Genomic DNA, 50,528 nt, shown 5'->3' with positions numbered 1-50,528 from the left:
CCACCTAGAAGCTTTCTCATATAAGTAGATTGAACAATACAAACTGTGTTACGCAAGCATTTGGAAAGTTGCAAATCATATATAGAAATATTAACACTATATACATTTGATAAGCAATTCAGCTCAAGTTGTAGTATGTCCATTGGAACATTTACATGAACAAAGCAATATACTATATTTTAATTTCTTGAAATATTGTTTTTCCCTTATTTTAAGGGGGGGGAAATCAATCATTCCCAAATAGTTTTTCAATTATAACTGAAATAGAAACTTGTTTGAAAGTAAATTATGAGCATTCAGGATCTATCCACTAGCGACTAGCCCAGGTTTCTTTATCTAAGGGTATATTTCATAGGTTACTGGAACATGAGAAATTTTTGCAAAGACTTGATATCCATAGTATCAACTGTAAATGATATTTTATCCAGGACAAGTCAGAATGCTTCAGTAAATTTTATTTTTGAAGAAAATATGTATTCCTGTGGGTATAGGATTTAGTAGTCATACTGTAACAGCAAAATTCTTCAGTTTGTCTTTCTACATAATTATCAGATCGGCCTTAGTATTGAAAAAGAACAACACAGTTGGAATCAACGTGGAATATTTCAGTTTCACATAAGTTTTGAAGTTGTAGTTTTTAAAAATTCATACATTGCTCATAGAGTAATGCAAGTAGAATTCCATCTTGAGTTTGCAAAACAGAACCCAACTTCGTTAAATGGAACCAGCCTGTTTCATTCATGATTGAACATTTTTATAAAATCAAATAATTTCTGGACCCTCTGGGGATGGAATCTTCCATGGTGGAATGTTTGTACACCCCAATTTTAATGCTTGTTATGACTGTCAAGGCCATCATTTTATTGTTAATCCAGAAACAGTAGTTATCATGACTCTTTAAAAATGTGCACAATAATAAAGAGTGAAACGTATCTCCAAAATCTAAGGGGATCAAATACTTTTTATTAGTACTGTGCCTAATGTAGTGCTGTATAAAGATAACCTTGAAGAAATAAAAGGGCAGTGTCATAATCAGATTAGCCTTTAAATGGAAGAATGAGTCATTTTAATCCTTTTGGACAACTAAATAAGTCCAGTTTTGTGCATCCTAAACATCAAATCCAAAGCAGGAAGTTGATGAAAACAAGAAAATGTCCATTTGCTGCATATGAAGCTAACTCGTGACCCAATTATTAAATTATTATAGTGTATTATTTTACATAACTATCAAATAAAGTTCAATTATGTAACATTTATTGTATGTGGAAACAATTACTGTAATCACTGCTGCAAATTTTAGCCATTTAAAATGTCAGGGTACTCGGATTAGACCAATTTCATCTACAATAGGTGTTCAAAGGCATAGATTTAACTGTTTTGTTATTTATGCCCTTCATAGATTTTACATTTGTGTATGATTTCCTATTTTGTTTAATAATGGCAAGATTTTCAAATCCATATAACTTTTTTTTTTATTTAACTTTTCCATGTTGAAAATATTCTCAAGTATTGGCCTAATGATTGTACATAAATGCCAGATTGTACATAAAAGTGCAGGTCTTACAAAGTGCTTGTTTTGCTTTCTTTTGTATTCAGCAAAAACATATTGTGTATTTCTGTATTATGTTAACTTTTGGGGGGGGGGAAATATCTTTGAAGCAAACCAATCATGGTTTAAATGCCAGATTCTAAAAGTGCATGAACAACAAAGCATTGGTTTTGTTGACTTATGTTAAGTCAGCTGTTCTGCTGGTTTAGAGGCTATATAGCCAGTGAAACATCTACAGATTTTCTCAGGGAGCAATAACTAAAAGACCCAATGCAGAATCTACCTCACTTTAATCCCAGAGCAAAAGTATTCAAGTAGGAGTGAAGCAGCTTAATATACACTGCTCAAAAAAATAAAGTGAACACTTAAAACAACAGAATATAACTCCGAGTAAATCAAAACTTCTGTGAAATCAAACTGTCCACTTAGGAAGCAACACATTGACAATTTCACATGCTGTTGGACAAATGGAATAGTTGTGCAAATGAAATATTCAATGAGAATATTTCATTCATTCAGATCTAGGATGTGTTATTTGAGTGTTCCCTTTATTTTTTTTGAGCAGTATATATTCCTGAACACAATATGACTCATCCCAGAGTAAGTCTCAATGTAATATAATTGGAAGTAAAAGTTGGAGACATGAATAACACATTACAGAGCTTCCAACAGAAAGGCTTATACAGTAATATCTCGTCTTACGAACTTAATTGGTTCCGGGACGAGGTTCGTAGGGTGAAAAGTTTGTAAGATGAAACAATGTTTCCCATAGGAATCAATGGAAAAGCGAATAATGCGTGCAAGCCCATTAGGAAAATCCAAAACATTAAGGCTTAAAAAAAAAAAACGGCGGGCAGATGAAGTTGAGGCGAATGGAGTGGGGGGAGGGACAGCGAGAGGTGGCAAGAGATGACAGTCCCAACGAAGCAAGGCGAAAAGAGCCTCTCTTGAGCTTTGTGAGTCCCTGCCTCCCGCTTTTGTCCCCCCACCCTGCTCATCTCCTCCACACCTTTCTCCTCTCTTGAGCTCCATGAGTCTTTGCCTCCCGTTTTTGTCTCCCCCACTCTGCTCATCTCCCCCACACCTTTCTCCTCTTGAGCTCCATGAGTCTTTGCCTCCCGTTTTTGTCTCCCCCACTCTGCTCATCTCCCCCACACCTTTCTGCTCTCTTGAGCTCCATGAGTCTTTGCCTCCCGTTTTTGTCTCCCCCACTCTGCTCATCTCCCCCACACCTTTCTGCTCTTGAGCTCCATGAGTCTTTGCCTCCCGTTTTTGTCTCCCCCACTCTGCTCATCTCCCCCACACCTTTCTCCTCTCTTGAGCTCCATGAGTCTTTGCCTCCCGTTTTTGTCACTCCCCACTCTGCTCATCTCCCCCACACCTTTCTCCTCTTGAGCTCCATGAGTCTTTGCCTCCCGTTTTTGTCACTCCCCACTCTGCTCATCTCCCCCACACCTTTCTCCTCTTGAGCTCCATGAGTCTTTGCCTCCCGTTTTTGTCACTCCCCACTCTGCTCATCTCCTCCACACCTTTCTCCTCTCTTGAGCTCCATGAGTCTTTGCCTCCCGTTTTTGTCTCCCCCACTCTGCTCATCTCCCCCACACCTTTCTCCTCTCTTGAGCTCCATGAGTCTTTGCCTCCCGTTTTTGTCACTCCCCACTCTGCTCATCTCCCCCACACCTTTCTCCTCTTGAGCTCCATGAGTCTTTGCCTCCCGTTTTTGTCACTCCCCACTCTGCTCATCTCCCCCACACCTTTCTCCTCTCTTGAGTTCCATGAGTCCCTGCCTCCTGTTTTTGTCCCCCCACACACTGCTCAAGGGGAGTTTGTCGCTGGGATTCAAAGCAGCGCTGGAAAAAATGAAGGGAATCCCAGCAATGCAAGAACGGGTGCTTTGGCTGGCAACGGAAGTTCGGAGGTGGGGATTCCCAGGGAAATCCCAGTGCTTTGGGGCATCCCAGCGGCAGTGGCTCAGGTTCGTAAGGTGAAAATAGTTTGGAAGAAGAGGCAAAAAAATCTTAAACACCGGCTTCGTATCACAAAAAGTTTATATGAAGAGGGGTTCGTAAGACGAGGTATCACTGTACAACCCTTGGCCAAAATTGGATCAGCATTTTGAGAAATGTGGCAGAACTAGAAGTTGCAAACGTATAAATTCATGCTAAGTAGTATACCACATTATGTCCATTTCTGCAAACAACGCATGCCTAAATTGTACTGTTTCAATTATGAAGGCACAATACTGATACAAAGAGAATAAGATTCAACCTCAATCAGCCAACATGCTCATTTTCAGTTCTGTCCGTGAACACTTTTTAAAATCAGAAATGGTTCCATTGTGGCCCATAACGAATGGATGCATGACAGTTTCACAATGTATACACAAAAGCCTTAGCCCTTTATAAATGATAGTTCTTATAAGGAATAAGAAGCTATTTTAACTCATTACGGTTCCTGACAGGGAAGACAACTGAAGGATGTTCTTTGAGGCAGCTTACTTCTCATTTTATTCAACAGCCTTGTGAAATATTTGCAGCTAAGTTTCATTGTATGAATTATGAGTTTATTTCATTTTCTCCTTGCTTTTGTACAAAACATCAGTAAATAATTCCATTGCCAACATCATAAAAGTTATGTTCGGTGGGAAAAAAATCCACTATTATTTACCTCATGATAAAATAAGTCCAATATAGTATAGTTCAGATATTGATTTGTGTGGAATTCAGTGAGATTTTTTTTCAACAGTGTGATGGACAAGAGGCATTTATGATTCGTACTTCATCAAGGCACAATCTATTGTCAACTTGGTATAAAACAGTCCAGTCATTACGTGAACTTAAATATACAAATATCCCAGCAGCAGGAATACCAATTACAGAACTGCTATGTTTACAGCATAGTTGATTTTTGTCCACCTGACAAATCACAAGCAGCAGATATTAGGGTCTGTAGCTGCCAACAAGGTACATGAAAAACAATAATCTTTAAAAATATATGATGGCATGTTAACTTTTTCACCTACTTGCTGGACTGCATAAATTCAAGTAAGCTTCTTAATAAGGCAGGTTATTGCTATTGAATGACAAATTATACCTGAGCACCGCATTTGACTTTCAGGTCTTTCCCACTTCACTGATGAGCAGCAAACACATTATAGAATTTTGAGCACTCTAAAGCAGGGGTCTCCAACCTTGGCAACTTGGTGAACTTCAACTCTCAGAGTTCCTCAGCCAACTGGCTGAGGAATTCTGGGAGCTGAAGTCCATAAGACGTAAAGTTGCCAAGGTTTAGACCCCTGCTCTAAAGTGACTATAATGATGATACTTGGAGCAGCAGACCACACTGAATTAAGATAAAGATGTAAGAGGCTAGACAGGTACGCGGACATGCCAGAGGGGCTTCAAATCAAAACCACAAGTCTTTTTAAGTATGTAAGAAAACATTATTGAAGCCTTTATTTACAAAAGCTTTAAAAACAAATACCCTCTTATGCAAATGTCTTCCTAATTTTTCCTTAAAAGAAAAAGGACTGCCCAGTTACATTATTGTAACTTTATGAGGATAAAGGAAAACATATTAAAGTACATGGTAGATACTGTATATCAATTTTGCTGTACATTAAGATTTACTCCCATTGATTTCCAGTGTAGATGACATGCCAAATGCTGCCATCAGCACTCTATCATTTCAGGATAAGATTTAGCTATTCCATACTAATAAAAGTCTTCCTTCACAATTGCTTTTTAAGAGCCTGCTCTGCATGGTCAGGAAAGTACTTTGTGGTTCTTTAGTAAAACACCTATAAAATATACTGCTAAGATAGACTCAAAAAATAAACTAGCCTTACAAGCCTTAGGTAACTTTATTAGGTACAAATAAATTTGTTGTTTGACAACAAATGTCTTGGTGTTTCAGCTCCCAAAACGGACATATCTTCCTATTTATCTTTGGATCTCTTACTTACATTGTGTTCATCCATTTATGTAGACAATAAATTAATATTTTAAAATAGAAAAGTATTTAGGCCATAACTCATTGGAACGGGAATAAGGAAATGGATTACAATTTTAAATTGTTATTTTAACTGCAGCATTCCATCTTTCAATTATTCCTTTCAGACCCAAACGCATAAAAGGCTACATATATTCCCTCCGTAAGGCTGCAAAGCAGCATCCCAATTCCACCCCAAGTTGGTGCCCTTTAAATATTTGGCTGTCAACGTCTATCTATTCCACACATTTTAGAAGTTATAGTCCAATAAAAATGAAGGTTGTAACAGAGGAGAAGCCTGCTATAAAGCTTGCTTTAAATGGAGGAGAATACACAAAGTTCTCCTAATCACACCTCAAAAAATTGCCTAGCAAATTTAGGCTCCATGAAAGAGATTCTCATTCAAGAAAGTATCCTCAAGAGATTCTTCATGATTCCACCTAGTTGCTTCCACCAGTGAGCTGCCAGGAATATTTGGAAGACGAAACACCAGTTTTATAGTAGCTGCTAAGATATTTTTAAGTTTGAAGAGAGATTAGGCAAAGAATGTGGCTTTGTTCAATGTATTTGAGACCTGGAAGAAGCAGATGAACCCTTTTTCTATGTCAGGGGAAAATATTCAGAACTTCAGATAAAACAGAGGATCTGACTCAGAGTCACTCTTCTAAAGTGCAAATGTGATGGTCCACAATTATGAATAACTAAAACCCCTGTACCTTGGAAGGGATTAACATCCAATAGGGAAATTTATTACAATCAGCGCTTGCCCAGGTTTGAGGGGAAAGGGCAGGGATAATAAACCGATACAAAGGCCAATTAAAGTTTCCTAGAAAAGTAATTATCCTTTTAGCTTTCCTCTTCTATCTACCACACTGTTCCTACACGTGCTTCTGTACAGATGGGCAAGGTACATGGCAACATTTGATCCAGAAATGCCTATCTATATCAAGGTCAAGGGACTGGAACAGGAACAGTCAAGTTTAGTACATACAAGGCAAGAGAAAAGTGTGCTGATAAAGAGGAAAAGAACGCCTTATTGTCCAAGGAATTCAACCAGAGATAAAACCTATGTACAACCATATTGAACTTAGAAAAAGTGCCTTCGCATTTCATGTCATGATTGTTTGTTGGCTTCTTCTTCATATGCATTTCCTGTTCCATTCTGTACATAAGATGAACCAGAACCAAGACCATACAAATGACCACAGTACTTGGCATCATCAATGTGATCTTCAAAGAACATCTAAAGAAAATTTAAAAGGATAAATTATTCTCCTATTTTTGAAGGCACTACTCAAAATACCTGTATCAAAAAAAAATCTCATTTTCAGATCAAGTATAGAATGTAAATAAAATATCTCTTCCCCAATGTATATTTCTTGAAGTGTATCGAGAAAAGAATAAATCACAATCATTCTCCTGCCACATAAATCAAATCTTAACAAATGATAACATAATGCGTATGAAATTAAAAAAACAAAAGAAGTAAAAGAGGCAAAGACACATCTTTGGGTTTTTTTGAAATAGTACAAATTGCTTGTCATTATCTTCTTTCAAGGTTCTTTTTAAAACTTAAAACTTCTGTCATGCCAACAACAGTTTACCCTGTTTCCCCGAAAATAAGACGTACCCTGAAAGTAAGGCATGTCAGAGGTTTTGCAGAATTTGGCACCCCCCCGAAAATAAGGCGTAGTCAAGTTTACATACGGTACGGTGTAAAAACATATGGTACCATTCAAAGCTGTTCATAGCGGTACCGTAATAATGTGGCGTCCCCTTCCATCGCTTTGTACCGCCCAGTACAGCAGACACAGTCTGCTGCTGTCTCACTGCCATTACAGTCTCCACTACAGTGCTTGGACTGTAGTTCCTCTGGTGGCCGGAAGCTGCAATAGCGGGAGTATACTGTTGCACCATATAAGTGCTGTCGTTTGTGTGTGTGGGTGCCATACTGACAGGTACTGTACCGTAATCAGTGTACCGTACGGTACACTTTCTTTGGGGGTGTCAGCTTTTCTGCCTGTGAATTTGTCTTATTTGAGAAATATAAGGCACCCCCCCGAAAATAAGACGTAGCACAACCTTTGGAGCAAAGATTAATATAAGACAGTGTCTTATTTTGGGGAAAACACGGTAGATGCTATATTTTGGTGTCTCTCCTACTAATGAAGTTATCTCTTGCTTAGCTTTTCAAGATCAATCAAAGATGGAATATCATTTAGCTGAACGCAAAACCAAAACCAGAAAAATGTAAAAGATCTTACAAATTAGAACTGTCAAAAGCAAAGAAGGCTTTACGAATTAAAAGCCTACTAGAATAAAATATCAGTGATTTCTATGAAAGGGTCTCTCAACTGTAAGTACCTCAGAATAGTCAGTACTTTTCATGCTCATTTGTCAAATTACTAAGAGGTCTCTTTGTCAAGTTTAATCCTCAAAGAGTCTACTATGAAACAATGCAATACTAAGCCCATTAAGGCTTTAAAGTTTAGAAGCAACACTTCAAGTTGACCTTGGAAGTAAATGGCCTAATTTAATTTACTATTAATTATAATAATTTAATTAAATCACAATTGTATTATAGTGTAATTTACCATTACTATTAATCTAATAATTTAATCAAAATACAGATAGTTCTCAATAATGGTAATTAGGACCAATAACATACTGCTGAGCGATGTTGTTGTGAAATGCAATTATTATCTGACCTTGCTGATTTAGGCAGGCAGATGCACCCAGTTCCAGATGTTATCATAAGGCATATATCAGGCAACTAAAGCATCTCATTGTCACACGATCATCATTTGCAACCTCCAACCAGTCTCCCCATTGATTTTACTGATCAGAAGTCAGCAGTGTGAGACACTGTGATGTCATATGTACGAGCAGTTGCCACGTATCCAAATTACAATCACATGACTGCTATGACAACTGTAACTATGAGGAGCCATCCTAAGTCCACTCCTTCAGTGCCATCAATATTATCATACAAATGCACAGAGAGAGAGAGTATATATCTACCTCTCTCATTTTGAAGAATGCCATGCCTGTTAGTAGAGAATCAGATCCTGCTTGATGCTGAGGACCTATCCTTTCCAATTCTAACTGCTCAGCAACTTCTTGTAATCCACCCTGAAAAGGAAGATTACAGCATAATTAGAACAGTTGTAAACATGACAGCAGGTAATAGCATTACTTTCCACTATTCATCTATATGAGCAAACAATTTGAAGATCTACATTTTTAGTTTAAATCATAGCCCCAGTCACCATAGCAAATTATGACAGCAAAGGCTTTCAGAATTTTTGTTAATTATCATTCAAGCCTTTTCACAAGGCACTTTTTTCAGATCTGTTGTAATTTTGAACAGTCACTAAACAAAGTTGAAGACTGCCTGTATACAAACAGTATTTTCAATCCAAAATCCCACCCATCTTCCCAGTTTGCTTACAGGTGTTCATCAAGACAGAAGATGCAGGGAGGGGAGAATCAAATGTTTAAAAATATGCACAACTACATACAAGAGTGAGCAATTCTGTGATGGCTAAGAGCAGCATTTAATATTTTGCTATGGTGTCTTGTAAATGTGCACAGGGCAGGGGATATTTCTTTATTTAAATTTATATTCCGCCCACTCTGGATAGTTTAAATGTTATCAAAAGAACTTTGGAAAGTTGACTTAAATATTCCCAATTTTCCAGTTCTGTGCTAAATGTGTACAAGCATCTGCAACTTATATTCCTGCTTCCAGAAGTGTGCCCCCCGAAGCATTAGCCTTAAGAGGACAAAATACTGAGACAAGCACTGTTGGTGAAAAATGAAAATTCTTCAAGCTCTTAAAAAGGCCTGGAAAAGGTATTGTGAAAAGATGGCCTGTCACTAATTATAGAGCATATGCATATTTTGCACTTGGAAGAAATCAGGGTACCAAATATTGGGCTGTTTGTCTCTAACAATTAGTAATGGAATTCATTATTCAAACCAAACCCTTAAAAAATGATCCCTAATCAAACTGATTTTCTGAAATAATCTAATGAATAGAAAAACAGAATAAGTTACACTATGAAAGGTTTATCTGGATTAATCTTATTTCAAATACAGTGATCCCCCGCTCGTTGCGAGGGTTCCGTTTCAGGACCCCCCGCAACGAGCGGGTTTTCGCGAAGTAGCGCTGCGGAAGTAAAAACACCATCTGCGCATGTGCAGATGGTGTTTTTACTTCCGCAGCGCTAGCGAGGAGCCGAAGATTGGGGGCGGCGCGGCTGTTTTAAAACGTCGCCGCCGGCATGGGGGGCTTGCCAGCACCCCCCGGACCCCCAACCCGGGTTTGGGGGGCTGCTAGGAAGCCCCCCATGCCGGCGGCGACGTTTCAAAACAGCCGCGCCGCCCCCAATCTTCGGCTCCTCGCTAGCGGGCAGGCAGGCGACGGACAAGCCGTTCGCTGGCGCCGCTCGCTCGCGCTTCCCAGCTGAGTCCTGAAGCGAATTCGCTTCAGGACTCAGCTGGAAAGCGGCGAGAATGAACGGCGTGGGCGCGGGACGCGCGAGCGGGCGGCGGACAAGCCGTTCGCTAGCGCTCGCTCTCGCCGCTTTCCACCTGAGTCCTGAAGCGAATTCGCTTCAGGACTCAGGTGGGAAGCGGCGAGAATGAACGGCGTGGGCGCGGGACGCGCGAGCGGGCGGCGGACAAGCCGTTCGCTAGCACTCGCTATTGCCGCTTTCCACCTGAGTCCTGAAGCGAATTCGCTTCAGGACTCAGGTGGGAAGCGGCGAGAATGAACGGCGTGGGCGCGGGACGCGCGAGCGGGCGGCGGACAAGCCGTTCGCTAGCGCTCGCTCTCGCCGCTTTCCACCTGAGTCCTGAAGCGAATTCGCTTCAGGACTCAGGTGGGAAGCGGCGAGAATGAATGGTGTGGGCGGGCGAAGGGCGGGCGGCAGCGAGGAGTTTGCGTGGGCGGTGGGGAAACTCCTTGCTGATGCCGCCGCTCGCCCTCCCGCCAGCAAAAGGGGGAAGACCCAGGGAAGCCGCCCAGCAGCTGATCTGCCGGGCGCCATCTACGCATGCGTGCCCATAGAAAAAAAGGGCACGCATGCGCAGATGGTGTTTTGACTTCCGGGTTCAAAAATCGCAAATTACCCTGTTCGCAATGGTCAGGGACGCAATAACCGGGGGATCACTGTATACTAGGTTAGACTACGACAGTCTAATCTTCATGTTCATACGACTGTCATAGTCTAGTTTAGTATATGCATAATAAAATTAAGCCAAATAAACTTTCCTCAGTGTCTTCTTCCTTTACAACTTGCTAATGGTCGGGCGGTAGGAAAAGCAAGTAGGACGCTTGGTTGCATAGCTAGAGGTATAACAAGCACGAAGAGGGAGATTGTGATCCCGCTATATAGAGCGCTGGTGAGACCACATTTGGAATACTGTGTTCAATTCTGGAGACCTCACCTACAAAAAGATATTGACAAAATTGAACGGGTCCAAAGACAGGCTACAAGAATGGTGGAAGGTCTTAAGCATAAAACGTATCAGGAAAGACTTAATGAACTCAATCTGTATAGTCTGGAGGACAGAAGGAAAAGGGGGGACATGATTGAAACATTTAAATATGTCAAAGGGTTAAATAAGGTTCAGGAGGGAAATGTTTTTAATAGGAAAGTGAACACAAGAACAAGAGGACACAATCTGAAGTTAGTTGGGGGAAAGATCAAAAGCAACATGAGAAAATATTATTTTACTGAAAGAGTAGTAGATCCTTGGAACAAACGTCCAGCAGACGTGGTTGGTAAATCCACAGTAACTGAATTTAAACATGCCTGGGATAAACATATATACATCCTAAGATAAAATACAGGAAATAGTATAAGGGCAGACTAGATGGATCATGAGGTCTTTTTCTGCCGTCAGTCTTCTATGTTTCTAACTGTTGCTTATCATAAAAGTTCAAATAATGTATTATCATGTGTGAGCTTTGTATATAAATATGGGGCAAACTGTTAAAAGTCATATGCTTAAACCTTTTACATTTGGTGTGACCAACTTGAGAAACTCCTACTCTCTTCTTTGCAAAGCAGGAATTTCAAAATGCTAATAGATGACCTGTTAAACAAAGAACTGCTTCCTATTTTTCTTTTTAAAAAAAGAAAAACATCCATCAGCCTTTTCAAAATATATTTAGATAAAGTGCTATATGGTTCAAGAATGAACACATGATGTGTGAATCTTTTATGATGGGAATTGTCAAAACGTTTTGAGGGATGAGTAAAATTAAGCAAGGCAAACAAATGTTTTTTTTAAAAAAAATTCAATCCTTAAACTAAACAATAAGAGCAATCCTTGCTTATATAATGTTGCCCTCTTTTATTACATGTAAGTTCATTACCTCATGTATTTCTACCATGTTTGAATAGCAACGATGGGAATTAAGAATGATGGGTTTAAATTGAAACAGAAAAACACAGAATATAGGATAAATCAGGGCCGGTGGAGCAGAGAAGAAGAAAATGGACATGTGTGATAGGCTGAAGAGTAGATAGAATTCAAGGGGCCTGGAACCCTAACACACTGAATAGACCCTCACCCTCATCTCACTGGATGAATTCCAACTGAGAAAGATTGACTTGCTCAAAGTTCTGGGTGAAAAAATGAATGGAGATGGTTATGAATGCTGAGACGGCACACTGGTTAGAATGCAGTACTGCAGACTCCTTCTGCTGACTGCCAGCTGACTGCAATTTGGCAGTTTGAATCTCACCAGGCTCAATGTTCACTCAGCCTTCCATCCTTCCAAGGTGCATAAAATGAAGACCCAGATTGTTGGGGGCAATATACTGACTCTGTAAACCACTTAGGGCTGGAAAGCACTGTGAAGTGGTATATAGTCTAAACACTATTACGAATAATAATAATATTAATAATAATAACAACAACAACAGCAGCAGCAACAACAATAATAATAAATATGAAATGCAGGACATAAAACCCTAACAACAATAATAATAAATTTGAAAGGCAGGACATAAAACCCTACAAAATAAAAACTAAACAAAATTTAGCACTTTCTCCAGCTTGCTAATAATTTGCAGCTTCTTCCCTAGAACTAAGCTTCTTTAAGTTTCCTGTTCACAATTTTCACAAGCAATTTAAAAGGTGACAAGATAAAGTTACTCGACAGCTAACGATTAATTTATTTTGCACAAAAAACTAGATCAAAATATTCACCAGAAAAAAGGATAACCTGAAGACAGTTTTTAGTATTTGTAATATTTAACCTTTTAATAAAGGTTGACTCCCAGCTTTCATTATAAAACTATATTTAAAACATGACATTTTAATGTATTTAATAAGAATAATGGAAATCAAAATGAAAAGTGACATTCAAAGGTTGAAAAAACTCCAATAATAATTTAATTTAATAGATATTGCTGGGTTTTGAACCTATCCCTTAAGCCTTGCCATATTAAAGATCTTCACATTTTTTAAAGTAATATCCACTGTCTCCAAACACACATAGCAGTAATTATAGATTCACTGAATAATGATGTTCACATCTGCCTCATCAATATTATCACTGGTGGCCAGTTATTTGTAAAACTAGAATTAGCTACATCATAGTCAAAAGCCAATTTATCTCTGACTTTTTGCTTACAAAAAACATGTTGATTCTTTTTATATTAAACCAACCTTTGCTTCAAGTCATCTCAATAGCAGTCGGTATGCAGCATTTTTTTTTATTTCTTTATGTTTGTAAAAACCACAGCAACGATCGTAATATACTTTATTTATTTATTTGTATTTATATGCTGCTCACTCCAAAAAGGACTCTGAGCAGCTTGGCTGTTTCTCCTTCATGCCTCCATGTACTTCTCCTTGATATGCCTTGCCTCTAGATGCCAAGCTAATAAAAAAGACAGTAGCCCAACTGACTTCTGTAGAGAGGAATAGTGAAGGATTTGGGATTAACTCTCTCCTCTGTGTTTTAGTATGTTCTGTTCTTTTGCTTGTACACTGTTAACTGACAACTTGATAAACTATATGCTTACTCAATTATAAAATTGCTAAAGAAATGAAATTCAATCAATGACAGAGCATTGGAAAAAACCTTGAGATGAAAATGCTGCTGCATGACTCATTTTTCTTGGACTTAACAACTGCTTAAACTAAACTTTCTCATCTTTCCCTCAGTGCTGTTTAGCTTTATCTTGTCATAATAAAATAACAAAGAGTTGCCACCTTTTATTCACCTCTGCTGGTAGCTAGAAGAGTGCAAGGACAGAAATGAGATCTTGCTATTTGCTGCATCAAAAGCTTCACACTAATATTTCCATTCAGCTGTTGTGTGAATTGATTTTATACTTAAATTACAGCCACCTCAAGAGTGTCTCAGAAGTCTGAATGAATGGGCTTACAGTACAGTATATGTTTATAGACCAAAAGCTGGTTCTATGATTTCTTTCTCAATGTATACAAAATCTATGGCTTAGTTATTGGATCCACATAACTAGAGTTTTATTAAAAATTCCTGGGATGTATTTATATCTTTCTCACGGGCATCTCTTTTTCAAGGGGTTCCCACTGCATGGGCTTTTTCTATGAGAACATGTTCTAAACATAACTTTTATAAATGCCCATAAGTAAAACAGATAAAATTAATTTATATATTCTTTCCCTATAAAAACTCTAAATATATCAGTAGAAATTACCTTGAGATTTTTGCAACTCTTCATGAGGTACTTCACATCATAAATAACAGGGAAAAATAGTCTCAGTATTTCAAAGAAGTCTAGCTCTTCTTCTGGTAAATTGGAATTTGTCAAGATCTTGATCAGATATCCAAAGTCATAGCCACTGCAAAGTAATCATAAACAGCAATAAACAGATTTAAGATTAGGAAGACAAAACATTCAGAATCATCAACAGAAATTTATCAACTATTTTATATATATTTTCTCTTTGTATGCATTCCTTGTAATCTATGCATTAATTCTATTCCTACTGCACAAAGAATCTGGCTTTACAGAGAATACTCATTTATCATTATCTCCAAATTGGCAAATCAAAATTTCTATTTGCTATCCAAATCAGGTGGCATACTATAAAATTAAGTTGCTTGGTAAGTATCTCTCATACTTAATATTTTCTACATAAAGTGGGATCATCTCCACATACATAATTGTCAAATGTCTATTTTAAGTCAATGAATATCAATTGTTTAAAGAAACATTTCATAGTACTGTACAGTATTTGTAAATGTGATTCAAAACAAAGGTACAAATATAGAGAAAATCTTAACATACTAAAGTATACCTCTACCAAATGACTTTATTTAATCTGACTTTATTTAATCTGACAAAATACAAGCAAGACTTTTATGGGATTTTTTAAAAAATGAAGCAATATCCTACATAGTATGTAAAGATAATACAGTATATTTCTTGATAGTGATTAAAAGTCAATAGTAGATTTCTACATACATCCTAAAGTGGATTCAAACTGTTGTACACAACTACCAAGAAAGATTGTAAAATATAGTCATCTGCAATTGATAGTAATGTATGCAGTTGTAAAATGTAGTTGCTCTGCTAAATCTCTTTTAAGGACGTCAGAATTGTCATTAAAATAAATATTTATTGGTTCTTAATAATGCTTAACTTCTATAGTTAATCTTCAAACGTGAATAGGTAATCTTCGGAGAGGGGCGGCATACAAATTTAATAAATTATTAATTATTATTATTTATATTAAAAATCACTAAAACAATGTTAAGAACGTTGGCTGTAACAAGCAAGTAACAATAAACCTACCAGTATTTCTATTATTTATCTGCCTCCATCTCCAAATAGCAGGATACTTGAAAACAAGACTGAGTACAAATTCCAGCAAATGAGTAACTTTCAGGTCAGTAATCCTGCTTTGTTATGAATAGTGTTAGGCGAACTGAACTTGCATAGTTCGGGTCAGTGCTGAACTTTGCGAGGTTCGGCATACCGAACACCAACCCAGACTTTTTCAGAAGTCCATGTTCAGTTTTGGCGTTCGCTCGAACACCGCGGTGGGCGGGAGGGATAGGCAGGGAGGGCTCTGAAGCTCAAGCCGCCGACTCGGCTTGGGGAGGCAGGAGGGGTGACTCCAGACCCAGAGCCTGACCTCCCCCCCAGCGCTTTGCCTCACACCGGGCCAGAGGGGTGGGGAGGCACCCACCGCCCGCTTGAAGCTGCTGGCCGGGATCCTTTTTCCACCTGTTTTTTTGCAAAAATGGGTTGCGCAGAGGGTTTGGAAAGCCTGCAGAGTGCTCCTGGGGGCTGGGGAAAGGCAAAAACGCCCCAATTTTTACAAAAAATGCCCTATTTTCCACCTGTTATTTTCAAAAATGGGGTGCACAGAGAGTTTGGGAGGATCACAGAGTGCTCCTAGGGGCGGGTGAAGGCAAAACTGCTGCTTTTGGGGGGGGGAGCCAGTTTTTTGCCTATTTTTTCACAATAACTGGGATATTTTTGCCTTCCCCAGCCTCCCGGAGCACTCTGCAGGCCTCCCAAACCCTCTGTGCACCACAATTTTCACAAAAATGTGACATGGCATGGTTTTAGGCCAAAAAATGGCTGTACTCGGTGTATAAGACACACCAACATTTTCACTTTCTTTTGGGAGAGGGAGGTGTGTCTTACACTCTGAAAAATACAATAATCCTCGAGTTAGAAGAGTTCATTTGTTACAACAGGATTGAAAAAAGTGACTTATGATGACCTTTTACAGTTACCTTTGCAGCATTCTCATAGTCATGTGATCAAAATTCAGATGCTTGGCAACCGATTCCTATTTATGACCATTATTATACCCCAAGGTCATGTGATCACTTTTTGTGACCCTCTGATGAGCAAAGTCAATGGGGTAACCAGATTCATTTAACAACAAGATTGCTAATTTATCAACTGTGGTGATTCGCTTAACAACTATGCCAAGAAAGATCGTAAAATGGGGCAAAATTCACTTAACAAATGTATCACTTAACAAAGGAAAGCTTGGGCTTCATTGTGGTTGTAAGTCGAGAACTATCTGTATTCCACTCATTAAGAAAGGTAACCAGCTAATTACAGAGCAAGAAAACTCACTGACCTCATAACTTAGCCCTATGACAAACATATCCTACACAAACTAGAAGACTGAGTTGTTAGTATCAATATTCTTGTTGCAAAACAGTCTGACCCAGTTATTCTACCTTAGATCCCAACTTTGCGCTATTTGATACACAAAGAAATTATATGTGACATTTGAAGACCTTCCTTCAGTTTTAAGTTCTATTGACTGAAAAAAGTTACAACTCAAACTGAAAGCTCTGAACTCTAGCTGGGTTTAGTAATATAGAGACAGGGCCATAGCTTTGAAGCAAATATTTAAAAACTGTTATGTAAACAAAGATAAGTACTCTTTATGTCCTGAGAAGGAATCTAAGAAAAAATGAATTCAGAAGTACAATCACACTTGAAAAATTATGTTACTTCCACCTATCTTAATAAAGTAATATTGTTTTCGTTTTTTACTTTCCCGATCTGGTTTACCTTGAAGGGATGATAATAAGAATTATACCATATTCTTCGGAGAGTGGAAGTGTTGGTGCGTCTTATACACCGAATTCATCCATTTTTGCCATCCCAGAGTCCTGCCCATTTTTGGACAGAGGGTGTGGGAAGCCTGCACACCAGTATTGGGTTGCTACTGGAATGGGGGTAGGGGGATGCCATCCCGGCAGCGAAAATGGAGCTGCGTGCACAGCTCCAGCTGACCGGTGGCTGGGCATGCATGTTAGCGCGAGATTCGGCTTCTGTGCATGCACTGGAAGCCAAATCTTGCGCCACGTTTGGCATTCACTGAAAGCCAAATCTCGCTCATGCTGAAAATTGCACATGGGTGAGATTTCAGTGATTTTTTCCTTCCATGCATGCTTTCTGTCTGTAGTCTCTGTTAACCTATTCAGGAGTTGCTGCGACTCTAGTGGACCCCTAGACCCCAGCCCTATTCCCTAGTGCAGTGATGATGAACCTGTGGCACGCAGAGCCATATCTGCTGGCACGTGAGGCGTCACCTAAGCTCAGCTCCAACGTGCATATGTATGCAAGCCAGCTGATTTTTTCATTGCACAGAGGCTCTGGGAGGGGGTTTTTGGCTTCCAAAAAGCCTCCGGGGGATGGGGGAGGGCATTTTTACTCTCTCCTGGCTCCAGGGAAGCCTTTGAAGCCTGGGGAGGGTGAAACACAAACTACTGGGCCCACCAGAAGTTGGGAAACAGTCCGTTTCCAGCCTCCAAAGGACTTCTGTGGGCAGGGGAAGTTGTTTTCATCCTTCCCAGTCATTGAATTGTGAGTGTGGGCGCTCTTTCGGCACCTGAGGAAAAAAAGGTTTGCTATCACTGCCCTAGTGGATAATACTTGAGCAACAGTGAATGAATGGGAACTATGTGTTAGTTTTACCTTGTTTCAACCTCAGAGTTTCCCTAGTTCTTTTAAACCCCAAATATCAGTACAAGATCACCACCATATTACTGTATGTTATCCAGGCTAGAGGTGCTATCATAGCAATTCTATATAGCTCAGGGAACTTTTCGAAAGTATTCATTTGAATGTGAAATAACAGAACTCTAAAACACACAAATGAACAGCAACTGAGCTTCTTGGAAACCGCTGACTGGAACTACCCATTCAGGAAGGAATTAAAATAAAGTTCCTGTTCATTCACTGTTATCAAGAATTATCCATTAGGGAATAGGCCTGTGGTCTGGGGAACTTCTAGACTCGCAGCAACTCCTAAATAGATTGACAGAGGCTACAGACAGGAAGCCTAATTTTGATTGATGTCCAAGTAGTAATTCAACTGAAACCTTTAAAACACCTGTAGCAATCACCTGTGTCCTCATTACTATAGCAACAAGCTGTCTTGAGACCACTTGAAAACTTCAGAATGTCGAATACCATTTACTAATCAGTCTGATCTTCTAAGAGATCTATGGCCCTGCACTGGTATCCAGTACATTTCTATTTCAAAAACTTTGTTTTTTATTAATAAAACTCCAGGTGATTTGAACTCAGAGTGCATTCAGTAATACCTTATATAACTAGGAACAATCCGTGTACTACCTGCATTCTGGGAAAACCTGTTGGTTTTCCTCCATTTTTATGAAGTGAGATAACACTGTTTTTTATCATGTCCCTCAGTCTTTTGATTCATTTGGGTTTAGTAACTGCTAAAGTTACCAAAACCAAAGATTTACATAGTTTTATATAAAAGAAAATAAGTATTGGTTTAATATATCCAGTTAAGAGATGACAAAGTTTTATTGTTTTATTCAATAAAACTTAGAGGAAGTGGACATCAAAATAATGCAGGATTGCAGAGAATTCTAAAGGATCCATAAATTATATTTGTTGTATGGATACCCAGCTTGTTATATCTAGCTCCCAAACTACTTTTTTCCATTTTTGGTTTTCCAAATTTCACCTAACAATCTTGCCTTTCATCATAATCACAATGAATGAACCCTATTCACCACAAATCATCTCCATCTAGAAAAACAATTATTCACATATACTAACAGTGACAGCAAATACCCGCCATCAAGGTTTTACATGAAAGCAATAAATCACATCCATTTTCCAGCAAGACAGAAAATGAAACAAACTACAAAAAAGTACTATAATTTTATGTGTTTTAAAATTGTCATGGGGGGGGGGATGCTAGGACAGCAAGGAGGCAGCAGCTACTGTGAAAAACTCTTTCAAAAGAGGCTTTTTAATCACCTTATCGTTAATCTATTGATTTAAATACTAGCCTTGTGCTGCCTTATTTATTTATTTATTTATTTATTTATTTATTCGATTTTTATGCTGCCCTTCTCCTTAGACTCAGGGCGGCTTACAACATGTTAGCAATAGCACTTTTTAACAGAGCTAGGCTATTGCCCCCACAATCCGGGTCCTCATTTTACCCACCTCGGAAGGATGGAAGGCTGAGTCAACCTTGAGCCGGTGATGAGATTTGAACCGCTGACTTTCAGATCTATAGTCAGCTTCAGTGGCCTGCAGTACAGCACTCTACCTGCTGCGCCACCCCGGCTCATTATTGCAACCTTCAACATATAGAAAGAACAGAGAAAACTCTGAGACTTTAATAATCATCAAGAGAAGAGGAGGGAAGAGACATGGTACACTTTCTGCAACAAACCTAGAGTCAACCCCACAAAACAGCTGAAAGTTGAGTTATGTAAGTAATCTATTATCCAAAAACCTTCCAATGGAAATGCTGCTTTAGAGTGAAATTAACAAGCAGAGATTGAAAGCCATTAGTTTACAGATCTCTCCTCTTTTATGGAAGAGGACTCATCCAGCTCCAAATATATTGCCAAGAACTGCCCAGCAACTACAGAATTATTCCAGGATAAGGGTGTAAATATTAACTAATCTGACCTAAAGAACAAAAACGTAATTGACTTCCTTCCATACAACGCCTGCTAACAGCACCAAAACGTCCAGTTTTGAATTGCACACAGTTAAAGTCAAAGTGAAGACCTTAGAAGACATCTTCATAAAATGTATTGAAAACCAGTCAAATGATAGTACTGCTGAAGCACAGATCTCCTGTATAATGTATATTTTCTACCTGTGAAGATTCTCAGTCATCCAGGTCATAGATGCCTCAAAAGTGCTTCCCCCCCCCCCCTTCAAAAGGCAACTGGACTGTTTTTTTCCTTGAGGAGGAAGAAAAAAGAAGAAAATAGTCCAATTGCCTTTTGAAGCAAAAAGCACCTTTGACATAAATTTTCTATCATTTCTCTAACAGTATTTGGAATCCTGCATAATAACAATTCCCCATCAACTATATGATCAATATTTTAAAAGCTAATTTAATTCCTTCTAACTGTTCAAAACAGAATTTAAACTCCTCACTCGGATATTGTGTTAAAGAAAAACTGATACACAATACATATTCTGGGCACTCCAAGTTAAGAATATTTGCTACAAACCCTTTTCATTTCAAAGCACCTGGATTCTTGAAATGTTCAAACCTGTGTATCAGAATGGATTGAAAGATTATGCCCATCTACACTATCTTGAACAGGATGATCCATTTTAAGGTAAATATCTCTGCTAATAATCTGTTCCAGAAAATATTCCAATATTCATTCCTGCCAAAACAACCTTCAGTAAGCAGCTTTATGCTAAACAGACAAACGTAATAATTAACATATTTATAAATTAATCAACTGAATATTCCAAATTTCCTAGTTAAGAATTGTGAAGTGGGCCTTAAAGTATACAGCAAAAGATTGTTTTCAATTATTCAGATCTTGAGTGTATGCTTACACTGTCCTCTAAACTTCAAATCATATAATTCAAACATAGTGTCAACCATTTTCTTTAAGGGGCCATGCCACTATAGGTAGGAAAGGGGGCCTAGGGGATTGGGGAAAAACCCAAAAGGTCTAGAATATTGGAACCAGGTAAGAAAATAGGTTCATGCAGTAAAGTTTAATTTTCCAATATTTGGCATTACAATTAAGATAAAAGTTTCATATTTTCCCTACCAGCATTATCAAAGAGTCTTCAGAGCTGTACTGAATTTGGACTTTCCAACGATGTTAATCAACTAATTCCAGTTTCCATTTACCTGCTAACCGTACACAAAGAGCAGATATATGTGGCTGTTCCTTCCTCTGACCTGGGAAACTGTCAAAGCAAAATAGAAAAATACAGTGCTCCCTTTCTACATGACTGACACTTTAGTCAGTTAAGATACAGATTATTTGTTTCCACTGGAGCCAAAGCGTAAACGGAAGAAGTAAATTTAAAGCATCAAGGTCTTTACAAAACAATCTAGAATTCATCCAGCCTAACACTTCAGGTTAATAAGCAGAGATAATTATTTTGTCTTAAGGTTTCATTAAAAGAAAAAGAAAACAATTTGGCAAGCTTCTGTATGTTGTGGTTACCTATGAAATGAAAGCCACTTGACTCCTTCACAGAGCACAACACCCGAAGTCATAAGAAGTTCAGCGAAGTACTGAGTTTCAATTCCTTCCTCCTCATGTTTTTTGAACTGGATTCCAGATGTTGTTAATAGCTCTATAGAATCCTGGGCATACATGTCCTCTCTAGAAGAAGCATTATTAAAAAATAATCACTATTGTTAATAGAGTTGTCAAAATAAATTTAAATGAATTACCAGCAGAAAGCGTATATTACTGCTAATAAATCATCTCTGTAAAAATGTTTTGCTAATTAGATATATGCACACACACACACACACACACGCACACACACACGCATACACACACAGAAGCAGAGTTCAACCACGTTCTGCTCACAGGTAAAAGAACGGTTAAACAAGCCATATTGTGATACTTACTAAATACATGCTATTCATTAAAGAAAATTTCTTTGTACACAACACTGTTAATTTGACTAATGTCAGCAGGAAACAAATTTGGGTTTTGAGTATAACATTGCTTTGACCAGAATTATGAAGTCATCATGAAAGGTGTTTCTTTAACCAATAATGGGGATCTCTGTTAATTACTATTTTATGGCCTTCATGGAGACGGTGGACTTGTTGCAAATAATTCATGCGGGTGAGCACATACTTGGCCTGATCTTTACTTTGAAGATGAGATATGAATATGGAGGATGCTGGTATTTGTTGTTACTCTGGTCAGACCACTTCCATGTCAAATTGTACATTATAGATGCCCCAGCTTCTGTAAAGAGCAGCAGGACTCCTTTGGCAGGCAGATTTCATGACATCCTGGCTGATCACCAGAACATGGAGCCACGAATTTTGCCCCATTGTAGGACATTACTTGCCCCAGTTGTTAAGTGAATCATTGCAGGTGTTAAATTAGTGGCACAGTTGTTAAGTGAATCTGGTTTCTTCATTGATTTTGCTTATCAAATGTTTACAAAAGGGGATCATATGACCACAGGACACAGCAACGATCATAAATAAGAACCAGTAGCTAAGTGGCCGAATTCTGATCAACTGACCTCAGGGATGCTACAATGTTCATAAATACTAAAAATTGTCATAAGTCACTGTTTTCAATGCTGTTAAAACTTTGAATGGTCACTAAATGAACTGTTGTAACTGGAAGACTACCTGTAGTCCTCTTAAGAGTAATTCCAAACCTTCTGAAAAAAGATGGGCAGGACAAAATGCCTGTTGACACACTGGATAAATGTGGCAAATAAAGTCACTCATGTCCACTCTAAGTAGGTTCCCAGACAGATAAAATCCAGAATGATGAATGAAGCGAGGACTTGAGATATTGTCTGTAATTGGTTTTAGCTTGTCAACTCCAAGGAAATTATCAGAATTCCATGGTATGAATCCTGCTATCTGTGGATTAGAGCCACACATTTCCTATTTGGGGGGGAGGAGGCAGAAACAGATCTATGAAACATCAATGATTCTTTAGGGAGAAAGTAATGCCACCTGCCTTAAAGGAGACAATAGGGTACCCTCTTCTAAAAAAGTCCTAACTGAATCCAGTTGTTTTTAACAACTTCTTCCCAGCTTCCAACCTATTGTTTTAGAGAAAATTTTTGAGAAGGTAAGAAACTACCAGCAGGGAATCTTATACATAATCCATATGATTTGGATTCCTGGAATTTAGGAAATTCATGGAATAGAAACAACATTAATCATTCTTGTCAATTACTGTATCTTTGTCAAGATTTGGATGAAAGGATTGCACCCCTCTCAATGGCATTAGTATCATGACCCAGAGTATCATGGTAGACAGAAAGATGTGTAAATGCTTCTAATTTACAACCATGGGAGAAGCAATGTGCCATAGAGCTCAGAGTTCTCACCTATATTAATTAACATTTATATTAAGTGCTAGGAGATGTCATCTGCCAGTTCAGGATGATGCATTAGCAGCATACCACCTCTGCCAAGCCAAGATGACATGAAAGGCTGACCTATCTAAAAGCTTTCATGGTCTGAATGGGGCAAAACAAGATCAGATTAAATCCTATGAAGTATTACTCTTGTTCAACAAACTATTATGGCAATTCAGTATCATCAGTTACAACAACTACTCTAGATAATTGCTGTAGGAATTGGTTCATGATGAAGAAGGGGGCTAGACTTAGCCAGCAAAGAGAAACTATAGAGGATGTGTGTTATAATTCCCCTTAGTGCTCTACTTGTACTCTAGCTTAACCAAGAGAATCTGATGATGGCACTCAGGCTTTGATCACTAGACTTCTGCAACACATTTTTTGTAAGATAGTTTTTGATGATGACCCAAAAGTTGCAGTTGACCAAAATGCAGCAATCAGTGGAACAATCTACTTTTGAAGCTAGACTAGTTAGCAGCAATTGTCTGGATTCAATTCAAAGAGCTGTTGATTACCTAATAAGCCTTTTACAACATGGCACTGAAATCATCATATATCATGTTATTTGCCGAGAGAAGAAGATATATTGGGTAATTATATCATGCTTTGTCTCTAACTGACTATAGATGTTAGCCTTGTGTTTTAATCTGTGTGGTGGTGGTTGTTTTTACTGTCTTGTACATTATTCAGATTCACACAATTAGGAAGATCTACATACATTGTAAAGCAATAAACTAAATGTAGGCTAACTTCAGCTAATATCAATAACTCATCCAGAAATGCACAAATTAACTTATGAAGCAAATGTTTCCTAATGCTTTTCCTTCCTGGAAATCTGAACACCGATAAGAAACCAAATTAAGATGATCTGGAAAATCTTAATAAGAACAAAAAAAACCCTGGAGAATATAAACTTTGGCAACATGTGAAGGAAGTCAACTAATTTGATTTGATTTGATTTGATTTATTGGATTTGTATGCCGCCCTCTCCGGAGACTCGGGGCGGCTAACAGCAATAATAGAACAGTATACACAATAATCCAATAGTAAAAACAATTAAAAACCCATTAAAGTAAAAACCAAACATACATTCAGACATACCATGCATAAAATTGTAAAGACCTAGGGGGAAAGAGTGTCTCAGTTCCCCCATGCCTGACAGCAGAGGTGGGTTTTAAGTAGTTTACGAAAGGCAAGGAGGGTGGGGGCAATTCTAATCTCTGGGGGGAGTTGGTTTCAGAGGGTCGGGGCCGCCACAGAGAAGGCTCTTTCCCTGGGTCCCGCCAAGCGGCATTGTTTAGTTGACGGGACCCGGAGAAGACCAAAGGCTTCAATTTTGGCTGATTTCCTTCTGATCTCAGCCAATTCCAGAGATTTCCCTGATAATAAAGCTAGTGGATGACAAGGTCTCCATACATGGCCATTCTTACATTCATTGCTTGATATAAACCAGTGAATAACATCAATTTAAAGTTCAAGAACTTATACAAAGGATTTAACCCTAACTATCTGAACTAGGCTTCCAACAGAGGTTTTAAAAATAATATTAATATTTTATTAATTTATTAATTTATTCAATTTTTATGCCGCCCTTCTCCTTAGACTCAGGGCGGCTTACATGTTAGCAATAGCACTTTTTAACAGAGCCAGCCTATTGCCCCCACAATCCGGGTCCTCATTTTACCCACCTTGGCAGGATGGAAGGCTGAGTCAACCTTGAGCCGGTGATGAGATTTGAACCGCTGACCTACAGATCTACCGTCAGCTTCAATGGCCTGCAGTACAGCACTCTACCTGCTGCGCCACCCCAGCTTAATAATAAATCTGAGTGAACATGAGTTTTAAGAACTTGAACAATTTTATATAGGCACAATTTATCACTCGTCCTGCACTTTAAAAAAAACCACCTACTTAAATTATTCAATTCTAGAATACTCTACACACTTAAAGACACACAACCAATTCCAGAACTTACGTTAAATTAAATTTAAAATTAAATTGCCATGTTGAAGTTCCTGGAGGGTATTCACCTTGCTCATTCATGAATGTCAACCCTAGTTGGATAATTTTAAGTAAATCTACATTACAGCGGAGTAGCTGGTATTGATAGTCTGCATTGCTTCTGAATTCTCCAATAGGTCGTGCAACTACACCAGGAAATTCTGTGTCCTGGAAAGCATAAATGTGAAAGACAATAGGAAATAATTAGAAGAGTAATAAATTCTCCACTTTTTATAGCTAGATACTATAAATGTTCTGTATACTTTTCTTGATCTAAAAGACTAAATAGGGAACACAATTACTGTATTGTAGTTAACTCAGGCACTATGGGCAAACCAAGGAGCTGTGCAAAGAAGCTTATTAATTAATCTAATTGTTCAATATTAGTTTATTTTATTAACATACCAAATAGAACTAAGAACTGTAAAGACAATACAGTGGTACCTCTACCTAAGGACGCCTCTATTTACAAACTTTTCTAGATAAGAACCGGGTGTTCAAGACTTTTTTGCCTCTTCTCAAGAACCATTTTCCACTTACAAACCCGAGCCTCCGAAACTGTAACTGAAATGGTAGGGAGAAGCCTCCATGAGGCCTCTCTAGGAATCTCCTAGGAGGAAACAGGGCCAGAAAAGGCAAGAAGCCTCTGTGGGTCCTCTCTAGGAATCTACTGGGAGGAAACAGGACTGGAAAAGATGGGGTGAAACTTCCATGGGCCTCTCTAGGAATCTTCTGGGAGGAAACAGGGCCTCCACCCTCCCTCAATCGCACACATTATTTGCTTTTACATTGATTCCTATGGGAAAAAATGCTTTTCTACTTAAGAACCTGGTCATGGAACGAATTAAGTTCGTAAGTAGAGGTACCACTGTACAGTGATCCCCCGCTCTTTGCGAGGGTTCCGTTCCAGGACCCCCCGCAACGAGCGGGTTTTCGCGAAGTAGCGCTGCGGAAGTAAAAACACCCTCTGCGCATGTGCAGAGGGTGTTTTTACTTCCGCAGCGCTAGCGAGGAGCCTAAGATTGGGGGCGGCGCGGGTGTTTTAAAACATCCCCGCCGACATGAGGGGCTCGCTAGCACACCCCCAAACCCGGGTTGGGGGTTCGGGGGTGTGCTAGCGAGCCTCCCATGTCGGCGGGGATGTTTTAAAACACCCGCGCGACTTTCCAATGAGTCCCGAAGACAAACGCGTTGTCTTCGGGACTCATTGGAAAGTCGCGCGGGTGTTTTAAAACATCCCCGCCGACATGGGAGGCTCGCTAGCACACCCCCGAGCCCCCAACCAGGGTTTGGGGGGTGCTAGGAAGCTCCCATTGTTGGCGGAGACCTTTTAAAACACTCGCGCGGCTTCCAAACCGAGTCCTGGAAGCCGCGCGAGTGCTCCCATTGTTGGCAGAGACCTTTTAAAACACTCGCGCGGCTTCCAAACCGAGTCCTGGAAGCCGCGCGAGTGTTTTAAAAGGTCTCCGCCAACAATGGGAGCTTCCTACCACCCCCCAAACCCGGGTTGGGGGCTCGGGGGGGTGGTAGGAAGCTCCCATTGTTGGCGGAGACCTTTTAAAACACTCGCGCGGCTTCCAAACCGAGTCCTGGAAGCCGCGCGAGTGCTCCCATTGTTGGCAGAGACCTTTTAAAACACTCGCGCGGCTTCCAAACCGAGTCCTGGAAGCCGCGCGAGTGTTTTAAAAGGTCTCCGCCAACAATGGGAGCTTCCTACCACCCCCCAAACCCGGGTTGGGGGCTCGGGGGGGGTGGTAGGAAGCTCCCATTGTTGGCGGAGACCTTTTAAAACACTCGCGCGGCTTCCAAACCGAGTCCTGGAAGCCGCGCGAGTGTTTTAAAAGGTCTCCGCCAACAATGGGAGCTTCCTACCACCCCCCAAACCCGGGTTGGGGGCTCGGGGGGGTGGTAGGAAGCTCCCATTGTTGGCAGAGACCTTTTAAAACACTCGCGCGGCTTCCAAACCGAGTCCTGGAAGCCGCGCGAGTGTTTTAAAAGGTCTCCGCCAACAATGGGAGCTTCCTACCACCCCCCAAACCCGGGTTGGGGGTCGGGGGGCGCTGTCTCTCGGCGCTTTCGTGCTGAGTCCGGGAGCGAACTCGCTCCCCGACTCAGCTGAGTCGGGGAGCGAGTTCGCTCCCGGACTCAGCTGGAAAGCGCCGAGAGACAGCGTGGACAGGCCCGTGCGGCGAGAATGAACGGCGTGGGCGGGCGAAGGGCGGGCGGCAGCGAGGAGTTTGCGTGGGCGGTGGGGAAACTCCTCGCTGACGCCAGCAAGAGGGGGAAGACCCAGGGAAGCCGCTGCCATCTACGCATGCGTGCCCGGCACGCATGCGTAGATGGTATTTTTGACTTCCGGGTTGAAAAATAGCGAAGTACCCTATTCGCAATGGTTGGGGACGCAATAAACGGGGGATCACTGTATATGCATATGCCCCTATTCAGAACTGACTTGTATTAATTACTTTGAACTTTTTTCCAATGAAAGCAGTAAATGGAGACAGTTTGGTCTAGTGGTTACCCAGCTAGAAAGTGGGAGAGTGTAAATTCTAGTCTACCACCTTAGCTGGGTGATTTTGGTCAAGCACTCACTCTCAGCCCAACTCATCTCGCAAGGTTGTTGTTGTGGGGCAAACAGGAGGAAGGTGTGTTGGATATGTTCACCGCCTTGAGTTATTTGTAAAAATAATAAAGGCAGGATATACTGTATATAAATAAATAAAATGGAAATATTTTGTTATCTTTGAAGAAATGCATTATTTCCTTTATGTTTTTCTTTTACAAATCATTTACACTGCCTCTGTAACCAAAGAAGAAAATAAAGAAAAATGCTCAAAAAAATAAAGGGAACACTCAAGTAACACATCCTAGATCTGAATGAATGAAATATTGTTATTGAATACTTTGCTCTATACAAAGTTGAATATGCTGACGACAAAATGAAATTGATTGTCAATCAGTGTTGCTTCCTAAGTGGACAGTTTGATTTCACAGAAGTTTGATTTACTTGGAGTTATATTCTGTTGTTTAAGTGTTCCCTTTATTTATTTTTTTAGCAGTATATTATATTCCCAATATCTTACCATGGCAACATAGTTAAACTTCCGTATAACCTGACGAATTCTCTTCATCTCTTCATCCAGGTTATAAGCCCACACTTCACAGATTCTTTGGCTGTGATCTACTGTGGCTGCTGGCATAATTAGGAGGTTTCAGATACCAGACATCAAAAAGGTACACTTGATGAAAAGTCGATTTCATAAAACAAGTTTAAATTTTATACCTAAAACAGAAAGACAAGAAATAAATAATTTTAATAAATTTATAAACATAAATAAAATTATCAAAAAGTATGTGACAGCTCAACACACTATAGCACAACCAGCACAAGCCACACCTCACAAACATCTTTAAAATGACTCCTTAATTTCACAACACATTGGCGGATTTAACCAGAGTTTATTAGTATTTAGACCAAGATAAATCCCAAAACACTAGACAATTCCTGGCACTCAGACAAATCAGCAGGCACAAAAAGATAAAGAATATTTACATATCATTCAAAAGACACAATAAAAAAGCTAAAAAGCAAACAAATAACAAACCCTCCAACCTCCCCACCAGCAATTCACACCCAGATAAGCAGGCATGAATACCAGAATTAACACCAAAGAAAGTATGTAAACAATATCATAATCAAGAAACTACCATCTCAGATAAACAATCTGTCAGAATTCAAAAAGTTTGGAGTAAACAAAAGCCTAATAATAAAAATCTCTACCAACACATACAGCTAGCTCCTATATATAAACCAAGAGCAAACTCAATTTCCTTCTAAACGCTTAAGATATTACCTAATCTGGTAACAAAACAATCACAAGAAAACAAGTAAACTCAGACAGCTTCAAAGACTCCACAAAATTCAACTTTCTGGACTCTAAAAATATATAACAAGAAAGGGAGAGGAAAAAATTCACATAAATTATCTTACACAACTCCATCAACTAAGATTACCCCCTTTGCAAATCTTAAGTAAAGAACTAATTATTATTTGTTGGATGAAAATCCAGCTTGCAATCCTATACAGTAGAAACGTCTTCAAGAAATAGCTTCCACTGAGCTCAATAAACCCTAATCGGATATATAAATTAAAATTCTACACCAACTCCATAATGAAGTAACAGTATATTGAGTACATCAATGTACAGTGGTACCTCTACCTACAAACGCCTCTACTTACGAACTTTTCTACATAAGAACCGGGTGTTCAAGATTTTTTTGCCTCTTCTCAAGAACCATTTTCCACTTACAAACCCAAGCCTCCGAAACTGTAACCAGAAAAGGCAGGGAGAAGCCTCCGGGGGGGCCTTTCTAAGAATCTCCTGGAAGGAAACAGGGCCGGAAAAGGCGGGGAGAAGCCTCCGGGGGACCTCTCTAGGAATGTCCTGGGAGGAAATGGGAGGAAACAGGGCCTCCACCCTCCCTGTGGTTTCCCCAATCACACACATTATTTGTTTACATTGATTCCTATGGGAAAAATGGCTTCTTCTTACAATCTTTTCTACTTAGGAACCTGGTCATGGAACGAATTAAGTTTGTAAGTAGAGATACCAGTGTATTAGTATACACACCATTTATTCATATTTTCAAGTAAATCTTTCTATTTCAATTAATAATCATACTAATATGTAGATATAAATTTATTTTTAACTGTTGTTCATTTCTATGGGATTTGTTTAGCATATTTTGAATGGAAACTTTGAATACCGTAACTTAAATTTAATTCAGTAAAATAACAGCCATTGTTTGCAATCTACTTAAGGCATTTTAGCTTAACCACGTTTTTATAATCAGCATAATAAAGTTTAATATTTTTACTGGCTACTAATGTAAAATAAAATATCAATTGATCAAGAACAAATAAGCAATTAATGTAAAAATAATATCTCTAATATTTCCGGGGTTTGTAATTATAAAATTACAAATATTGTTCCATATACTCTCTTCTCCTCCAATCTAGGAGTGTTGTTTAATTGCTAAAGACTAAAAATTTAAACATTCTTTATACAGTATATTTAAACTGTGTCCTCCATTTGAAGCAGCGAGCAATCTGACATGAAACTCTATGGTTCTGTAATTACAGCAGTTGGTAATTCACCAATTGATTTGGACCTTAAAATATTTGCCCTCTGACACAATTTGCTAGGAAATATGGAAGCTCTAATCCTGGAGAGTATCAGACTGCTAAGGCCTTTTTTAACGGCATAGAACAAATTACTATAATAATAAAAGCATTAAACAAATATGTAGAGCTAACCATTCCTATGCAATCTGAATTTCCTTGGTCTGGTTTAGAGTTTACCCACAGAAAACATTAAGAAAATTTGATAAATATATATTCATGTTAATTATGTAAGCCTTTAGACCCCTAATAGCAAACCTGTGGCACGCGGAGCCATATCTGCCAGCAAGGCAGCCATTGCCATAGATCAGTTCCAGCACACGTGTGCGCTGGCCAGGAGTCTCCAGCGGCCCATTTTGAGGTAAATAACGGGCTCACACAGAGGCTCTGGGAAGGTGTTTCTGGCATCAAGGGGGTGGGAAGGTTTTTCCCCCCTCCCCAGGCTCCTAGAAAGCCTCTGGAGCCTGGGGGAGAGCAGAAAACAAACCTTCCGGTCCTACCGGAAGGTGGGAAATAGGAAGTTTCCAGACTCTGTATGGCGTCCGGGATAGTGGGGGACACTGTTTTCACCCTTCCCAGGCTCCTAGGCGGCCTCTGAAACCTGAGGAGGGCAAAAAATTGGCCTACAGTGCCATTGTATCCAATTGGGGGATCCTGATTTAAGAACAAACCCTGCTCCTATCAGCAATGATGATGTGAACCTTTGCACAGGTTCGCCTAGTGCACCACTTACAATCATATCTGGATCAGGAGGCTCTTCTCATGGTCACTCACGCCCTTATAACCTCACAGTTACATTATTGCAACACGCTCTACATGGGGCTACCCTGAAGAGCGTTTGGAGACTTGCAGTTGGTCAAGAACACAGCCGCGTAATGGGTACACCCACACTACACCAATTCTCCGCGGATTGCACTGGCTCCCGATTGGTCTGTTGGCCCAATTCAAGGTGCTGGTTATCACCTTTAAAGCTCTACATGGCTTAGGACTAGACTATCTTTGAGGACATCTCCTACCACATACCTCCCAGAAACCAATAAGGGCCCACAGGGTCAGTCTTCTCCAGGTTCCGTCAGCTAAATAATGTCGGCTGGCGGGCCCATGGGGGAGGCCTTCTCTGTGGCTGCTCCAATTCTTTGGGACATGCTACCTCCCGAGATCCAGACTGCCCCCACCCTACTGGCCTTCCCAAAAGCCATAAAGACCTGGCTTTTCCAGCAGGCCTGGGGTCACTGATCAGATGGTACACCATCGGGATTTGGCCGCAAGAGTCATGCATGGGTTTTCTTAACTGTTTTAACTGCTTGATTGTTGGTTTTAGATGTTTCAAACGGTTTTTAGGAGGTTTTAGATGTTTCAAACGGTTTTTAGGAGGTTTTATGTTGTATTTTATTTGTATTTGGCTGTGAGATGCCCAGAGTCCTTCGGGAGTTGGGCGGCATATAAATCCAAATAAATAAGTAAGCAAGTAATGAAACTTCTCTAAGAAAACTACTAAGCTCAGAAACACCAGGGAAGGACCCCTCCATCGTGACTTAGATAGGAGGCATGTATACGTTATGCACACTCAGCTCTGCACATCAGAATGCATACCTTTAGTTATTGTTGAAAGATAGGTCTTTGCAATGACCACAAAACAAAAGACAACCAACTAAATGGCATGTAACTCATATCTTCCCTCAACACTTTATTTTTTTGTGAGTAGGAGGGAACTTCGGAAAAGGGAGCTGCAGACGTTGCCAAAGGAAGATCTGTTCAAGGTGAGGCAAGGGACACCTCTAGCATTACTGTCTCTGGAAGGCAGGCAGGCAGGTAGGATTTTTTAAATTTATTATTAGAGTTGAAAGGGACCTTGTAGGTCATCTAGTCCAACCCTTGCAGGTATGTAGGCAAGCAAGCAGGAAGGAAGGGAGGTCGCACAGGCTAAAGCAAAGGTGAGATAGGAGACTTCCAAGCACCAGCCTGTTCATTCCCCCCCCACACACGCCCATGTTACGGAAAGAAAAGTTCGCCGTCGGACCGCGCGCGCTTCCACTTTACTCTCCCGACCACCTGCGTCTCCACCTCACCTACACATACACACAAACACACACACAAGAGAAACGCTGTCGCCGCCGCCGCTCCTCACGGGCTTTCCTACTGAAAGAAGCGGTTACTCACGCGCGAGGGGAGGGAGAAATAGGTCGAGCGGGGGACCCGGCGGCGGCGGCGGCAGCCCCAACGCTGCGAGGGAGAGCCAGAAAGCGCGGAAAACCCACTTGCGCGGCTTCCCCACCCCCCCACAAGCCTCCCAGCGCACAAAGCCATTACATCATCAGCGCGCGCCGCGCTCTTCACCTTTCAACCCTCGTTTCGCTCGCCCGCTCGCTTCCCTTCTTCACGCTCCTTTCCCGGCCGCGGAGACCCGGCAGAGCTTAGCCAATCGGAGTCTTCGGGATGGCCCCTCCCAGGCCCTTCCCAACCAATGGAAAGTCAGCGGGCGGCGGGGACCCGCCCAGAGGATCGAGCGCAGGCGTGTTTTTGACGCCCGGGTGGCGGGGTCGCTTGGGTTTTCGTGGTCTCGGGGCTTTCACGTTTTGCTGGGGCAGGAAGGAGAGAACCGCGGAGGGAGGCGAAGTGGTGGCGGCGACGACGGCGAGGGCGCTGACGGAGAAGCCAAGTGAAGGCCTGTCCTCTCCTCCACTCCCTCTCTGTTAGCAAAGAAAGAACTGGAAGAGGATGAGCTGGCTCTTCCACTACTCCAAAGGCGGTAGCGGTGGCGGGGCCGCCGCCGCCTCTTCCTCCTCGTCCGCCGGCGGAATAGCGTTGCCTTCGACTCTCACCAGCCTCCAGCAGCAACGGCAGCGGCAGATCGAGTCCCTGCGCAGCGCCCATGCCGCGTGAGTGATACCCCCTTGGGGGGGGGGAATCGCCGGCCGACTCTTTTTCTTGGAGATCAATCCGGGGGGGGGGGGGATTTATTTTATTTATTTGTCAAAATGTGTACAAGGTAATAGGTATGCTATAAACATAAACAAAAACAATTGAGAAATAGGGCAGTAGGACAGGGACGGTAGGCACGATGATGCGCTTATAGAAACAGAACACTGACAGCAGAAAAAGATCTCATGATCCATCTAGTCTGCCCTTATACTATTTTTGTATATATGTTTATTCCAGGCATGTTTAAATTCAGTTACTGTGGATTTACCAACCACGTCTGCTGGAAGTTTGTTCCAAGCATCTACTACTTTTTCAGTCAAATAATATTTTCTCACGTTGCTTCTGATCTTTCCCCCAACTAACTTCAGATTGTGCCCCCTTGTTCTTGTGTTCACTTTCCTATTAAAAACATTTCCCTTCTAAACCTTATTTGACTTTTTAACATATTTAAATATTTCGATCATGCCCCACTTTCCCTTCTGTCCTCCAGAACAGTGTTTCCCAACCTTGGCAACTTGAAGATATTTAACTCCCAGAATTCCCCAGCCAGCATACAGATTGAGTTCATTAAGTCTTTCCTGAAGTTTTAAGCTTACGACCTTCCACCATTTTTGTAGCCCGTCTTTGGACCCGTTCAATTTTATCAATATCCTTTTGTAGGTGAGGTCTTCAGAACTGAACACAGTATTCCAAATGTGGTCTCACCAGTGCTCCCTTTACAGAGCTCTTAGGAATGGAGTGAGGTCGACTATACATAGTCTAAGGTTAAAGTTTCTGGGGTTGGGGGAAGAAACCACAAAATCAGGTAGTGCGTTCCAGGCATTGTATGATTGTATGAGAATATGGGGATCTCTCTGGTTGATTTTTCCATTGCTGTTCCTCCGAGAGGGGTGGCATATAAATACAATTAATACATAATAATAAATAAATATTGGCAAACATGGCTTTTTTCTTCAGCAGGACTAGCTCCTCAGTTGAAAACTCAAGTCATCAAACCAGGGCAAATGAGGTGGGGGCACTTTGCACTGACTCGGGCCACCAATAATTTTTAAATTAGTAGTAGTAGTAGTATATTTAAGGTGTGCCTTGATATTGCAGCTTCAAAGGGTTGGTGGGCAGAAGTCAAAGCCAGAGGAGACAAAAAGTGCAAGGAGGAGCAAGTCACAAAACCCTAGTTGAAAAGAACAGCTGGCATACAGAGGACAAATGCCTCTTTCAAAGCGAAAATGGTTTGGTTGCAATCCTAAAACTACTACCATGTACAGTGGAGGGAATTTGACCTTCCCTGTATTAGAAAACAGGAAGTGAGTAAAATGCTGGTTCACCAATAGTCCTCCACTTCCTTCAAGCAAAACAAGTGGTTGCCCACACATCCTCCTATCAGCTTTCTTGTGAACAAGTTACTATCTTCTGTTTCAACTACTAGACCAATATGCCTTTCAAGGCCGGTTCTTATGTTTTCTGGTGTCCTGATTAAAATAGGAAGAAGAGAATCAAGCTATTAAAGGAACCAGTTCTATTTTAGTTATAATTTAGAGTTTCTAAGAAAAGAAATTATAGTTTGATCTGACCTTTGAAATTGGGGCTTTTTAAGATGCTTAATTGGATAAATTAGTACCCGATTTCACTATTACAGAAAACGTTAATAAACATGTTTCTCTTTTTAGTATAGCTGAAATACAAAAAGATGTGGAATATCGGTTACCCTTCACTGTAAATAACCTGACAATAAATATAAATATGTGAGTATCTTTTGATTTGACTGTATGTAATGTTGAAAACTAAAATCATGTTTAGTGAATCAATGTGGAATAGAAAGTCTTCTGTTAATTTTCTATCATCATATTAGGGCTAGAGTGTGTTTTCTTTTGTTTTCCTCTGAGAAAATGTTTTTTCTGTGTGACTCTTAAGGAACACATTACCTAATGTGACAAAATTGTCAACAGCTGTATTTGTCAGCATTTTTTCTTACACACCTAAATGATAATAATTCAATTTCATGAAGTTTTGCTTCATTTTGATTTTAACTTATTTTCTTGCAGTGCAACTAAAATTATTTTGATGTAGAAATTCACATTTCTTCTAGGAGATTTCAATAAAAAGGGCTTTGTTTAGTATCTTCAAACATCTGGTTCAGAAAATTACCTAAATAAGAGATTGAATAGGGCACTTACTTCAGTTATTGTCTGACAGAAGGAGAATACATTAGCTGCCTGTTGTTTGTGTTGTGTGCTAGAATTCAAATGGAACTATGTGTTTAGCTAGATTGTGATTGTACATAAATTGTTAGGAAAAACTCTACTTTCACGCCCAGTTGTTCCCATTCTCTAGAATGGTGGATTTTATATTTTGAAAGGTGATGCAATAGAGCTAAATCATATATGGATTATAATAATCAAATATCTTGGTGTTTGCAGCTTGCTTCCTCCTCAGTTTCCTCAGGAAAAGCCGGTCATCAGTGTTTTCCCCCCAATACGGCACCATATAATGGACAAACAAGGAGCATATGTAACCTCTCCATTAATTAATAGTGTATGTATAAATGAATCATTTTCTAGAATAATCGATGGTAAAATGCATGTCTCTTTCAAGGTGTGCAGCTGGCAACAGTTATATTTTATTGTAGAATTGTTAATGTTTATACCTGCTGACCTCTCATGGACTTTCTTGTACAAAACCCCACAGCTTTAGAGTGGTTTTTCCAAACTATTTTTTTTTAAAAAATTAACTATTTTTACAGAGCTTCTGATGAGTTTAAAGTTTTTATAATTTTAGGTTGCCAGCTGTTTCTGCACACAAAACAAAACTAGGCCTCATTGTATATATAGCACTGTCACTTTAAATTCATTTTCTAGGAGAGGCCACATGATTGTTATTAGATTTGTATCATGCCTTTTCATTTGTGTATCTATCTAATATGGGCGTCGGCAGCCCATGGCTCTGGAGCCACATGCAGCTCTGTGGGTCCTCTGCTGTGCTTCCCTGTTGGTTGATTCGACCAATAGCTGGCCCCACCCTTCCTAGTCACTCTTTGCCTGGCCTGAGAAGGGTGACAGTAGGAGATGGAAAAGCAACCAGGGCTTTACCCTTTTTTAACTGCCCCAGTCTGATGCCTCACTCTTGCTGGAGCTTCTTCTGGCCCTTGTTGGTCTGGGCATGCTTCAGTTACTTTGAAAGTCACGCAACCTGCTCTCTGCCCTGGCTGTGACCAACGCCAGCCTGGCAGGGTGGGAATGGGATCCTGAAGGAGGAGACAACGGAAAGGGGTATAGGCCCACAGCGCCCAGCCATAGCTTTAAATCCTACATGGAGAACTTTCACCACCTGGTGGACACTTTTCAATGAAAGCCACTGGCGGCACTGCTCCAATGGAGGAGTAAAGCTCAGGGCAGGGGGAAAAGGAGGCTCACCCCGCTGAATCTCTCATACCCAACCCCAGGATTCAGGCTTGGGGAAAGCCAAATACCCTCACCAAGCATGCTCGCCCATCGGCTGGTCTCCGTCCCCCCTCCATTTATTCCCCTGCCCAAGCCTTGGTGACCCTCCTTCTCTTGTAACCCCCTAGCCTTCGGCAGCGACTGTCCTCTTCCTCCTCCTCCTCCCAACCAAATTCTGAGCTTTTATTTCTTTCCTAATGGGTTTGCACGCATTATTTGCTTTTACATTGATTCTTATGGGAAAAATTGCTTCTACTTAAGAATAGTGTTGGGCGAACTGAACCCGAACCTGAATTTTTGCAAAAGTTCGGGTTCGGGAGAGCGCCAGGAAGCGCTGCCGCCCAGCTGTCACCTTCCAAAACAGCTGGGGAGCTGTTGGCCGGTCGGGAGGCGAAAAAAGAGGTGGGGAATCCCACGAGGAGATTCTAGGGGCAGAGCTTTGACGTCACTGAGATGTCCTTCCTGGCCAGCTGAAACGGGGATTCCAGGAAGGACGTCTCAGTGACGTCAAAGCTCCGCCCCGGAATCTCCTCTTGGGATTCCCCACCTCCTTTTGCGCTTCTCGGGGTCTCCCGAACTCAGAAGTTCGGCAAAAGTTCAGGTTCGGGAGAGCGCCGGGAAGCACCCCGGCTGTTCCGGAAGGCGACAGCTGGGTAGCAGCGCTTTTCGAAGCGCCGAACTCAGAAGTTGGGCAAAAGTTCAGGTTTAGGTGCCGAACCCGAACTTTTTTTAAAATTCAGGTGCCGAACCCGAACTTCTTTGGGTTCGCCCAACACTACTTAAGAATGTTTCTACTTAAGAACTTTGTCACAGAACGAATTAAGTTGTTAAGTAGAGGTATCATTGTACGAGGGAGGGAGAGATATACAGAAAGAGAGAGATAGAGAGAGACATACAGAGAGAGATACAGAGGGAGCGAGGGAGTGAAAGCTAGAGTTACAGGGAGTGGGAGGGAGAGAAGGACATACCGGTAGATACAGAGAGGAAGGTGAGAGATGTCAAAAGAGTTTTATGGTTTCCAGTGTTTTTTAACAATAGTTCTATGCCTTAATGACCGGTTGAGTAGGTGTGACTGGGGGGGGGGGGGTTTCATGTGACTGGATGGGAGTAAGTGACGAGTTGGCCACACTCATTCAGGTTTTGTGGCTCCCAGTGTTTTCTGTGGGAATAGGGTATAAATGGCTCTGAGTGTTTTAAGGTTGCAGACCCCTGATCTAATCTATCTCAAGGCAGTAAACTCCTGTCTCTCCACAACAGCAATCCTGTGAGATAGGGTGGGATGAGAAAGAATAAATGATTCAAAGTCACCCAACTGGTTTTCATGTCTAAGAGAACACAGAAATGGCAGCCTCCTGATTTTTAGCTCAGCACTTTACCCACTACACCAAGCTGCCTTTTTTTCATTTAAATGAATAATAAATGTACTTTGTTGTATGGCACGTAATTTTTAACCATGATCATGTTTTAATAATTTAACAGTTTACAATGCACTCTGACCTTGGCAAAATCGTTCAAAGTATACTTGATGAATTTTGGAAAAATCCTCCAGTTTTAGCTCCCAATGCAACAACATTCCCATAGTAAGTAAGCACATTAAAATGTTGGTAATGCTGTAATTTCAAGCATAACTGTGTATACTTATGGGACAAACTCAGATCGAACATAATTAAATCAGGATATGGCTGTTAACCTTATATAGCAATTTGGTTTCCTTCCTTCATCTTAGGCATTCAGTTATTGCATTAACAAATCAGATTTGAATAAAATTGTAAACTATTTTATTTTGGATTTAGCTGTTCTCTGCTGGCCATAGGGATAATACACATTAGATAGAAATTACGTTACAGTGTTGAAGGCCCTTAGCTCTAAAGATCTTTGTTTCCCTGCTCCATCTCCAACTTATAAGTACAAATGTTTATTTATTTTGGTCAAAGGAGATACAGAACTGAGGCAATTTGTAATACAAAAGAGAGAGTTTATAGCAAGTTATCAGCAAAGTACAAGGATCCTTTGGCCTGGATTTAGTGGCATTAGATGCATCATTCCATTTGTTTTCTAAATTTCAGCACCTAGATATTAAGTTCATGTCTTATACTGCACTTTGAATTACTGTCTATTAACACTGACATAGCTGATTCATAATAAAACATTGCTGAAGTTTTAGTTAGCCCCTCAATTTTGGATTAAAAGAACCGTCATATCTAGATGCCTCAGGAAATGATGAATCATTGCTATGTGATCACTCTGACATTGATAAGATTAACAGGATAGCTTGTCATGCATTCAGTTACAATTAATTACAACTGTTGTCAATTGTGTTTAATCAGAAATCTATGTGATGCTTAATACAATTTCATTTTGAGAAGAAATGCCTGAAAATGCTATAAAATTATTTGCTGATAATGGATTGTTTTTCCCTTAGCCTTTACAGCAAACCAACTGGAATTCCTACATATGCTCAAAATTTTCAATTTCTTTCTGCATATCTGCCACAAGAAACAAATAGGTCTGTAGCATCTGTGCCCCTTACGGAATCACTTTCTTCAGGGTATAGTACAGATAGAGCTGCAGCTCCTTGCTTTGGCATGATAACTGATTTGCCGTTACCTGTTCCAACAACAGAAACATCACAGGTCTGTATTGATTTGATTGATTTATTAGATTTGTATGCCGCCCCTCTCCGTAGACTCGGGGCGGCTCACAACACAATAAAACAGTTCATAACAAATCTAATAATTTAAAATTTAAAATATTTTAAAAACCCCAGTATTAAGCAGACATACGTACAAACATACCATACATAAATTGTATAGGCCCGGGGGAGATATCTCAGTTCCCCCATGCCTGACGACAAAGGTGGGTTTTGAGGAGTTTACGAAAGGCAAGGAGGGTGGGGGCAGTTCTAATCTCTGGGAGGAGCTGGTTCCAGAGAGTCGGGGCCGCCACAGAGAAGGCTCTTTCCCTGGGGCCCGCCAAACGACATTGTTTAGTTGACGGGACCCGGAGAAGGCCCACTCTGTGGGACCTAATCGGTCGCTGGGATTCGTGGGGCAGAAGGCGGTCTCGGAGATATTCTGGTCCGATGAAATGAAGGGCTTTATAGGTCATAACCAACACTTTGAATTGTGACCGGAAATTGATTGGCAACCAATGCAGACTGCAGAGTGTTGGTGTAACATGGGCATACCTTGGGAAGCCCATGACTGCTCTCGCAGCTGCATTCTGTACGATCTGAAGTTTCCAAACACTTTTCAAAGGTAGCCCCATGTAGAGAGCATTACAGTAGTCGAATCTCGAGGTGATGAGGGCATCAGTGACTATGAGCAGTGAGTCCCGGGCCAGATAGGGCCGCAACTGGTGCACCAGGCGAACCTGGGCAAACGTCCCCCTCGCCACAGCCAAAAGATGGTTCTCTAATGTGAGCTGTGGATCGAGGAGGTAGTGTATGTTACAAAACAATCTGTTTACTTCCCAAAATATACCATTCAAATATCAAATATTAACCTTTAGAGAAACTTGAATTTGCCAGCAATTCTTGAACTTTAAAGAAGATGATATTCTGAGCTCCAAAATCTTTATAAAGATTTTATAGAATTTGACTTTGAAAAATCTGCTGTTGTTTAGCGTAGTATTCTGTGATATAGATATCATGCTAGCTGGATTGTTATTTAAAGACATATATATATTGTTTAAATTTTTAGGGAAACCAAAATGGATTTGGGTACAAAATGCCTGATGTTCCAGATGTATTTCCAGAACTATCAGAACTAAGGTAAGAAGATTTAAAAGGGTGTGTGTGTTCTAAATATGGGTAAAAGTTGTTCCTCAATATTGAAAATGATAGACTTACCTTATATCTATACTGCTCAAAAAAATAAAGGGAACACTCAAATAACAAATCCTAGATCTGAATGAATGAAATATTCTCATTGAATATTTCATTTGCACAACTATTCCATTTGCACAACAGTATGTGAAATTGACTATCAATCAGTGTTGCTTCCTAAGTGGACAGTTTGATTTCACAGAAGTTTGATTTACTTGGAGTTATATTCTGGTTTTTAAGTGTTCCCTTTATTTTTTTGAGCAGTGTATATCTCAGTAAAGCCAGAATGTTCCTAGTAGTATAAAATAAGTCATCAGCAATATCTCTATTTAGGTAGATCAGAGTAGAAGGTGAAAACCGCAATACTATACCAGTTTCACTTTTATTTTTGTAAATACACTGTCTGCACAATTATTAGGCAAGTGAGTATTTTTACTATATCAGCATTTAATGGATATTTTCCGCCTCCAGGGGTATAAACGTGAATGTTTAGTGCAGGGATATCAAATTCAAGGCCCACAGGTTTGATGTGGTCGGTATGGTGCTTAGATCTGGCCCACAGGGCCAGTCTGGAACAAAGCTCCAGCCAGTGACTCTGCCAGTGAAAATAGAGTTTGGGACGGCCGCACCTCTAAGCTACATTTTAGGCTATGAGGACCTATTGCAGCCCTCTGCCAGCAAAAAATGGAGCTTGAAGGGCCTCACTCAGCCCTCCCAAGTTCCATTTTCACTGGCAGAGGGCTGTAGGAGGACATCGCGGATGAAAATGGGACCGGGGGGGGTCACTCTTGTAATTTCTAAGATGTTGCAGCACTCTTCAAATTGCTAAGATACTGGGTTGTGACCACAGAATCATCAGATGTTTTGTTGCAAATAGTCCACAGGGTGGCAAGAAACATGTTTAGAAAAAAAATGTACATTAACTGTCAAAGAGTTGAGAAGAATCAAACTTGAAGCTACCTGGAACCCATTATCCTCCAGTGCTGTTATATTCCAAAACTGCAGGCTATCTGGAGTGCCCAGAAGCTGTTCAGTGCTTAGAGCTGTGGTTCCCAACATTTTTTTGCCCACGCCCTACCTAAGTATCTCTAAAATCCTGATCCCCCCCCCCCAACATGTAATTCTTACTATTCAAAAAATGAACTCCTCATGTGGAGGAGGCCTAAAAGGCCATTAACATGGTTTAAACAAAGTTCCAATTGCCCCTATTAAAAATTAAATTCCCCCTCCTCCGTGGGGTGTATGTCCCATGGTGGGAACCAGGGGCTTAGAGCCATGGCCAAGGTACAGAAGGCTGAAACCTGACCACCACTGAACAAGACATATAAATTGAAATAGCAAGACTGGGCAAAGAAATAACTGAAGACAGATTTTTCAAAAGTTTTATGGACTGATAAAATGAGAGTGAATCTTGATGGACCAGATGGATGGGCCTGTGGTTGAATCAGTGACAGGCACAGAGCTCCACTTTGACCAAGGTGGAGGTGGGGTACTGGTATGGGCTGTTATTATTGAAGGTGAGCTAGTTGGATCTTTGGGGGTTGAAGATGGCCTCAAAATCAACTCCCAAATCGTATTGCCAGTTTTTAGAAGACACTTACTTCAAGCAGTGGTACAGGAAAAAGTCTGCATCTTTCAAGAAGATCGTGATTTTTATGCAGATGCTCCATCGCAAATATTGAAGTATTGTATTGCATGGGTAGCCAGTAAAGGCCTTAAAGATGAAAGGATAATGACATGGCCGATAAGGTCCCACAGAGTTGGCCTTCTCTGGGTCCTGTCGACCAAACAATGTCGTTTGGCGGGCCCCAGGGGAAGAGCCTTCTCTGTGGCGGCCCCGGCCCTCTGGAATCAACTCCCCCCAGAGATTAGAATGGGCCCCACCCTCCTTGTCTTTCGCAAATTACTCAAGACCCACCTTTGTCGCCAGGAATGGGGGAGTTAGGATATTCCTTCCCCTAGGCCATTACAAGTTATGTATGGTATGTTTGTGTGTATGTTTGGTTTTTATAATAAGGGTTTTTAGTTGTTTTATTAAATTGGATTGTTACATGTTGTTTTTTATCATTGTTGTTAGCCACCCCGAGTCTGCGGAGAGGGGCGGCACACAAATCCAATTAATAATAATAATGGCCCCCTTCCTCATCTGACCTAAATAGTATTGAGAACTTGTAGGCCCTTCTTAAATGGGAAATTTGTGGTGAAGGGAAACAGTACACCTCTCTGAATAGTGTCTCAGAGGCTGTGGTTGCTGCTGCACAAAAAGTTGATTGTCAACAGATCAAGAAACTGACAGACTCCATGAATGGAAGACTTATGACTTATTGAAAAGAAGGGTGGCTATATTGGTTATTGTTTTTTGTTGTTGTTTTGAAATGTTAGAAAAGTTACTTGTACATTTTGAGTTGTTTATTATTCTCACTTTAACAGGTGCAAATAAATGAATGAGATGGGCAAATTTTCCTTTTTCATTTAGTTGCATAATAATTCTGCAGACTAAGAGTTGCCCAGTAATTGTGCACACATAGATATTCTCCTACGTAAGCCAAAATCTCACTTTTACTTTCTTAAATATTCAGGTTTGAGGTTTAACATTTTGGATTGACCGAAAAGCACTGTTGCTGTTCAATAATAAAATTATTTATTAATTTTAAACTACAAGTTGCCTAATGATTGTGCACACAGTGTATTTGATTATGTTTCTGCTTTGTTCATTTGTTTAGTGCAGTAATTGTCACAAACTGTTTTTGCCTGAGTGTTGGCAATTCTCAAGATTCATTATCTAAAAGTTATGGCGTTCTCAAAAAAGAACAGCCTGGGTTCAAGTTTTGGAAATAATTAAGCATAAACCTTGTACAGTATGCGTGTTCCTTTTTTTCATGAGATAACGATTAGCATTATATCATATGTACCAGAATTAAATGGCACATTATCAAAAAAATCTTTATCTACATTTGTCAAAATAATACAATATAAATTTTGCCTGGTTAATAAATGCTGTTTTTATTTTCTTTGCAATTCAGCATAACCCAGCTTATGGACATGAATGAACAAGAAGATATACTGCTAGAACAATTTGTTAATCTACCCCAATTGAAGCATATAATTAATGATAAAGATGATTTAGTGAAAAGTATTGAAGATTTAGCAAGTAAGATTTCCAAATATTTCTAATTAGAATAACATTTTATCAAAAAAAAAGTGATATTCTTCTAAAATTCAACAGTGGGTTTACCTTGCAGAAAAAAATTTATTATTGGAACCAAGCTTGGAGACAAAAAGGCAAACAATACTAGATAAAGTAAGTATGAGTAAAAATATTTTCTGCAATTTGGGAATTCATTTCTGACCCTGTTTAATAAAGCCATATTTTCATTCTAGTATGAACAACTGATTCATTTGAAAACCACATTTGAAAAGAAAGTACAAAGGCAGCATGAACTTAGTGAGGTGAGCTTTTCCTTTTTGCAAGAGGAAACAAAGAATCATTCATTTACCTGTACAGCGGTTGTTAAGACAAGATTTTAATTCCCATCCCATCCTGTTTTGGAGACCAACCTCCCTTAATTTTTTTTCCTTTGGAGTTAAAAGTATAATTTATTTATCCTTTTTTAACTGCCCCAGTCTGACTGTTCTAAGTAGCATATAACAAAGCAAATATTTAAATGGTAACTGATCAACCCATCCAAAGATGGACACCCATAGTAATTAATTAAGATTAATGGCACAGTACAAGCTGTTGTAACTACTTTGTAAAATGCCAAGGGGAGGGGGACCCTTGTGGATCTATTGGGGAAATGAACTGAACATTTCTAAGTTACGAAACCTTTCACAGAGTTGCAGTGCAAGTGCTCTGCAGGCAAGATTGAAAGTGGCTGCCCACGAAGCTGAAGAGGAGTCTGACACTATTGCAGAAGACTTTCTGGAAGGGAAAACAGAAATAGACGATTTTCTTAGCAGCTTCATGGAAAAAAGAACAGTATGTAGTTTTCAAAACCTAATTCTTTAAAATATTTGAAACCTTAAATAAAATTGAAAGCTATCAAATGAGTAAAATTCAGGTTTATTTTGCTATTTTAAAAATAGAATTGGCTGTATGGAGGCCAATTCTTGTATTCAGCAGAGAAATGCCAATAATTAAGCCTTCCTACTTCAGAATGGTTTTTGTTTGCCAAATTGCCTAATGTTTCTGGCAAGCTAAATATGCATTAAAATTATTGCTTTGTGAAGCATGCCCTAACTATAGGAATACAGTGGTACCTCATCTTACGAATGCCTCTTCTAACGAACATTTCAAGATACGAACCCGGTGTTTAAGATTTTTTTGCCTCTTCTTCCGAACTATTTTCGCCTTACGAACCCGAGCAGCTGCTGCTGGGATGAAGGGGTTTCTTTTTTTCCCCTTTTTTGAAGAAAGAAAAGGGAGGGGCTGCTTGGAGTACGAAAGATTTTGCAGAGAACAGTGTGCTTGCAAAGGCACTGAAATGTTGTCTTTTGAAGAAAGAAAAGGGAGGGGCAGCTTGGAGGAAAGATTTTGCAGAGAACAACGTGCTTGCAAAGGCACTGAAAGGGTGTCTTTTTAAGAAAGAAAAGGGAGGAGGGAGGGGCAGCTTGGGGGAGGAAAATTTTTGCAGAGAACAACGTGACGGAAAGAGAATCTTACCGGCAGAGGGCTCAGTCTGTTAAAACTGAAGTAAGGCTTTCCGGAGGTCGATGGATATTAAAGCACAAGCATTCATTATAAAAATGAATTAAACTTTTTATTGTAAAAGTAGAAAAAATAAGTTTAGCCAGAGAGGCTTAAACACACGTCTTACATCTTTGGATATAAGAGAGAAGAATATGTCTGCCAGCTTCTCTTCCTGCGTGAGGAGGAAGTGAGCAAAGCAGGGTTACATCATAGAGAGGGAGGAGCTACATTAACAAACAGAGTTAACCATTTAACTACAGGATGTTTCTTAATGTCTTTTGGAGACTGTCAATCCACAGCGTGACACCCCTTCTTTGGCAGTCATCAGAGACATAAGGGACATCAAGACATCAAGGCATCAATTCACTTAAGGCACATTTTGTTGGAGAGGAATTCATGTTGATCAGCTGGCAACGGCTTATTCAGCAAGTCAGCGATCTGGTCAGTAGTAGGCACATACTGGATTTTCATGAATCCTGCTTTCACACACTCTCTGGTATTTCTATACCGGATGTCAATGTGCCGTGAATGAGCTCCAACACATTCAGCTTCAGCAATATATGTGACTGAAACATTATCTTCCATGATAACAATTGGTTTCTTTGGACATTCCCAAATACTATCAATAAGAGCAGAAACACAGGTTAATGCATTACAACAATCAGAAACACATGCATATTCAGCCTCAGTTGAAGAGCCTCTGTTCGCCTCCCTTCTAAAGTTTGGGATTTTCCTGAAGGATTTGCACGCATTATTTGCTTTTACATTGATTCCTATGGGAAACATTGTTTCATCTTACGAACTTTTCACCTTACGAACCTCCTCCTGGAACCAATTAAGTTCATATGATGAGGTACCACTGTACAACTGTCCCATCACTTTCCTGCTATCTGCAATGCACAGTGTAATGCAAGGATAGAGAAATAATAACAGTGGTATAATATATTGCTTAAATTACTTAAGCAGGTAGGATTAAAAACAAATGTCAATATTACCCCATCCACCCTTAGGGTACTAGGCTAAAGAGTCAAAGAGTAAGAGGCCTGTTTCCCACTTCTGTATAAAAGAACACCCTAATGTCTCATAGCTTTTCTTCCATAGGGGCACAGAATCTTTTTGAACTTTGTTCCATTGGAATAATTTGAGTATGTTTTATTTAATAACTTCATTGTTAATGGCAAACTCCAAGGATAATATATCGAAGAAAGAATGTACTTTGATATTATTATTAATAGCTTTTGAATAATGTATATTGTAATGTGTGCTATTAACTAATTATTTAAACTGTTAGAAGAACTTTTGCTCAGTCTTAAATCAGTAATTCCTTGTACTGTACTAACTTAAGTGTCCTTAGAATTGCATTCTAAGCATATGAAATACATTCACCTATTGTACTCGAAGCTTGCACATGGAGCTTGCTTGAACACAAATTTAGTCAAAGTTTGACTTATTTGTTTTGACTGTTTTAGAAGCATTATTTTCCACCAAAGTAAATTTGGAAAATGTGATGTTAAATTGTGCTTCCTTAGATTTGCCACTGTAGAAGAGCCAAAGAAGAAAAACTACAACAGGCAATAGCAACACGTGGCCAATTTCATGCTCCATTATAGGTACGTTACAAAAGAGGCAGATTCTAATTGTCCTGCCTGCTACACATTAATTTATCAGCATATGTTCATATAAATAATGTCCACCAATTCTGAATGTCTGATAGGAAATTATGTGCATTCCTATTATATGTATTATTCAAGTGTGTAATCATATACATTATGTCCAGAGATAAGTTTTACACAATACCACAGAACAAAAACCACACGAGAATGTAAGCTTTTGATTATGTAATTGGGAAAGTTATAACATTGATTCTTGTAAAAATGTCACAATTAGAAACAATGGCGCAGCAGGTAGAGTGCTGTACTGCAGGCCACTGATGCTGACTGTAGATCTGTAGGTCAGCGGTTCAAATCTCATCACCGGCTCAAGGTTGACTCAGCCTTCCATCCTTCCGAGGTGGGTAAAATGAGGACCCGGATTGTGGGGGCAATAGGCTGGCTCTGTTAAAAAGTGCTATTGCTAACATGTTGTAAGCCGTCCTGAGTCTAAGGAGAAGGGCAGCACAAAAATCGAATAAATAAATAAATAAAAATAAATAAATTAGCCAAAGCTTACATGCTCATATTTCATTCTTCAGTACTTCCCACAATCATCAAAAAAAGCTTTTCTGAGCATTTTGGACATGTACATGAAGAATCCTGGATATTGTGGATTATGTCATGCAATACTGTAAATGGGGTTGGATAGGGCAGGGGGATTCTTTAAAGATAATTACTTAATGTCCATGATATAAACAACATGCAGTATGGCAACTTTTAATAATATACAGTGGTACCTCAAGATACAAACCCCTCGTCTTACGAACAACTTGTGATACGAACCCGGGGTTCAGAAAAATTTTGCCTCTTCTTACGAACTTTTTTCGAGTTACAAACCGGTGTTCGGAGACTGCTGGGAAGCCGCGCGGCTGTTTTAAAAGGTCACAGCCGGGCTGGGGGGCTTCCCAGCACCCCCCCGAACCCCGAACTTTTGCCGAACTTCCGGGTTCGGGGTTCGGAGGGGTGCTGGGAAGCCCCCCAGCCCGGCTGTGACCTTTTAAAACAGCCGCGCGGCTTCCCAGCTGACGCCGAACGCCAAACGCGGAAGTTCGGGTTTGGCGTTCGGCTTCGGGAGACAGCTGGGAAGCCGCGCGGCTGTTTTAAAAGGTCACAGCCGGGCTGGGGGGCTTCCCAGCACCCCCCCGAACCCCGTACTTTTGCCGAACTTCCGGGTTCGGGAGGTTGCTGGGAAGCCCCCCAGGCCGGCTGTCACCTTTTAAAACAGTCGTGCGGCTTCCAGCAGTCGCCGAACGCCGAAGTTCAGGTTTGGCGTTCGGCTTCGGGAAGCTGCTGGTAAGCCGCGCGGCTGTTTTAAAAGGTGACAGCCGGCCTGGGGAGCTTCCCAGCAACCTCTCGAACCCCGAACTTTTGCTGAACTTCCGGGTTCGGGGTTCGGGAGGTTGCTGGGAAGCCCCCCAGCCTGGCTGTCACCTTTTAAAATAGCCGCGCGGCTTCCCAGCAGTCGCCGAACGCCGTTTTTTTTGCGGGGGGGGTTTTGGTTGCACGGATTAATTGACTTTACATTGTTTCCTATGAGAAACAATGTTTCGTCTTAAGAACCTTTCGTCTTACGAACCTCCCTCTGGAACCAATTAGGTTCGTAAGACGAGGTATGACTGTATGCAGTTTGACTTTGTCTTTTGAGTTTAGCCTTTTAGAAAAACAATTACAGTAGTACCTCTAGATACGAGCTGCTCCACATGCGAGTATTCCAAGTTACGAGCCACGACGCGAGCGAAATTTCTGTTCGACACCCGAGCTCCAATTCGGGATACGAGCCGAGCTTCTACTAGGTGGCACAAGAATCCTTGCTTCTGGTTATCTCGGCGCGAAAAACAAAGTCTAAAAGGCATTCGTTCGAGATGCGAGTTGATCGACTTACGAGCTTGGGTCTGGAACGAATTAAACTCGTATGTCGAGGTACCACTGTAGTGCAATCAGGGTCTAAAGGATATGTATCAGGGTTTTTGTCTTAATCTGAATTTAAAGCTTTGTATGTGCGTACTGAGAACTTTGACTAATGATACTTTTTTCTATTCACAGATTTCCCCCCCAGATAATTAGAATTTTAAGGCAACAAATCCAGCAAAGCACATTTTCATAAATCAATTATTTTGCAAATAAGCATTCACTACTGTTGTATTTATAGAAAAAAAACTGTATATAGAGCTGGGGGTGATTTTTTTGTACAAATTAGAGTGTCTTTCTATTCTTATTTTGTTCAAAATGACCTGCAATTTTGCACTAATATTTCTTGTTACTGATTACCCCTATCATATTTAATTTCATGCTGCTGTCTCTACCATCTTTATAGATTAAATATTCAAACATGTAATTTTGACTAGATATTTAAATTTTATACAGCATAATCCATAATTTTCTTATTAAATACTGGCTGGTTTGTTTGAGAAACATAGAAATGTTGGTTGGTTGAAGCAAGTTACAAGTAAAATAAGGTAGATTTTTTTTCAAATGGCTTTACCAGAATGCACCAGAATTCAAATTTCTTGAAATCAGGTTTTCGTATGTTTTTGTATCATGTCACTACATAGAATTAAATAAATATACAGTACACTACTGCAATCAGATTTGAGTAGCTAAGAAAGTGAAGAGCTGAAAGTTTTAAGCAGCCCTTCAAACTTTTAAAGGAAATCAGAATTATTTTGTGTAGAAGCTTTTCTTTTAATTTTGCCATTCATCGCTTTGAGAAGTATCCTACCTCAAGTCTCAAATGGAGATAGGCATAACTCTCTCCAATTCTTGCATCTTACTTATATCTGTTCTCTTTTGTTTGTGTCCATATTTTTGTAGAAGCACTTTTGAAACCAAGAAGGAAATAAGAACTTTATCTAGTATATGTATTATAAACAACTATATTATTTAGATCCAATAGAATTGATTCAAATCCTCATCTCTCAGTCCCCTGCATCAAACATAAAATAAGCACCTGTTCAGTATTATGTTGGCAAAATGTAGTGAAATAACCACAGTCCTAAATCACTCTTCTACAGAGGTAAAATTGAGATTATCCTACACTAAAAATACAACCAAAGAATTTTATTTTCATATAAACGTAGTTTAATTTTATGTCTTGCGTGTTTATAAGAACACAATGTTTTTCAGATAATTAAATCGTGGACATTTTTTTCCTTTAGATAATTGGCAAAAATCTATGATAATATTGCAGAAAACCAAGTTTAGGAGTACAGTGATCCCTCTATTATCGCGAGGGTTCCGTTCCAAGACCCCTCGCGATAATCGATTTTTCGGGATGTAGGGTTGCGGAAGTAAAAACACCATCTGCGCATGCGCACCCTTTTTTTCTATGGCCGCGCATGCGTAGATGGTGGAGTTTGCGTTCCCCGCCGCCCACGCAAAGGGGAAA

The 50,528-nt window shown here is 40.2% G+C and overlaps 2 protein-coding genes across 8 annotated transcripts; one reads left to right on the top strand and one right to left on the bottom strand.

Annotated features, from left to right (window-relative positions):
* Positions 1 to 4,090: 4,090 nt before the first annotated feature.
* Positions 4,091 to 33,030, bottom strand: CNOT7 (CCR4-NOT transcription complex subunit 7). 6 transcript variants are annotated; one of them, XM_070757634.1, is made up of 7 exons: positions 32,954 to 33,030; positions 28,518 to 28,717; positions 25,409 to 25,602; positions 21,522 to 21,683; positions 14,248 to 14,392; positions 8,561 to 8,671; positions 4,091 to 6,782 (listed from the first exon to the last, which is right to left on the bottom strand). In XM_070757634.1, the coding sequence occupies exons 2-7, from the start codon at positions 28,632 to 28,634 to the stop codon at positions 6,654 to 6,656; spliced, it is 858 nt and encodes a 285-aa protein (XP_070613735.1). In that variant the 5' UTR covers positions 28,635 to 28,717; positions 32,954 to 33,030; the 3' UTR covers positions 4,091 to 6,653. The 6 variants fall into 6 exon arrangements, with proteins under 6 accessions (XP_070613735.1, XP_070613733.1, XP_070613734.1 ...); XM_070757632.1 differs by having other exon boundaries at positions 32,777 to 32,978; XM_070757633.1 differs by having other exon boundaries at positions 32,927 to 32,978.
* An 82-nt stretch (positions 33,031 to 33,112) lies between these two features.
* Positions 33,113 to 49,726, top strand: VPS37A (VPS37A subunit of ESCRT-I). Of its 2 annotated transcripts, none has more exons than XM_070757630.1 (12): positions 33,113 to 33,495; positions 35,206 to 35,280; positions 35,956 to 36,070; positions 38,455 to 38,555; positions 39,398 to 39,608; positions 40,677 to 40,747; positions 43,825 to 43,952; positions 44,044 to 44,102; positions 44,183 to 44,251; positions 44,637 to 44,780; positions 47,021 to 47,101; positions 49,187 to 49,726. In XM_070757630.1, exons 1-11 carry the CDS (start codon positions 33,335 to 33,337, stop codon positions 47,099 to 47,101), a joined length of 1,215 nt encoding a protein of 404 aa, XP_070613731.1. In that variant the 5' UTR covers positions 33,113 to 33,334; the 3' UTR covers positions 49,187 to 49,726. The 2 variants fall into 2 exon arrangements, with proteins under 2 accessions (XP_070613731.1, XP_070613732.1); XM_070757631.1 differs by having other exon boundaries at positions 33,408 to 33,495; positions 35,211 to 35,280; positions 49,187 to 49,267.
* Positions 49,727 to 50,528: the final 802 nt, after the last annotated feature.

The sequence above is a fragment of the Erythrolamprus reginae genome, chromosome 7 (genome assembly GCF_031021105.1).
Source record: "Erythrolamprus reginae isolate rEryReg1 chromosome 7, rEryReg1.hap1, whole genome shotgun sequence".
Lineage (NCBI taxonomy): Eukaryota > Metazoa > Chordata > Lepidosauria > Squamata > Dipsadidae > Erythrolamprus > Erythrolamprus reginae.
The sequence above is the reverse complement of the archived record's forward strand: the minus strand, read 5'-3'. Positions and strand labels throughout refer to the sequence as shown.

What these genes read in the sequence shown, in the direction of transcription:
- CNOT7 (XM_070757634.1), bottom strand. Translation starts at nt 28,634, where the DNA reads ATGCCAGCAGCCACAGTAGATCACAGCCAAAGAATCTGTGAAGTGTGG. An exon ending in AAGTGGCTTTCATTTCATAG is followed by an intron (nt 14,393 to 21,521) that starts GTAACCACAACA and finishes ATTACTTTGCAG; the next exon opens with TGGCTATGACTTTGGATATC. An exon ending in AGAGTTGCAAAAATCTCAAG is followed by an intron (nt 8,672 to 14,247) that starts GTAATTTCTACT and finishes CTTCCTTTTCAG; the next exon opens with GGTGGATTACAAGAAGTTGC.
- VPS37A (XM_070757630.1), top strand. Translation starts at nt 33,335, where the DNA reads ATGAGCTGGCTCTTCCACTACTCCAAAGGCGGTAGCGGTGGCGGGGCC. An exon ending in CCAGAACTATCAGAACTAAG is followed by an intron (nt 40,748 to 43,824) that starts GTAAGAAGATTT and finishes TTTGCAATTCAG; the next exon opens with CATAACCCAGCTTATGGACA. An exon ending in GGCAGCATGAACTTAGTGAG is followed by an intron (nt 44,252 to 44,636) that starts GTGAGCTTTTCC and finishes AACCTTTCACAG; the next exon opens with AGTTGCAGTGCAAGTGCTCT.